The following is a 72,089-nucleotide window of genomic DNA, read 5'->3' on the forward strand; positions in this document are numbered from 1 at the left end:
GCAAGCGGCACATCGTCGCCTGCCATGTGGATCCCCACGATATTTTATTATAGGTTAGGTGGGGTGATGACAAAGAAAGCATGCATTGAGCAACTTGTCAAGTCGGAATGACCCATTTGCCTTAATTTCCCCCCAAAATTACACCCCTTTCTACCCGATCCAACCACCCACATTGCACCACGTGGCACTCCCATTCTAGCAGTCAACCCTAACCCTTAGAGCCCTTTTTACCCTTAAAATATCAAGAAATAACTAAAATACCACTCAAAATCCCTATAAATACCCATTTTAATTCACTTATCACATCACTCACATTACTAACAATGCTTTAACGAAGAGAAGAGTGAAGAAAGGAAAGTGGGATATAGCCAATCCATCCACTAAGGAGATGGAGAGTGTAAGAGAAGAAGCCCTTCTAGCCTAAATCAAGTCATAATCTTAGCCACCAAGCTGTCGAAAGGCTGATCTAATACACTCAAGAAACCCCTATGGCAAATTCATTCACCCAGTCATCCATCTCTAATCAACTCTATTTATACTTGCATTAACATTGTACATCATCATTTTTACTCTAAACCCACCTACTCATGTAGTTGGTCTAAGTGTATACTTTATGGTTTGCCGATATACCAGATCTTGCCCATCAAAAACTTGGATTGACTAGCCTTTAATCACTTCTTTAAGGGGTGAGTCCAAGTAGATCTTTTTGACCTGGCCCATCACTTGCAGTAGGCACCATATCGCTACACCGCTTCCACACACATTTACATCATCTGTGCACAATAACTTATTTAATCCTTGAGATTTTTTCTTGTCTTATGAAGTAAAGGCTACACTTGTACGGGTAAAGATGGTGCCTAACACCTTCTCTCTTATCACCGTGGTCCTTTACTCTGAATTTTTGGTCGTAGATTATAAGTTATTTTAATATAGGGAATCTCCCTCTATTCATTCTCTTAAAGTTTTTACAGGATTTAGCCGACTGTGAAAATTTGAGTAATTGGCTGGTGGCGACTCTAAATCAAATATATAACACCTAAATCCACAAATACACACGAAAACCCAAAAAAGGCACTCGTGACATGATCCGCCTATGATCCAACATCCATAGAATGATTCGAATTATCTAAACATTGGGCATTCAAATGGACGGTTAAAAAGGCATTGGTGAGTCGCTCGTTGTGATCCTTACGTGTAACGCTTTGAATATTAGCACTCGAATACAGAGACCCCGGCCTGAGTTCCTGGGTGTGAACTAAATGAAAATGCATGTGTGACCTCGTTCAGATTCATAATCATTTCACACATGAGTAATTTGAGTAGCGCAATTTAAATTAGCAGATCCAAATCGAGGTAAATATAACAAAATTTAATAAATATAGGGCCAACAGATAAAGTACAATTAAAAAGTGGTGTCTTCCCAAATGTGGATTATACAGGCTACAATATACATATCCAAGACGATTAAAGTGTAGAGTTTTTGGTTTACGCCTAATCCTCTAAAACATAACGGCAGTGGCACAAATTGATCTAAGCCTACCCGTCTAAGGTCTCACTAGTACCTGCATCAATAATAGTATTTGGTTGGTGTTTTAAAATACCATCCGAGGTGAGAGTGAGTAGCTGGCTTAGTGGTTCCATTAGTTCTAAGTTATACATGTTATCGACTCAATCAACACAGTTGATGATAAATAATAAATCAAACATTTTCTAAATACTCTTATTAAATGCACAAATAAAATTATGGAATGATGCATGTGCCTTACAATCCAACACTCCCTCACAAGCGACTTCAATAATTATTTCGTAAATGCCACCGCTCCCCCACAAGTGACTCCAACGCTAAATCGCAACCTATCCTAGGGTGTGCATGATTAGCCAAGTGATTATTAATTTCAATTTATACAGTAGATTGGCGAAGCTAGAATATCAATGTTATATCATGAGTTCTTATTTGGATCATATGGCTCGTTGCAGTACGTAGCGACTCCTCACCAGTGTCCATTGATCCAAATTTAGGTATCACCCATTTATCTCATAAATCAACGATTCTAAAGATACGACATGATAACTAAAAGTATGAAGAACAACTCAGTATAGGTCATCACCCAAACACCGAGTATGATCACTCAATTATGAGGTGCGAGCTTATCACGTAAAACCAAATCACCACGAAAGAAAATATCTCGTCACCCAATTCCATTTACGCCCAGTTCGTTCTAATGGTACTCTGACATGTAACTATCGGCCGAGTAATTTGACAGGAGCCGTTCGAACAATATTCTATTACCTCTATCAGTGCTTAATGGTCATTATGGGGAGGCTCGTCACCCCAGCATATACCGACAGCTCGGACATAGTGTCCCGTACGACCATGCTCGGCTTATAAGTGTTAATGGGATTGTATCACACTAACGGTTATGAATGGACTCATCTACTAGGGATGTGGTACCTTATATTCAATTTTTTCATGTCATACATTGTGAACATACATGATCAGTCGATTATTAGACTAGTTTGATTGACCTGAGAGAATCTTAGCGCAACCGGCATTGGGTACAAGCATCACGTGTAGTCGAACTACTGTCGGTTGTCCATGTTTAACCCGTGTCGATCAAACAAGCTTAAGGTGGCCGACCTAACTCGGGTTACCCCTTAGTTCAGGCAATTTACCAACTGACCCAACATCGTTAGCAATTCTAAATATCACTAAAGCCTAACAATTCGTTAGGCAATCATGATAATATTTCATGAGAAGCCTAAATTTAATAACACAACCACTCAAGCATTTCATCGAACATATAAGCGTTAATAACATAACACAAATGCATATACATTTCATCAAGCATCAATAATACAACACAATCATATAGGCATTTCGTCGAACATGTAAGCATTAATAGAACAACACGTACAATCACTTAGGCATTTTATAAAAAATGTGAACATCCATAACTAAGCAATAACACATGTTGCGATCAAATCGAGATGTGAATATGTTAGCATACGCCAACCTATCTACAAACAATAAAATCATTAACTAAGACTATTATGGGTCGATAAATGGCAACCTAGGAATAATGATCTGCACCTTGTGACGATCCACTTGACTTACGATGCTCGTAGGGTTAGGGTATTAGGGAAATATCGTTGAAAGACCTAAACAAGCATACAAGCTTGTGAGATTAGGGATAAACACCCATTGAAGCCCTAAATTACAAGTGAGATTCAACACTTATTTTCAATCATCGCCGGAAAAAGCTCCAACGTTGGCTCTTGTTATGGTAAGGTGACTAGAGAGGGAATGAGAGGGTGAAGGTGCACCAACACTCACACCCTAAAGCTCTCTCTCTTCTCTTTTCTTTTCTTTCTCTTCTCCATTTCCTCATTTTTCTCTTGTTAAAATTCGTATGTGATGAGGGGATGCCTAAATAAAGGCCTTATATAGTGCCGAAAGTGATGCAAATGGCCTCAATGACCATTTATTCAATTTATTAACCCTAGAGGGGATTGTTTTCAACTAATAGGATCCAATAAAAGGCATATGGGTCAATCTAAGATATGGGATATGTGTCCTATAAGGGATCTATGTTTGGACATAAACATATTATGATCGAGCGTACCGATTGACTAGGAAGGCCCTAATTTAGATCGACGGTCATTGATGATCAATCGGGGTCGTGGCTATACGGATATATGTGAGAAAATGTCTTTAGTTGGTACCTCAATTTTAACCATAAATCGACGGTTTAGAAGTTACAACTTCGCGAAAGAGCAAATGTGATAGTTTCACTTAAATTATAAGTTTTCACCTAAGGCATTCACACATCTCATGCACTTGGCTTGCGGGTCCAAGTTGAGTAATTTGAGATGCGACCTCGGCTTGATGTCCCGCAATGAATGTCAAGCCTACTAAGAATAACGTCTTTTTATAGTCTTGAGTTTAGTGGCCTACTAACAAGCGGTATCAAGTTTATTTAGGTAATTAGGGCATTTATGTAATGAATTAGACAGTGAGATTTCTTGTGCGCGATGATTAGGGTGTGGATTAACTAAGTTTATAGTGTGACATATTCGTAATTAGCGAAAAAAGGTGATTCGGTCCTAATCACTATAAATCGTTAGTTCTTAAGCTATAGTAGTAACTGTGTTGATTAAGTTTATTAATTAAGATCTGAGCCTTAGTTGTCTCGGCTTTAGGTAGGTTTTTATTTAGTTACGGTTGTCTCGATTAATCAGTGATAGATCGACTAGATTTGGGCCCTGGATAAAGAAATCACGCGGCTAGACTCAATGTTTAAGTGACGGGGTTGATTTGTTGGCTTTCCAAGGTTGATTAACTGGATTTGTGCAGCTTTACTGGTATCACCCACGTATAGGCTTGCCTCGAGCATTAAGGGTCAGTCAGTGACAATATGAGCTAATTATATTAAAAAATTTTCAAGAGTTTTTGGAAATCCTAAATAGTGAAAATTCTGGACGTTACATTACGTTTGTGGCCTTCTTGAGGCTCAAAAATTTCTTATTTTTATCCAAAGTATATATTTTAATGAACTTATTACAATCATTCTGTCTAATATACCATATGTACACTAATTTGAAATACTATAGTTGATTTAGTTTATCAAATTTAAATTATTGTGAATATACTAAAGAATTCAAATGCATTCCAATTAAAAGCATCCGAATACAAGTTCTAGATTCTAATGCATTTCAATTATAGGCTACTAAACATAACTTAGGATTCAGAATCTCCTCTATTCCAATGTAATTGTAATTTGGATTCCAACGCATTCCAATAACAAGCTCCTAAATGGGACTTAAGGTGTTGTCTGGCATTGCGGAATCAGGAATTTTTTAGTTTTTAGATATTTGGTAGCTAGTAACTGGAGGGATTTGGATTTATGAGGAGTCCAAATCCTCCCGAGGAAATCTTTTTTTGAAGTCACACTTCAAAGTTCTAATTTCAAATCCACTTGATTCCATATGGACTAAAATCCACTCATTCCACCAGAGTTCAATTGACTTGTCAAATGAGGCACAAATGTTAGCCCGTCACGTTTTTGATACTCATAAGAGTTAACTTGTTTTAAGCCTACATTTTACCCGTAGAAAATCAACACAAGTTGCATGTGAGCCACGCCATTAAAATTCTAACATTTTGTGGGTAAAATATTAACTATTAGTGATATTTTATCAGTGAGACAATCAGGCTGACATTACCCACAATTTAAGGACATGTTTGGGCAATGGGATTAGAACGGATTAGGTGGGATGGGATTCATATGGTCGTGTGCCAATTCCACTCCATATTTGGGAAGAATGGAAAAGCTTGGAAGTAGATTAGATGGAATTGCATTGGGTCCCGTGCCAATTTCACTCAATGTTAGCAAGTTGTGTAGGTCCCACCATGATGTGTGGGCTACATCCACACCGTCCACCCATTTTTTGAGATTATTTTAGAGCATGGGCCAAAAAATCAGGTAAATCTAAAGCTCAAGTGGGCCCCACCATAGAAAGCAACGGGGATTGAATACTTACCATTGAAAACTTCTTTGGGGCCACATAAGTTTTGGATCTACCTCATTTTTAGGCCATGCCATAAATGAGGTTACAAAACAAATGAACGGTTTAGATACAACATGTGTGTTATTCTCAGTAATTTCAAATGATGGTAGGTATATCTATTCAATGTACCACCATATTACCAACAAATCATGACATTAATTTTATCCCATGGCAATGGGGACAATCCCTGCTATGGGTAATAATTATGTTTTTTGAATCCCATCCCACCTAATCCCTTCTAATCCCACTGCCTAAACACGCCCTAAAGTTCTTAAGAACATTTAAACTTCAAGTGTGGTACTATATCCTTGAAGTAATCAAGATTCCCTATCTAAGAAAATCAATTGCATGGGCAAAAAAGTCCTTGGACCCAAAGGGGCTCACACTATTGTTGCTCGTGAATTAGCTAAGTCAAAAACAGGGCTCGAACTGCGCTATAGCCGATTCTTGAAAATTATTGATTTTTGGTCCATCGCACCCTCACTGTGGATCCCGATGATGATTGAATCGGATCTTGAGCGCATAGTCCACTTCAGCACGTGGGGAGGGAATGAGGTTCGCATGGCAGACTCTCTTACTTTCCGTCGGAGAAATGCTATTGCGATCTGTGAGGAAAGATTTGAAAGGTGCACGGGGCACACGTGCCATGTGTCACACTCTTCTAAGATCCGGGCAACCTAACTGGTGGAGCTCAACACGCACTTACCCTTTCCTAAAGAGCGGATTGTGTTTAAACTCCGATGTTATAATAAGCCATCCCATTAGGGATCCTGTGGGGCCCGACTGTTTATCCACGATGTCCATCCATTTTCTCAAATCATTTTAACATGTGAGCCCAATAATGAGTTAAATCCAATGCTAAGGTGGACCACAGAGACGACTCATGCATTTAATGCATCTTGCAGTTAATGCAACAGAGCTCATTATTTGGTGTGGTCCACTTGAGTGTTGGATCAGCTCCGTTTTTAGCTTCGTACTTTAAAATGATATGATAAAATGGATGGATGGCTCGGATAAACAGATACATCACGGTTGGCAAGACAGGAGCTCTGGTCAAACGGCTTCTTGGCCGACCAGGATTCGTACGCAATCCGCTTCTCTTTCCTAAACCAAGCCGTTTTACTAGAAATCGTACTGAGTTACTCAGTACGCTCTTATCGTACCGAGTAAACTTTGTTGGGCCCACCGTAAATGTATCTGGTCCATCCATGCTGTCCATCCGTTTTTCCATCTTATTTTAGGGGTTGAGACCAAAATTCAAGCATACCTAAAGATCAAGTGGACCATACCATTGGAAACAGTTGGAATAATGACTTTCACCGTTGAAACCTTTCTAGGGCCCACAGTGATGTTTATTTCTCATCCAATCTGTTTATAAGATCACACGGATATGGATGAAGGGAAAACACAAATACAAGCTTGATCCAAAACTTCAGTGGCCCCCAAAAAATTTTCAACGGTATATGTTCAATTCACTCTGTTTCCTATGGTGTGGTTCAGTTGAGGCTTGGATATACTTAATTTTTAGGCTCAAGCGTTAAAATTATCTGTTAAAATGGATGGACAGAGTGGATAAAATACATAAATCACAGTGGACCCCACAGGGTTTACTCAGTACGCTTAGCTTACTCATCGCATGTATTAATCAAGGACCAATGTTTATTCTCCTTCTAACCGTTCATTCTCCTCATGCGAGTGTAGCCCAAATAAAGAGTAGATCAGCCTCATTTGTGACCTAGAGTATCTCAACGATCAAACCCACCTAGCGAATGGTCCAGATCTCACATTATCCAGAAAAGGGAACACGTGTCACGCGATTCACCCTTCAACCTCCCATCCGCGAATCGCGTCATCATGGAAAACCCGTGAGTAGTGGGCCCCTCATTCGAGTTAAAATGCTCGATCCTTTCCGTTCATCTATCCTTGACTTCCTTTTTGGGTCCCCCCACGAGTCACTCCCAACCTTGCAACGCAAAAGAGGAGAGAGAGAGAGAGGAGGGCCTTTTTTCCTCCTATTCTATTGTCTTAAAAACACAATCTCTTGACAAAAATCAAACCCTCCGAAGGCCTGCCCTCTCTCTTCTCCTCTCAACGCAACTGCCTTCTCTCCTCGATTTCTCTCCGTCTTGGTTTATGAGGTAAATTTCACCCATCCGACTTTTTCCTTCTCTCTTACTTCTTATGGATTTCTGTATATGGGAGTCCTCTGACCCCGATATGCTCTTCTGTTTGCAAGCTTCATCACAAGATTAGGTTTTTCTATGTTGTTGTTGTTATTGGGGTTTCTTCTTTTGCAAATTAAAGATCCGTTTCCTTGTCCTTCGCTAATTTCTTCTGGATCTGGGGCTTTCTTTTATCATTTTCCTTTTTCTATTGTGATTTGGTTTTCTTGAGGAATCTTTCTTTCTTTTTTACTGTGTGTAGCAATTATTTGGTGGTACTTGAAATCTAACATGGGTTTTCTTGCTTCTTCTTCTTCTTCTTCTTCTTCTTCTGTGGTTTTGGATTTTAGCTGAAAAGTTGTGTATGTGTGTTTTGTTTATGGGCTGGGAGTTTGGATTGGATGCATGTTTGGATTTTCAGATAGTTTCTGATTTATGTGGATCTATTCTTTTATCTGCCTTTTCTTTTTCACTCTATCCTCAATTCTTTGGATTGTTTGTCTCAGTTGTAGTTTGTATTTGTAAGGGGATGTTTGGATGCTTGTAAATTTTTTAGTTGGAAAATTTACACCCATAAATAGTTTCACAGGTAAACTTTTTTACATTCTGTCATGTTTGGCTGTACAGTGTTTACAGGTATACATTTTTCTGTTTTTGGTTAACTTTTATTGTGTTTACAACGTCAAAAGTGGGTATTGACACCAAATAGGGCTTGGAGCAGTAAATCCTGTGAAAATCTTCAAACCTCATAAGAAGGGCTTTATTTTTTTGGGACTACAGGGGACCATCAATGGCACAGATGATGGATACATTGGGCGTCTTGCACCCATCACTCTGGGACCCAAACACAAGCTGGAAGGTTTTTAATGGTGGCCGTCCCTTCCCAACTGTTCCCTGTCATGTGGCCCACCCGATGAATCAATTGGCCTGTTCTTTGGCCTAGGAGTACCAAGAGACACTCATGATAGATGGATTGGATGTACCGTACACATCATGGTGGGCCAGAGGAGACCATGTGTGTATCAATCGTCATGCTTTACTCTGTATAATGTCTTTTTAGGTGTAATTCCTTTACCTATAATCTGAAACACTACGTTTTTGCCTGGAAAAAGAAATATATGGTGTTTACCTGTAAAATGTTTACAACTTGTAAATGCTTCACACCCAAATTTTATGGTCCAAACATTACTTGTAAAACCCTTTACCCTTTACATCCAAAGGATTTTATAGGCATCCAAATGACCCTTGAGTTTTCAACATATATTGACACTTGATTCTTATTCCGTTTCATTTTTGGTCTTTTCCAGCTCGAAGGAGAAACCCACTCTCGGGTACGTTGTTTGATTTCCTCTCTTTATTTGATTCCATCTTCTTGTTATTTTCTCTTTCTGTACGGATGTATCTTCTTCTCGAAATGTGCAAACAATCGACGGAATATTTCTCTTATTGTTTATGGCGTGGTTCAAAATACAGCATATCATATTTGTGGATGGGTGATACAATAAAGATTACATTCTAATTTATTGTCATAAAATGAGCTTTATATCTATACTATTGGCTGCCTGTTTTGCTTCAATGAGCATTTCTTTCTTTGTTTTTTTTTTTTTTTAAATTTTTTTTAAATTTTTTTATTTACTCCTACTAGAGCGAAATGCCTTGGAATTTCAACCTATCAGTGTTCTGGTTCCAAAAGGTTTCCAAGAAGATGCACAGCCTTTTCTTTTTAAATGTGAAGAAAATGGCAGGGGTTGTTGGGGCCGTGCTTGGTCATAATAACAAAGGTGCATGGAACAAAGTTATTATTCATGCTTTACGTGGACATGAGCTTTTGAGTTCAGGATTTTCTTGTCATGCCAGGGTTTTTACTTATCATAATTCATAAGCTTACCATAGTCAGCATATGAGCTATGATCATTCATATCTTTTTCCTGATCAGCAACCCTTACTCTTGTCTATTTAAGAATTGTCGTCAACATTCATTCCCATGTTGTTTGCTTCATATTAAGCTCTTTATATTGCTGAAGTTATTTTTGGACTCTTGGAATTTACATCCCAAGGCCTTTCCCTGTGAATGTGTTAGTCTCATTGAATCATAATTTCTCATGTTTCCTGATATTCATTGTCTTGGAAGAACAAGACATGAGATCAGTGTTTGTGCATGTGTATTAGAGAGAGAGAGAGAGAGAGAGAGAGAGAGAGAGAGAGAGAGAGAGAGAGAGAGTATGATGATAAGGACTCATAACAAAGATTTGCTTTGGCCTCCAGCCAAATATTTGTGATGATTAGCCAATGGAATCAATGTGATAATTAGGGGTCGGTTCTCAGTAAGCAACTCAACAAACTAAACATTAAAATTCCTAGAAAGGGATTGACCTTGAGCAACTAAGCTGGACTCGAGGTATTCAATAATAGTATGACCATTGTCATTACCGTTACAATACCGGTTGTTACAACCAAATTTTTTATATTATCATTATTAGTTTTTTAAAATTGCAATGGCTGTTATGGGCTATATTTTTCGTAATTGCCGTTATTGCTAGTGTTGTCATGTGTGGCCGCATATGCACATATACATATGCAAATTGCATATACGATCACATATGTGGCATATGTGAAAAATGCGATCGCATATGCAATGTATGCGATTGCATATTGGCCATGGCACATTAAATTATTTTATTTAAATTTTTTGCAAAAAAATAACATTTTGCCTATAAAAAGGCTCCAAATCTCCTCCATTTGCAATATTCACACTCCAAAACTGATGCAGGACAATTAACCACTTCTCGAAAAACTCGAACTAATAGAGCATGACCTTTTAATCCCTTTATCACATAGCCCAGGCCCCACATTGCATGGGTTAGGACCCTGGCCGAACCCTCCTTGTGGGCCCCACATTAAATGGGCCCCACCTTACACGAGCCACCCGCCTCACACAGGTCGCCCACCCCGAGTGTGTCCCCGCATACCACAGGCAACCTCACTCGAGCCCGGTATGAAAATGCCATTGCATTAATCACCCCTGGTGAGGAGTCTCGAACACGAGACATCCCGCTCTGATACCAATTTGATGCTGGACAATTAACTGCTTGCTCTAAAAGCTCAAACTGATAAAGCATGGCGAATTAATCCCTTTATCTCATAGCCTAGGCCCCACATCGCATGGGTACTGCCTTACACAAGACATCGGCCTCACACAGGTGGGGCCTGCCTCACACGGGCTGCTCACCCCGAGTGTGTCCCTGCATCCCACAGGCAAATCTACTCGAGCCCGGGGTGAAAATGCCCCTGCATTAAAAACTCTCTTATCCTCTTCTTCTCTTACATTTCTTAATTACAAGTGGTCTTAATTTCTCTCTCTCTCTCTCTCTCTTGTATTTCCTACTTCCAAGTGATCTCTCTCTCTCTCTCTCCCCTACATTGCCTCTCTCTTGGAAGTTGGAGGATCAAGATTCAAGCACTTTTAAGTTTCAAGGAAGATAGCTTGTTGATTTTCTACAATAATAAATAAATAGCTTACTGATTTTGTTGTTACTTCATGTTAACTATATTGTTGAATGTTGATTACTCGATGTTTAATTCATTGTTTAATTAAAATTTTCTCTCTCAAATGTATTTTAAATATGTAAAATTAGTTATCTATTAAATTAGAAAAGTTCCCCTTAGTTTCTTATATTGTTTTTACCTTTTTTTTTTTTTTGAAAATTTCCCTATTATACATATATATTTTAATTTTTGAAAAAAAATATGTGGTCACATGTGCGATTGTGTGACCGCATAGGCATTTTTGATCGCACATGATTGCATATCCGATTTGACAACATTGGTTATTGCCCTATAATGAGTAATGGTCCCCACCATTTTCGCTTTGTAAGCTTTTTTGGATACCTTGGCATGACTAGGCATGATTAGTGTTTAAATTATCGGCGATATTATCAAATTATCGCTGATAATATCGGTGTCGAGACCTCAATTTTTGTTTCTCTACAAAATATTGACGAAATATCGGCAAAATTTTCAATATTGTCGATAATTTGGATTCTCACTAAGAATATCAACTGTAGCCTTGCGTAAATACGTAAAAACCAGAAAGAAGTAAAAAAAAAGCTTTGATTTCTGTAATACCTGGTTGATCAGAACTCGAAAGAAGAGAATTTGGCATCAATCGATAGCTCTCGTCTTCGATAGAGTTAAGACAAATCTCAAAATTTCCCTCTTCTTTTGATTGGAAGATCGATGTCGCAAGATGGATAATTTCGGTGAAAAATTTGGGATTTTGGGAGATTTCTTCCTGATTTGTGTTGGATTTAAGGTTTTGAAACTCTCAGTCGAAAACCCCCCTTTCTGAGATGGGAGAGTTTTCAGTGCAAGCGAAATCCCCCTTTCGAAAATCTCTCTTTCTTCGGCGAAATTCCCTCCCTCGCCAACCCTTTTTTTTAAAGCTTTGAAGGGTGGAAGCGGATTGCGTACTAATATACTCAGTACGCCTTATCGTATTGAGTAAACTCTCTTGGGCCCACCTTGAATGTATGCGGTTTATCCATGCCGTTCATCTGTTTTTCCAACTCATTTTAGGGGTTAAGCCCAAAATTGAAGCATATCCAAAGCTCCAGTGGACTACCCCACAGGATACAAAGGCAAGGATGAAGGGATAACACAAATATCAGCTTGATTCAAAATTTATGTGGCCCCTAAGAAGTTTTAATGGTAGGCGTTCAATTCACACTGTTTCCTGTGGTGTGGTCCACCTAAGCTTCTGATATGCTTAACGCTTGGTGTGTTTCCATATAATTTCCTTCTAGAAAGGATGGATGGTTTGGATAAGATATCAAAATCATAGTGGTCCTCTCAAAATTTACTCAGTACGCTCTTAGATACTCAGTATGCAATCCGTTTCCTTATTAAGGGAAGTGGATTAGGTGTTACGCGGGTGACACTTACTAAAGTGTTACCCTTGAGGTGTGGGACCGACCTTGATGCGTTTTTTTGTATATCCACACTATCCATTAGTTTTTACGGATCATTTTATGAACCGATGTGAAATCTTAAGTAGATCCAAATCTAAAGGCCCCTAAGAAGTTTTCAATGGTAGACGTTTAATACTCATTGCCTTCTATGGTATGGTCCACTTGAGATTCAAATCTAACTCATTTTTTTGGCCAATGCCCGAAAATGATTTTGTGAAATGAATGGATGGTGTGGATATAACACTTTCATCATGGTGGGGCTCACAAAACTTAGTGACGTCAACACATAAAGGAGGTCGATGGTGTGGCACACCACGCAATCCGTCTCCGATTTTGGTGCGCGACATGGGTGCGAGCCCGAAACCAATGATGTGGGTAGGACCCTTACCGTAGGTCCCACCTCGATGGATGCTTTGTATATCCATGCCGTCCATCTATTTTTCTAGATTAAATTAGGGTGTGGTCCCAAAAATGAAGCAAATATAAATTTCATGTAGACCACACCACAAAAAACAGTGGTTATTGGCCATTAAAAGCATTCTGTCTGCCACAAAAGTTTTGGATCAATCAGATGTTTGTTTTTCTTTCATCCAGGTCTGTTTGACCTTATCAATAGGTTGGATGGTTAACAAACATTACGGTAGACCCTAGGAAGTTTTTAATGGTGGACGTTCAACGACCACTGTTTGCTGTGGTATGGTCCACTTGAAAATTTTTCTTCTTCATTTTTGGGACCATGCCCTAATTTAAGTTGGAAAAACAGATGGACGACATGGATATACAATGGATGCATCAAGGTGGGCCCGATGGTTAGGGTCCCAACCACATCGCGAGTTCCGGGGTGGCACCCAAGTCGCACTCTCGATTTTGAGGGATTTTGGGGGCGTGACTTTAGTGGATCCGTTGATCCATTGAGGCGGATGGAATACTTGACCATGGGGCCCACTGTGATGTACGTGCCTTATATTCACTTCGTCCATATGTTTTGAAAACTCATTTTAGGGTATGCTTCCAAAAATAAGCAGATCCAAATCGCAGGTGGACCATAATACGGGAAACAATGGTAATAGACCAATAGAACTTCTCATGAGCCACAAAAGTTTTGGATTAAGCTGATATTTGTGTGGTTTCTTCATCCGGGTCTTTGTGACCTTATGAATAGATTGGATGGCAAATAAACATTCCGGTGGACCCCATGAAACTTTCAATGGTGGGGATTTAATCATGACTGTTTGTTTCCTGTGGTATGGTCCAACTAAGATTTGGGTCTTGTTCATTTTTCGGATCATGCTCTAAAAGGAGCCATCAAATCTGATGGACAGTGAGGATATAAGGCACATACATAACAGTGGGCCCCACAGTTATGTAATGCATTCTTTTTGTATTTTTTTTTTTTTTAAATTCTTAAATATGCAAATATGTGTATTTAGGCATGTTTTGAAGTTTCACTGAAAAATTCCACCGTTTTCCCTATGTTTCCCACTTTTTTTTTTCGCGAATTTATGGTTATCGGCAATAATGATATTATATCTTTATCTCTGGCCAGCAAAACTTGTAGCGACATCGATAACTCGAACACTGAGCATGACTAGGCATTTTCTATCAACACCAAACGAATTGTGTTGGAAATGGAGGAATAAACCTCAACATAAGAAAATGGTGCAACTCGGTTATCGAGTTAATGAGATCTCGACACCTAAATAGCAAAGAAATGGACAAGAGTATGCCCACAAGAATGGTTTTGTAGAGAGGGAGAAATAACTTTATTGATATTGAAATTCTTCTTACAATACTTGAGGAAAACTCATACTTGGAAAATTTTGGAATGCCTACCTCCTATTCCATCCCCCTTTTTATAGACCCTAAATAAATCTTCAATGAGAATCACTCCAACTAAAAGATTGAATTAGCTATGACACCAACTTTTCTTGGTCTACAGGACTGCATAATCTAATGTTGTGACTCATGAGCAAACTGTTTCTTGTTAGCATCATAACCATCATTTGATTCTCACTGAAGAAGGTCAATGGATCTCCTTTTTGACAACACCAATACCCATGTGGGAAGCATTACACAACCACGAACACTTGGAAGTGGGAAGTCTGAGATTGGGACTTCTGTGATTTTTGTTTTGATCTTCTTGAAGGTCACTGTTGTTGCTTTGGTCCGTTTAAACGAATCATCCGCCATACATTCTGCAGTGGGTGCCATAATGGTGCAAAACTCTCGTGAAAACTGCTGACTTCATGTATGCCTGTTGGATTCGGCCAATAAAATATTTCTTGTCTCTTTCTAGGGTCTAGATTCACACCCTAGGTGACATGCCAAATCTTATGAAATCACATGACAACTCATACAAGTGCATTTCTTCTAGTTAATGAAGAAATACTTTTTCTTTCTATAGAATTCTCATGGCCTGTTTAAGATGATTTAAATGACTGTAGATGAGGATTTTGTCAAAGTTGACAGTAACAAACGTACCTATAGGAGCCTTAGGATCGGTGTCCTTATACATGAAGATGCAGGAAGCGTTGGTTAGTCTAGAAGGCATGACTAACTACACAATAGGCCCTCTCTCTTGATGACAATCTTCCATTCGTCTCCTGGACGGATCCTTATCTAATGATTACCTACTCTTCAGATTGATCTTCATGAGGGTCGCATTCATCATCATGTCTAGTTTATCTTTGAGAAGGGGGATTGGGGACCGGTATTTAACTGCTATTTTGTTGATCCATTTGTCATCTTTCTTGGGCATTAGAAGAGTTGGAATTGCACACGAGGAGCTGGCCATGCCCGAAGGCATTACCTTAGCTGCAAGGAGGTGCTGATTGTGGGATAGTGTTGGAGTGAAGTTGCAACAAGGTAGTGGAAACAGATGATACTGTTTATTGAGATGGGATTATTGACTAATTTTTTGCATACTAATGTATTAAGCTTTCTCTACTCGCTATTGGATTAATTGGTCTCTGCATCACCAGTTGCTGCTTAGTTACCCACCCAACATGGTCTTCCCCTATATCACAAACCTCTCTCTGGAGGGAAAAATGAGTTTCACTCTATGGTCCCACCCTGTCCAATGCTTACCATTGTTTAAATATCTCCTTCTGATTAGTTGAGTTCTGGTGGTTTGCTGGAAGGATGGAGCAGGCTGTCCGTGTATCCGTTCATATCCTTGATCTCCAAGATTGAATGGTCTAAACCAGTGTTTTGAATAGCGTCCGTAGTGTAGTGTAGCTATGGCATTGTAGCGTTAGCAAATAGCGTAAATCTCCTTTAGTGTGCGCTACAAGGGTAATAGCGTATGCATAGTATATGTAGCATAGGTGTAGCACATGTAGCGTCATAGTGTACGCATAGCGTATGTAGTGTACTCTCTCTCTCTCTCTCTCTCTTTTTTTTAAAATAAAAAAAATTTAAATGATAATTGTATCTTGTACTTAATACTCTCAACCTGTGTAATTTAATTTCTTTTCATACTTGTGACTTGCGGTTTCAATTAGACATTATTAATTAAAGTGGTTTGCTTAGAAAGTTGTTGATGTGATAATGATTTGATTTGGTTTATATGTGGATTGGCTTTTGACAAGTGATAATTAATAACTTATTTGAACATACTTATACCTGAAAAAATAAATAATCTTTTAGGCGCGCACACACACACACACACATATATATTCTTACTATTTATCATATTTTTTCCATTTGTAAATTAAAAATAAGAAGTATTATGTAGCTTATGCTACACGCTACGCTACTTACGCTACACGCTATAGAGGGCTGAATGCAACGCAACACGCTACTGCTATATGAAACACTAGTCTAAACTAAGGCCACTTGTCCATCCAGGTTGTGGTGCAAGTCACTAAACCCAACATCACCCTGAGATTATAGTAGTTGCGAGATTTTCATTTCAGCACAAGATTCCTGCAATAGTTTTGTCAAACTTCACCTGGTTGCACCATTCACAACCAAAACTTAAAAAGAAAATGAAAAAGAAAAAGAAAAAAACCACCTGGCATCAATTCATCAGCTGGTACCCCTGCTCGGGTTAAGGAGGTTGATTTTCAGGTGGGAAGCCAATTGTCAAAGCTTTTTTGCCAAGCTACGATGAGAATATGTTTCCAAGATATTGGGGAAACGGAATTCGTAAAGCCGACTCCTAGTAGCTGGGACAAGGCTATGATGATGATGATTGTTGCAACAGCTTTACTCATGCTTTGCATGATTATAATATTCTGGATGAGGGTTTTGCATGATTATAATATTCTGGATGAGGGTTTAGTGTGATTATAATATTCCGGATGAGGCTTTTACTGATAAAAATGATTGTGCTCTTTACTTTGAATAGATTTGTAGCATTAAAGATGGAAGATTACCTATGTTCTCTGGTGTACTATGTATTCGTATGCTTTTGTTTAGAACCTTTTCTGCTAACTTCCATGCTGCTAAGAAATACAGAAATTTATGCATTTATTTTTGGTTAATTCAGTGGCACGCGGATTAAGACCCGCAAACGGAATATAGCAGCTCCTTTGGACCCTGCAACATTTGCAGATGCAGTGGTCCAAATATATTTCGACAATTCTGGTGATCTGGTAAGTTATCTTTCATATTTGACAACTTTCAGTTATTGTTTTATTGTGGACTGAATAATGGATGGAAGCTGAGATGACCTTAGGAAGCAGTAGATGAAATAATGGTCTGAAGACTAAAATACTGGGTCTTTTAGCTGTTAGGTGGACCCCATGTGTGATACACATGTCAATTATGATATTTTTAAAGCCTTTTGGTAGTTTTGAGTCCTTGTTTAATAAATTAGCATTTTTATAGGAATTGTTTCTTCAAAAATATCATTATCATCACTATCATTTAAGCTTACTTCTGTTTGTTGAAAGGTAGATAAATAAATAAAATTAGTTTTTTAATACTATAGTTTAAAAGGGGGAATTAATGTGAAACATTAATTCATGTTTTGGAGTATGAATGTTTATAGGGCATTTGTATTGATTAGATTTCTAACCTTTTCTAGGTCTTTTGGCTTTTCACTTCAAAGCTAGTTGATAGCAGTCTATCTAAAGGTTTATAGTGTAGGTTAAGAGGATCTTTCCCCCCCTGATTGGTGGTTAGAAGGAGTTGGTGACTGTTTTTCTATTTAAATGGTTTAAAGAGTGATATTGGAAGACATTGGGTTTTTTAAGTATTAAATTGGGCCCATATATAAACAGCGCTAAGACACTAAGCAGAGAAAATGGGCACCATGTTTTTGGATGAAAGATGTTTTACCATTTTCCTTTGCAACAAGCTTGAGACCAGTTGGTTAGTGCTTGCTGTCTCTAGACTCTACAGGGAAGACCCAAGATCGAGTCTGGCTGATGGTGGGTTCGTTATGAAAATCCATATTAAAGGTCGTAGGTGCTTTCATGGTTGAAGGTTTTATATCTTCCTTTTAGGAGGGTTTATGCAGGAAAGGGGTCTCATAACTGTTTTTGTAGGTTATCATATGATGGTGCTAGCTTAGTGGTCTGGTGTGGTATTGAAGCAAGGTGTTCCGTAACAGTAATGGTGGCCGTAATGGCCACCACCATTATCTTTACGATACAGTCTGTAACGGCCGTTATGGAAAAAAACCCGAAAAACCTATGTCGGCCTCGTAATGGACCGTTACGGCCTTTACGGGGTCGTAACGGGGGCTGTAACGGCCGTTATGACCCTGTCATGTGTAATGGTTGCCATCATTACTTTTACGTAATGCCCTTTACAGCCCTGTAACAGCCATTATGGCACATGTATTGGAGAGTTAAAAAGTCCTTCAAGGAATTATGTTTTGGAAGCCTTTAGGGTATATAGATAGGTTTAACTGTTGTGTTCGGGATTAATTTAGTATGTAGTCCAATTTCAGTAGGTCTATATCCTACGATTTACAATGTAAGACTTAAGTCGAATCTTAGGCAAAAAGATTTAAATCCTACTCTGCATCCTGTTTTCAGATGAATCTTATAATTCTAGAGCTTGTCCATGCGGTTATGTACTCTTTGAATAGGAATCTATTTTTGGAAAGATCTTGCCTTTCGTGCTTTGGTGGGTTGTCCGAGATCCTTTCAATAACCTATGTTGTGTTAAAGGGATATCTATATGATCTGATCTTCCTACTCTGCATCCCATTTTTAGATGAATCACATGATTCGATGATTTTTATCCTGTGATTTGTGGTTCAAATTATACTTGCTTTCTTCTACTTCAACTTTTATTTGGCTTTCATTTTATGCTTTCAAACTGGTGGGGCTTTATTAAAACTAGTTAATGGTTTTATTTTGTTCTTTATAAGAGAGGAAATAATGGATCTTCTTTTCAACCTTGAATTGTGGAGCTTTTATTTACGATCCTCTTAACTGGTCAAGATTAATCTCTGATTTTTTTTTTTGGAAAAATTAATCTATGATTTATCTGGAGTGTTTTTATGAATGGTTGAGATCATGTTGACCTTTATATATTGTGATAATGGCGGTTAGGATTTGATTTCAACTTACAAACCTATAGGTAACCTTTCTGTCAGTTAAATTGAATTCAAAGCTTGTTTTTTATTTGTTGTGTTTTTCCATGGATTCGTTTAAGTGATTTTAAACTGAAACGTTTATTTGATTCTTCATAAAATAATGAAAATCTTAAGGCCCTGTTCAGTAGAAGCCTAAAAATGAGCTCATCTCATTTTAGTTAACAATAGTTTATGTATTAGAGATCTTGATCTCTAGTATATAATTACCATTAACATGAACTCATCAAGTATTAGGGATTAAGATTTCTAATACATAATTACTATTAACATGAATTCATTAATTATTAGAGATCAAGCTCTCTAATACATAATTACTGTTGGTTAAAATGAGATGAACTCATTTATAGGCATCTACCAAACGCGGCCTAAGATTTTATTTGTTATTTTTTACGTCCTCATTGGGAATTTGTACTTTATGACTTTGACTTCCTAACCATGATAGCATCTATGCTTTGTGGGGAATATTATTTTGGAGTCATCGAGTTGGTGGAATTACCTTTTTGGTGTAACTTGATATTTTAATTAGCCTTTTGAATATTACTATTATTAGTGAAGAAATAATAAAAAAAAAAGGATAAACATAATTACATGTGAAAAAGCGAAGAATTAGAAGGTTGAGTCTGAAGCACAATTAGCAATGGCCTTTATAAAAGAGGCCCAGACCATAACATCCAGCTTTTCCCCTCTGATTACCTTATCCAAAGACCTACTATGGTTCCAAAAACATCTATCATTCCCCCTCTGCTCACATTGGCCATAAAGTGGCGAAAAAAGAGAAGTCGTCATCATCATCATTATGAAAGGCTTACCCTAAGTAATTTGGTTCAGGTAACATGTTAATTATTTAAGATATGTATATTAGACTTTCAATTGACGATTAGACACAATATTGAAAAGCAAATGTTTCTTTTTTTAGTCCTTGAGAGTTTAGAATTTTTGAAAAATCTTTTTAGACTAATAATCTTTAATTCTCCTGACAATGTGATTCTTTAATTTGTAGTCAAGTTTTTCATCATAAAACTTTAGATGATGACTTTATCAAAACCTTTTAAGTAATGAAATGATCGCATATAGGTTGATTTCTATTAAAATAATGTCAAATAATGTGATGTGGTAACATTATTTTCTACAAATTATATATGGAGTGATAAAATAATGATTTTTTGATCATATCCTTTTTTTTTTTTGGAAAAAAGGACTGAATAATTTTTTTGAAGGCCGAATACATTTTATTGAAGGGTCTGAAGCAGCCCAAAAGAAAGCACACAGAAAAACCAAACAAAAGAAGCAAAAACAGGAAAAAGAAAGAAAAGAGAAAAACTCAATGCAGCCAAGGGCAGAACCGAAAAACTATACAACTCTAAACACAACTATACAACTAGCACTGTTATCTCTCTCTCTCTCTCTCAAAAAAAAAAAAAAACACTATACAACTAGCACATAAAAACCAAATAAAAGAATCAAAAACAAAAAAAGAAAAAGAAAAGAGAAAAACTCAACCCAGCCAAGAGCAGAACTGAAAAACTATACAACTCTAAACACAACTTTACAACTCGAAACGTAACCTGGTACCATTCGAAGCTGGAACTGAGCCTCGTTGACGAGCCCTGGAGAAAACAAAAACGAATTAACGAAGAGGGGGGGCCTGTTGCTGAGAGGAGCAGACCCCTTTTTTTGGGGGGGGGGGGGGGGGCATGTTGATCGGGGAGGTATCACTGTGGCGGATGGGTAAGAACCCACCTCGAGAATTTTGCATGTGTGCAGACAGGTATAGGAGGCAGAAGCTGCTTCGTTCTGGAAACATCGAAGATTTCTTTCAGCCCAAATAGCCCATAGAGTGGCCATGAGGGTCAACCGCCAAATGAGATTGAGAACTTTGCTTTGACCAGCACCTTGCTAACACAACAAGAGCTCGGGAATGGTTCCAGGCATCACCCATTTGGTGTGGAAGATGGCGCAGGAATAGACTTCGAAGGTGTAGGGACAGTGCATGAAAAGATGAGGGATAGATTCAGCTTCCTTGAAGTAGAGAAGGCAGATATTTGGCAGGATAAGACCTCTTCATTGAAAGTTGTCAACTGTGAGAGTTCTTCCTCTCACTACTGACCTGACAAATGCTGCCACCTTGGGTGGAGCTTTGTAAGACCGGTGGAAGCAAGGGAAAGCTCACAGCAGTCGGGGAGTTCTGGGATCGAATGAGATTCCAGAAGGATTTGGAGGAGAAAATGCCAGAAGGAGCGTGCAACCAGTAGGAATCTTTCAAGTCCTGGTTGGGCTGGATGCCTTGCAACAAACTTAGTAGACCAAGGAGTTCACTTAACTCATTCTTCGAGAGAGCTCTTCTACACGGAGGGTACCAGGCACTTGATCCAACCAAAGAGAAGCAATCAGAGACCGAAAATTGATAGATTGGTTGAAATGCTGGCTAATGGTGGTAAGGTTTTGATCAGACATCAGAGGCCTGTCCAAAATCCACTTGTCTGTCCAGAATCTGATCATTGATCCATTGGGTAGAGCATAGGAGATTCCTTCGCGAAAGGCAGGGAGGGAAGAGGCTATGGCTTTCCACACTGAAGATACCCATTATAGAGAAGAAGATTTGGCAAACCAACTGCCTTCCTCCAAACCGTATTTTAAGGCCAACATATTTCTCCACCAGTTCCCAGGTTCAGTGCCAAAGCGCTACAGCCATTTTAAGACTATATGAATATTATTTCAGGACTTTGTATATTTTGTTTTAAATATTACTAAAATCCCACAATATTACAAATTTGATTTACAATTTTCGATTTCAATCCTCTTGCAATTTATGAGATTCAACTTTTAAAACATTGAGTACTTCTATTTGGTCAAGTCAGTGGTTCCTAATTTGTGAAGTATGATCTTCCAGTGTCCTGAAAATAATGACATATTAACTAGGATGTTCGATCCCAGGTTTGTCTCAAATTATTTGTAGACATGTTAGTTGTAAGAGTTCAAAATAAGAAATGCGAACTCGGTGTTTTTTGGGTGTAATGACTAATGAGGAATAGTTGGAAAGTTTTATTGATAAAAAAGGAATTGGAAAAAAGGTGGTTAAATAGTCTTCGGCTCGTTAGCAGAGCTGGTACAGACAGTCTTCAGCTCGTTAGCAGAGCTGGTACAGACAATATAATGTATGTGAGGTGCTAGGTGGTTCGATCCCTTGCTGTCTTACCTTGTAAAACCTTACTAGTACCCAAAAAAAGTTAGTTAAATAGTTTGTTTTGGGTTTTAACAAGAATTCTTTCTTTTTTATGTTTTGTGTTAGATAGGAGTATACATCGCATTACATAAATGTTTATGACCATTGAGAGAAGTACTATTGTTTTAGGGAGAATTACCTCTTGTCAGAGAAACAAAAACCTTAATTCTCTCTCAAAAATGTGTGTGGTGATCAAAGGTGTGAGTCTTTTGACCTACTCTGTGCCAAAGTTGGTATTAGAGCATTATTATTATTATTTTTTTCCCTGTGGGTTTGTTTTGAGGGCCATTGGCTAATAATGAGAAAATACATATTGGAGGAAGTAGTTAGAAGGTAAGATTGATAATAAGAAGCTATTTAGGAGATCTTAGGTAGATTGGGTAATTTGTCACTGTTCTGATCCTAGTGTGTGAAAAGGTGATACTATGGTAATGATCATGATGATGTTCAATTTGGTTGTCTCTATGCTGGAAAAGATGATCGAATGAAGGAGCTCGACTACACCATTGACACAGAAGTTGAGCATGCCTGACACTTTTATGGACAACCGCGCTCAGAAAACTTCCTTGGCTAATTTGCAAACATTGATCAATCTTCAAATGGAAGAGAAAAATTGAAAATTCTGGCTACCCAATTGCATGGTCATGCACTTTTGTAGTGGACACAACTCTTGAAGACCACTAAATGCCTGGAATGGAGAAATTGGATTGTTGTACGAAGATGGAGGCAATGATGTGAAAGTTCTTTTGTTCCCCTTTCTGAAACTCTCTCTGAAGCTCTTTTAAGACAAGTGTAAAAAAAAAAGAGCGATCTCAACAGAGGATGCCACTGTTTATATGGACTTCTACTGCTTCATGATCCAGAATTTCCTCAATAAACCTATAGATCAATAGGTTCTGAGGTACATTAGTGGGTTGGATTACATGATTTCATTAACTACGATTTATTTGATGTATGCGCTTGTGTTGAAAGTCGAAGAAAACATCAAACAACAGGATTTGGTAGTTTGAAATCCTATAACAAGTTTGTGAAAGGAATTTTGCAATGACTCTATTTTTGATTTGAGCCTAACATACCTTGGGGATGAGGGAGGACGAAAGTAGTAGTGGATCAGAAGATGTTTAACTGGTGTGTCACGAATGCTTGAACTTTGGACATTTGTCTTTCTTTTTCTTTTTTGAAAGATGACAATTTTATTGAGAAAACTTGCCACAACAGAAGCTAGGCGAGGAGAGAGTGCAACCCAAAACTACAATCCGAGAGCGGAGGAAAGAGTATAAACATCTACCCCCTACCATTAAGGCCCAGCCCACCAGCCCACTATGTTTGCCTTAATCATCCTCACTGTCTCTTCCACGGAAGCATTCCTATTTCGAAAACATCTCCTATTCTACTCCCACCAAATTACCCACAGCACTGCCATCATACTAAGCTGCCAAACCTTGTTAGCAAATTCGAGCAAGTTCAACTTCCTATAAGTTGGGAAGAATAATAACCTTTGGTAATGTGGTTCAAGTCTTTTCTATTTTTTATTTTATACTTTTAGTAAACAGCGTTTCACTCTCTAGTGAGCAGCATGGTCATCTTGAAATCACTTTCAACTGTACTAGTTTTATTGTAACACTTAGTTACTTACATGTTTTTCATCGTCTAATCTCCCTTAAATTCCATCTGGAGTTTGTGAGATTGTACATATGCAAATATTACTCAAAATTTAGCTAGTCATCATTCAGATTATGGAGAAAGTTAATCCTATATTCATAATTATTTTTGTTTGTTTACTTATCAAGCACTTGCTGTTTTCAGGAACTTGTTGCCAAGAGCATTGAATCTTCAGATCTTAACTTCTCGAGATATGGTGACACCTTTTTCGAAGTAAGCATTCATTATGTGCCAGAATATCCTTTTTCTGTTCTGTGTGGTGCCTTTTGTTCATACAGAAGCGTCCATTGGATTGCTATATTTATGCTCTGTTCTTGTTGAACGTATAAATGTTTGTTTGCAATTTTTTTTTGTTTTTTTTTGTTTTTTGGTTTTTGAAGATTGAAGGAATACGATTAAAAATGCCAAACGGCAGAGAACAAAAACAAAGAACGAAGCAAAAAACAAACAAAACAAAAACAACATAACTGAACAAAACAAACAACAAACAAAAGCAGAACAAAAAATCCCTAGAGCATCTATACAACTCGAACCAGGGAACAGAGCCCCGGAGAACTAAAACTACAAGGGAGGGAAAGCATGACGATCCGAGACTGGGAGGCAAGACGACCAATCCTCAACATCTCTGGATATCAAAGCCAACACCTTGGAGGAGGAATTTTGGAAGCTCCTGTCATTCCTCTCTCCAAATAGCCCAAAAGATGGCCAAAATGTGAAGGCCCCAGATAGCTTTAAGGACTGCGCCACCACCTTCGCTGTGCCAAGCGAATAGAAAATCACAAGCAGCAAGTGCATGATCTGAGGGGTGTGCAAGAATCCAGGATAGAGGACCAGACCCCGTGAGTGAATGAGTAGTGGATGAACATGTGATTAATGTATTTCATGTCCTTCAGGCAGAGGACGCAGATATTGGGCAGCATGCCAGCATCATTCTTTGCCTATGCAAGTTGTCAACTGTGAGAATTCATCCCCTGGCCAAGAGCCAGACGAATGAAGCAATTTTCAGAGGTGCGCCATACGTCCAAGCAAAGGAAGGAAATGGATGCCCTGCAACAGTGTGAGAATTGCTGAAATGCTTGAACAAGTGAACAGAGCACTTCCCAGAGGGATACAAGGACCAAGATATCGAATCAACCATGCCTGAAGAGGGGTGGACACTCTGCAGCAGCTCCAGAAGCCTGAGAAACTCTTCCAGCTCCAAGTTCGAAAGGGATCTCCTGCAAGGAGAGCACCAAACCCCAGATCCCACACGTGAAGAGGGGCGGGCACTCTGCAGCATATGTTTGTTTGCAAAGATATGCTTTGCTCAAGTGGAAGCTGCACTTTAGACATGTTTGTTTGCAAATTTATGCTTTGCTCAAGTGAACAATGTCAATACAAAAAGTACAAAAGGAGTATATGTAGATTTCTGGATCCATTTATTTGTAGGAGGTTATGTGTGAGAATCACAAATTTTTTTTCCACTAGAAAAAACCTTGGTGTTTCTGGAGAGCATCACATCCACATCTGTGTCATACCTCGGTTGTGGAAATGAGAGTTAGATGCAAGACTATATTAAAATATTTTAACCTCACAAAATATATGTGAAGCAAAAGGAAAACCATGAATACAAATATCTGAATAAAGATAACAATGAAATAAAACAAAAAAATATTCTTGATGCAGTCGAAAATCTAGAGAATCTCTTATCCTAGTTGCAATTTCCATAGGCAAGCTCCACATTACACCATCAAAGTCTGTTAAGTTGTTGGTCAATGTTGATGCAATGTTTGCCTTTCTGGTACCTTTTTTGTCAACCCAATCTTCAAACCGTATGCTTGGTTGCCTCTAGATGGCATTCTAGCTGCACGCTTCTGCTCTTTGTTGTGGTTTCCAGATTATTATTATTATTATTATTTTTGGTTTTTTGCTTGAATAGATGTAGTTGTGATTTCTATTTTGCCTAACATTGTTGTCATCATCATCATAGTTTTGTCCGAGCTATTCGGATTCAGCTATATGAATCCTATTTTTCCTTCACCAGTTGCAAGAGCTGAGTGAGAATCTCTCATGATCGATTGGCAGAAGTCTGTCAACAATTACACACCTTTCATTGGCCTGACCTTCCTTTACCAGGGGATTCTCTGACTTTTGCTGCCAGGCAGTGTTTCCTTTTTGGTCCTTGGAGCTTATAATAGAAAATGTGGACTTTATTAGAGATCCCTTCGAGGGTGATTGGATCAAGTTGATCAACACCTGATTTCCTTTCTTTTTTCTTTGGAATTGTAACATAAAATTTTAAAATTCAAACAAAAGGGAGCTGCATACAAAGGAAAGAAAAAGGGTAAAGGGGAGGATGGTCAGGTACCATCGGACGACCACCTTTAAGACAAAATTCATTTGATTCGCCATATGACTCAAATGTATCTGCCAGCCCTTTTACAACCTTTAAAGAAGGGCAAAACCAAAGCCTAAGAAAGCACCCGGTCCATTACCAAGAGAATGACTGAATATGTTTGAGAGGATCTATAGTTTTATGTCCTGTTTTTGCATTCTTTCCACACAGAACATATGAAAATAAGCAATTTGATACACCACACCTGTTTCTTTATTCTGTCTACCTTGGACTCTTCATTTCCAAGCTTGCACAAGTGCAGCGAGGGGATTTGGCATTGGCTACCACAAATCAAACGTGGCCAGGGTTGAGTTCACAATGAATGAATTTGAGGTACAAGGTGCATGTGTTTGTACTGGTCTTCCCTTGGCTATGTAAGTGATCAACGACCAACCAATTGGCAACCACTATAGTGGGGCCAAGAAGTGCCAAAAGGCGGTGGTTTGGGATTTGTGACCCCTAACAGCACCACATCAGAGCCAATAGAATGGTAGAGCCTCCTAGAAGCATCGAACTTCCAAGTACCTGTAACTCGCAGAGATGCTTATCCACCATCATCAATCAACCATCTCCTCAATCTGAGAGAGAGAGGAGGGAGGGAGGGGGAGAGGGGAATTGTAGTCAAGTGTTCCTTGGCCCTTCCTTAAAATAAATATGACCTTATATATTGTCATGTGTTGAGGGAGGCATTGAGGTTATCCTTGCAAAAGAGGGAGTGACGAGAGGGTCATTTCCCTATGCCTTCTTGCCTCTTCCTCAGTATTTGTGATAAGTTGCCAGTGTCAGTCATCCTCCCTTGCTTGAGCTTAGTTGCAGGATCCTTCCAACTAGACCTTACTCTTGCTTCAAATCATGCTTTAAACTCACTCCCTTACCCACTTCTCAGTCGTTTATAATTGATAACATTTTGAAATGGATGGTTTCCTGCTCCCGCATCAAATATTGGCCCGTTCGGAGCCTTTGCTTCATGCTTTGTGCAACCATGTTCAAGAGAGATTAAAAAAAAGAGAAGGGGGGACACGAGGGGATTTAGTATCTTTCTTTCTTTCTTTCTTTTTTTTTTTTTAATAATCTTCCAGGGGTTATCGGGCGTGTGTTTGCTCTATGTGTTTGGTCAGTGAATGTTTATTTACTCATCTCTAACTCCTTGAGTAGCTTAACACATTCTAATTGTAATATGTCATGTACCTAATCTTGTGTGCCTGACTAGGGATAAGGTAAAGTGCAATGTCTTGTCTTCCTAGTCAGCTCAATTGATAGCAGTGAGGTGTATGTCCATATGCCCAGGTGCGTCTTTTGGTTACATGAATTGGTTGATTGTTTACTTCTGAGAAATGTTCAGACTAATGTCATAATTTGATTTTGGTTCCCCACACCCAGTTGTGAAGAATTCTGCCATTGAGCTCTTAAGGTTTAGGTTTTTGGTAAAACCCCCACACTGCCAAATTTGCTGATGATGAAATTCTCCTGTTCAAATGTCCTTTACTGAACCTAACAACAACAACTTTTTTTTTGTGTGTGTGTGTGTGTGTGTGTGTGTGTGTGTGAATTGATTTGTATGATTCCACCTAATTGTAAAATTACGATCCGGAACGGAGGCTTCAAAATATATTTTTTTGCCATAAATATTCATACATAATGGATACCTCAATTCAAGTTGTATGATTTGGATAAGACTTTTATCTAAAAGTGATTCAATAAAGGATTGGATAATTTCGATTTAAATAGTTCCAAATCAACGAAGTTTTAGATGGTCCTAGGTAAGTGTATCACTTATGTTTCATCATTGTTCAAAGTATCCCTGATATTATTGAAATATCTCCGATATTATCCCTATCTCTAGCTCGACGATACCAATAACACTGGTTGTATAAAAAATTGCAGGTATCGGTCATGTATCGCCAAGTATTGCAATGTATTGATATCACCAATATTTTTCGACTGTGGAAATTCCATGTGTCGCTTGTATTGTCAATGTATCGATATTGCCAATGTATTGCCAATATATTCCGCTATTAAATTATAGGTGTCGCTTGTATCGCCAGTGTATCAGCAATATTTCGATAATATTGCCAATGTATCGATATCACCAAAAATCTGCTTATTTTAAAAAAATAAATTCCATTTCAAAATTTTTATGGGCACAATATTCAATTTATCGACAATAATATTGATGATATCGCGATATTATCGTTATCGCAACATGGGTTGTGATATCGAGACCACAATCTTTTATTTCCTTCTCAGTTGTTGATGATTTCTTGGCAAAATATCATGTATTGTCAATATTATGAAATATTGGTAGATGTTTGGATGGATGAATGGATAGATGGATAGATGGGATGGCTGGACAGATTTCTTTTGACCACGCACGCTTTTAGGCCTCCTTTCATTGGAAACTTATTATATATGCATTCTTTTTGCAATAATTTTTTTTTGCAATTTCTTTTAGCATCTCTTGAAGTTTCACTGAAAAATTCCACCATTTCTGCATGTTTTCTCAATGTTTCCCTTCATTTTCGGTTATTGGTGGTATTATCAGGGATATCGATATTGTTTCCATATTCCCGGCCAGCGAAACTTGTAACGATACCGATGCTTCTAACACTGGATTTCATAGATAGTGCTTCCATGGGTCAGATTCGGATTGGAGACCTTTGTATCCGTATCTGAGTTTGGCTGAGGAATAGGACTCTGATGGTGTTGGGTCCAGATATAGTAACATAGATGGGAGTATTGGATCTGAAATTGATTAATTATTTCTGCACTGAAGCAGATACTAAGATCCAACCTTAATCCAAATTCAAGCCTGGATCTGGATCTGAGTCGGGTTTTGACCCAGTTTTAGATTCATACCTGAAACACGCATATCTGCATGATGGTAACTATCATACATAGTTACAAGTTTACCTCTCAGCCTTCATTACCGAATTTATTATATCATTTGTTGTAATTTATATAAAGGTGAAACTGTAAAACTACATATATTGGTAGGAACTGGACGCCTATTGTGTCAGTTACCCAACCTGACGTGAATTTTGTGAGGATCTTGATCACTGGTTCTGATTCCAGCCTGATCATTGATAAGGCCCAAATAAGTGCACCCGGATCGGTTAGTTTGGCTATCTGCCGATTGGGTTCCAATTGACAGCCCTATCTGTACATATAAGGTTATGTTTGTTTTTGGGAAATCCATTCCCTGGTTTTTAATGTTTCCTGGGTAATGCTAGAGTTTGCCTAGTATTTCCTGGGGAATGATTAACTGTTTAGTTGATGCACCAGGTTTCCCTGGAAAGTAGGGAAAGTCTAAAATTCTGTTTCAATTCCTTAGTTTTTCCATTCCTCAGCTAAAAGCTGGGGCAAGTTTTCAAGTAAAATCTGGGGAATGGAATTCCTGGGGAATGTAAAAACCAACAAAAAAGTGTAAACCAAACATGTTTCCTTTGCAATAACCAGGCAATTATTGAAGCCGAGAAATATAGAAACCAGCAACCTAACGCTCACTAAAACTCTCAACTTCGCCTTGCCATTTACTTCTTATTCACTGGTTACTCGCCTTGTCATATATATCTCTGCAGTTGAGAGGACTAATTCATTTATAACTATAGGTGGTCTTCACAGGAGGGCGTACTCAACCTGGAACTACGAAGCCTGATGAGGGAGAGCGTCATGCCTTTTCTGTTCTAGATTGTGAACCAATACGGGAAGCTATCTTGCCATATGCTCTCTACTTACAGAAAATTTTACATTGGAGGCCTTTCCTGATAAAGAATCTCGAAAATGTCATGCGACGATTCCTGCAGTCATTGGAGCTTTTTGAAGAGAATGAGAGGAAGAAGCTTGCTATTTTCACTGCCCTCACATTCTCTCAGAAGTTGTCGGGGCTTCCGCCGGAGACAGTTTTTCAGCTGTTGCTCAAGGACAATCTTGTGGCCAAAGGGCTAGTAATTTCAGTCATTGCGGATTTTTTCAAGGAGTATCTGATTGATAATAGCCTTGATGATCTGATATCACTTTTGAAGAGGGGAAAAATAGAGGACAATCTTCTTGAATTCTTCCCTACAGTAAAACGCTCTGCCGAAGGATTCTCTGAGCATTTCACGTGGGTATTTCCTTTCAATGATTATGCAGTAATTTTACAGGATTTCTTCAAAAACATGGTCTTCCTAAATTGTTTCAAGTGACCATGACTTCTATTAATGTTAGTTATGATTGTTGGATGCTCCATGAAACCATGATATATGTAATGTGGCAACAACTAATGATGTACACCCATGAGAGTGACTTAAAAAACAGTGTTTATGTGATGACAGCTGTCACTGCTTGTCTCATAAATAGCCACCTGGAACCTTACTTTTGGGCTTTTTCCTCTATTGACAACTAGACACATTTTTAATCCTTGGCATGAGATGCCTCTCCAATATACACATGAACAGTAGGTCCTGGCAATGCAATAAAAAAAGTGTGATGTGTTGGAGACTTTAACTGCTGTTCTGATGAAATTTGTCCATTTTGAGGTTTATTTTTTGGTTGGTATATATGATTTTGTTAAGTCAAGCTTTCACACTTCACTGCATTTAGTGCCAAATAAAATACCATGATAAACTTCTAGTGCTCTAATCTAGGGATTTTCTTTTTATTACACGCATCAGACCCACTTGTCAATAATCACACTTGTTGCTGCTATTGTTTTGAACTTATCTTTCATGTCTTCAGTTGGGTTTGCTATGGTGTAATGGTTATGATTGGTTTTCATTGCATGAGTTAATGAAGGCTATGACTTTGAAAAATCGGTACTGCATGATGTTCATTATTTTGCAAAAGATTATTTGTTACTCTAGATTTTTGCTGAGGGAGCATTTATTTACACCCACCCTTACTGATAGATACCCCTTTTCTTTATCTCTATCTTTATCCTTAAAATAAAAAAAAAAAACCTTCAGTAATATTACTACCAAGCAATGTTATCAAAATTATATGATTCATGGTATGAATCGTATGATTCATATCGTATTGCATGGGTGTACAATTTGAATCGTACACCCAAATCGCAAATCCTATTTAATTGTACGATTATCATACGAATTGTATCGAATCGTAAGATAATTTTAGACTGCGTAAAGTTGCCCAAAAAATACTTAAAAAATCAATTTATTATTATTTTTTATTCAAAATTTTACTTTTCTTTGCACCCTTGTGCACAAACCAAAACAAAGAAACCAAGATATCTTTTGTTCTAACATGATTCTACACTCAAGAAAGGTTGGTAAATTTTTCAAAAGGCAACAAAAGAAAAAGACAAGAATCCTTTACTATCATGATATGTATACCATATACATTTTCTCAATTGATAATATCATGATATCTATTACTTTTTTGGTACAAGTTGATCATAAATGGATGATTGATGCGTTTTTAATCTTTTATGATTTACTTATATCTTTTCATGTCTTATATATATTTTTGTAAATCAGTAAAAAATCTTATGATTTACGATACGATTTGCGATTCGAAAACAATTCAACCCCTCTTACGATTTGCGATACGATAACGATTTTGACAACATTGCTACCAAGTTGTACTATTTAATACCTAAAGTAGAGAAGTGTTTATCTATCAATCATGATGTGTATATCAGTTTCTTTTCACTCATTGATATGGATTGGAAGATGTATCAATATTTTTAGTTCACTTCTTCTAAATGTATGACAATCTCCTGTGAGATGTGGCAATGGGCCGACCTAGCCCATTGGGTTTTGGGTTTCGGCCTGATATATGTTGGGCTTGGGCCTGAAATAGTCCAGTGGGTCAGGCATGGGCCTGATTCTGGAGCCCGTTAATAAATGGGTTGGGCCTGGGCCTAGTTTCACTAAATTTTCTGTTAAGACGGCCTCTCTACCCAAGCCTGAGAACATGCCTGTTTATGATGTTAATGGGCAGATTTGAGACTGATTCCTAAATGAGCCAGGACTACGCCTGGATTTTGGCCCAATTAGTAATCAGGTCGGGCTTGGGCTGACCATAACCTGGCCAACATCCAGCCCATTGCCACCTCTATCTCTGGTTTTAATATTGTGGCGGTAGCTTCGTAATCAATTTTCTGATTCTGAATATCAGTACCAGTTAATTTTGTTCCATTTTCTCTAAATGGCATTGCTGACGCTTTTTGCTGCATCTTATTGTTGTATATTTGTCAGTAAGGAGGGGCTACTTAACCTTGTTGAATACAATGGGAAGAAAATCTTTGAGGTCAAACTGAAGGAGATGAAATCTGCATTAACGACCCAGATCGCGGAGGAGGCTGATATCTCTGAAATCATAGATACTGTAAAGCAACGTGTTAAGGATGCTAATTTAACTGATCTTGAGGTTGTGTGGATCTTGTGGGATGTCATAATGGATGCTGTTCAGTGGTCTGGAAAAAATCAGCAGCAGAATGCTAATGCAGCGCTACGCCAAGTAAGCACTTTGTCTAGGACCCCTTATAGAGCTTCAATATCTTCATGGTATTCCATAATGGTAATGGTGGCTGTAATGGCCACCACTAGTACCGTTACGGTTTTTTTTTTTTTGGTTGTTGAAAAAACCGAAAAACATGTATCGACCTTGAAATGGGCCATTATGGGGGCCATAATGGCTGTTACAGGTCATTTTGTAACAGCCGATATGACTCCCTAATGCGTAATGGTTGCCACCATTACCGTTACGGGTACGGCATACCTCGAATATCTTACATATTATTTAGGGCTCATTTGGCATCTCTACTCTAATCCAATAAGAGCTTTTCAAATGAGCATTATGACTCCCTAACGCATAAAGGTTGCCGCCATTACCGTTACGGGTACAACATACCTTAAATTTCTTACATATTACTTAGGGCTTGCTTGGCATCTCTACTCTAATCCAATAAGAGCTTTTCAAATAAGAGCTACTCTAATGAGCACCTTTTGTTCTAGCTCTTGTTTTAAACAAGCTTGTTTGGTAAAATTACATTTTCAAAACTTAAAGAAGCACTTTATTTGAAATAAGCACGTTTGGTAAAACGTCCAAATAAGAGGTTTTTTTAGTGGTCATTGATGTCATTTTTAAAAATTACAATGACTATTATAAGAGCAATCCGGACTGTTGTTTTGGTGGATCTCACCATCGATAGATTCCCTCAAATGGCAAAAGAATGGATGGCTACAATCTTCATGTTTTAAGACATTTGAGGCACCCATTATGTCGGACATTGGATGTAGATTGTTCATCATATTGAGCCCACTTTTGACGTGGACCATTCATCGTGTGGGCCAAACCTTCAAAGTGGGCTGTGCATCATACGAGGCTCGTCTTGAATCTGGACCATTCATCATTAGGGGCTGACCTTAGACGTGGACCACCGTCCACTATTTGGGGCCCACCTTGATGTAGGTCAGCCATCATTTGGGGCCCGCCATCAATGCTAATTGTCCTTTATGTGGGGTCCTTTAATGTCCACTAACCATCACGTGGAGCCTACATTTGATGTGTCTATTGTATTCTAGTGCTTGTTTTAAATAAGCTCGTTTAGTAAAATTACCTTTTGAAAACTGAACAAAGCTCTTTACTTGAAATAAACACGTTTGGTAAAATGTCCAAATAAGAGCTTTTTTTAGTGGTAGTTGATGTCATTTTTAAAAATTACGACAACTCCATTATAAGAGCAATCCGGATGGTTGTTTTGGTGGATCTCACCATAGATGGACTGTGCCTCAAATGGCAAAAGAATGGGTGGTTACAATCTTCGTGTTTTAAGACATTTGGGACATACATTATGTCGAACATTGGATGTAGATCGTCCATCATATGGAGCCTACTTTTGACGTGGACCGTTCATCATGTGGGCCAAACCTTCAAAGTGGCATCGCATGGAGTCTCATTTGATGTGTCCATTGTGTGGGCCCCACCTTCGAAGTGGGTTGTCCATCATGTTGGGCCACTTTAGATATGGGCTGTCCATCACGAATGGCCACACTTTGATGTGGGCCATCCATCATTTGAGGCCCACTCTGATGCAGGACATGAAATTTAAGTATGAGATGCAAGAATTCAGGCTTAGATCATACCAATTCAGAAACAGTTACACAAATTCCACATCTCACATGACAGTCCAAATCATTCAATTAAAAGGGGAATCTATGCGGGTCCACGCCGACACAGGCTAGGACTGGACCAATAAAAATTATAAACGAAACGATGTCAAAGGGAAATAGAAATCAACCAAACTTGCATAAAAATCAGTCCCTAATCCAAGGGATTCCCAGTTTCAAATCAAGGAACCCTAGGGTGAAAAAAGGGTAAATAAATTAGGGCTAATGCAAACTAAGGCTAGGGTTTAGGAAATAGGAATGAAAAGAGGAAAACCAGAGGAAAACCTGACTTGGAGAAAGCTCCTGCGCGCAGATGGTGACCCGGGGCTGACGCACGTGCGCGGGGTGGGCTGGCCGCACGAGTGATGGAAGCCCGCCTCCCCAAAGTGACACCTAGGCCTTGGTCGGCTAGGGGAGACTTCCAATCCCTCCAAGTTTGACGACGATCCGACGTAAGGTCCAGGCCTAGTGCTCCGCCGAAGTTTCAGCTCTCCTACAGGTCCAAATTCTGAAAATTGGCTGTAGTGGAATGAATAGTTGTAAAAGCTGAAAAATTTAAAGCAATAATGATGATAGAATATGAGATGTATGGATGGGAGAGGGTAGGGACGGATGAGGATAGATGTGGCTTCACACTATGTAGTTAGCCCTTCGAAAAGGGAGGGCTTCACACCCACTTTTGAATTCTTCCACAACTCACTAAGAGACCAGAAAAATAAAGTAAGAATTTTTATTAAGCTTGAATGAATGAAAAGAATTACAAGGGGTGCTTATTTATAGGAAAAAACTTATACCCCAAAAACTCGCACCATGTGTGCAACCTATTACTTGGCGATGAAGTAAACTAAAATAAAAACTAAACAAAGAAATCTAATGCGTTCACAATGTTCTAAATAATAACAATAAGCAAAACCTAAAATATGAAATCAATCCAACGAGTGGGCCACGATCATGAGATCCCATGATGGGCTTTTCTTGACTATCGGGCTCACTTTTTTTGAACAAAAACTTATCTTCTAGCTAGGAGGCCCTCCCTGGATGTCGTCATCGAGTGAGATCGATGGTGGGGTCCTGCGTATATAAGTGCGTAGGGGTGGTGGTGTGCATGCGCATGTAGGCGGGATGTCCCCATTAATTCTTCCCGTCTGCGAAGATATCGCCACTGGCGAAATAAAACTCCTGAACCGCTCCAGGATGTCAGGATCAAGTCTCCGAAGCTCTTCCTCAGTGAACTACGTGCTGTCTGAAGCTGGGCGTGACTTCCATATAATCAGGTACTTCTGAAACCCGCCGTCTGATGTTGAAACTATCTGATGGTCCAGGATATCCTCTATTTTCTCTCTGGGTGTGTTAAGGTTAGGTATGAGAGGTAAAGATTGGAAAGAAAGATCAGGAAGAGTAGGTATGGGAGGTAGAGGATGAGAAAATGGGTCGAGACGAGTAGGTATGGGACGTAGAGGTTGGAAAAATGGATCCGAAAGGGTAGGTATGGGAAGTAGAGGCTGGGAAAATGGGTCAAGAAGGGTAGGTATGGGAGGTAGAGGTTGGGAAGATGGGTCGGGAGGGGGCCATGGATCAAAGGATAAATCTGGGGAATCAAGATGGGTGGGCGAAGGGCCGGACAAAGTATCTGTGGTCCCTTGAAAAGTAACTAGATCCTCCACATTGAATGCAAAACTAATTCCCATAGAAGGTGGAAGATCTACCTTATATGCATTAAGACCGTTTCGTTTTATAATTTTAAAGGGTCCAACGCTACGCACCTGTAACTTACGAACGACCTCCGGAGGATACTGCTCGGGTCTGATGCGGACCATCATAGAGTCCCCAATATTGAATTCTTTGAAACGTTCACGCTGGTCTGCAGAAAATTTATAATGTTCATTACTAGTAGTGATCTTCTGCCTGATTTCTTGATGCCATGAATGAATGTGATGTGCAAAAGACTCTGCAGGCTCTGACAGCCTGTGGGACAGAGACATAGGGACGATATTAATAGGTTTCTCAGGTTTATAACCAGTAATGACTTCATAAGGACTGAAACCTGAGGACCTATCGACAGAATTATTAAACGCAAACTCGGCTGTAGGTATTACGGTGTCCCAGGTTCTGGTGTGCTCTATATCCCTCCTAGGGGGAGACTCATCCGGTAGATCATCAGGAAAGGCATCATGAAACTCATCCATTATCGGAATGACCTTAGTAGGTAACTCTACACTAGCCTCTGGTGCACTCTCTCTAGCCACGAGGCCGCACATGTTGTACCTATCAAAATAATGGTCTTGATGTCCCTCATGGGGTGGGGGTATGGGTGCCACCCATGACTAATTCCTTGGCCACCTCCATTCAATGGTCTATATTCCTAGCTACCTGCTTGAGATTGGCCATCTTCTCTAATGGTGGGATTTGTCCTGAGGGAGGCTTCTATTTAGTCAAGGCGTTGATCCGTCTTGTTCCAAGTGCTTACGCCAAGACTCGATCTGCTGGGACAGCTTGTTTAGTGACTCTAGAAGTTGTTCCATGTTTAGCGTAGGGTGCTAGCCAAAACTATGACCCGTACGTGTGGGCGTACAACTTGCAACTCCATCTAAGGACTCTACGACGACTATATGAGACTAAATGATCCTATGAGACTCTATATGAGGGAAATTACGCAGTGCTACTAAAATCCGGCAGTATAGTTGTCAAAATAAAGGAATAACAGAAAGTTACAGCAATGTAAATTGCTAACTTCCTGCTAACAGAAATTTCAGCAACTGATATTAGGGACTATGGACTCTTAAAAGCTACATATGATGAACTGAATGCATGATGGACTCAAACAAACTAACCTTAAACATGTAATGTATTCCCTTATAAGAATCCTAAGCTCTGATACCAAATTTGATGGAGGACATGAAATTTAAGTATGAGATGCAAGAATTCAGGCTTAGATCATACCAATTCAGAAACAGTTACACAAATTCCACATCCCACTTGACAGTCCAAATCATTCAATTAAAAGGGGAATCTATGCGGGTCTAGGCCGACACAGGCTAGGACTGGACCAAATGAAACAATGTCAAAGGGAAATAGAAATCAACCACACATGCATAAAAATCAGTCCCTAATCCAAGGGATGCCCCAATTTCAAATCAAGGAACCCAAGGTTGAAAAAAAGGGTAAATAAATTAGGGCTAATGCAAACTAAGGCTAGAGTTTATGAAATAGGAATGAAAAGAGGAAAATCAGAGGAAAACCTGACCCGGAGAAAGCTCCCGCGCCCAGATGGTGACCCGGGGCTGACGCACGTGCACGGGGTGGGCTGGCCGCACGTATGATGGAAGCTCGCTTCCGCAAAGTGACACATAGGCCTTGGTCGGATAGGGGAGACCTCCAATTCCTCCAAGTTTGACGACGATCCGACGTAAGGTCGATGCGTAGTGTTCCGCCGAAGTTTCAGCTCTCCTACAGGTCCAGATTTTGGAAGGGGAATGAATAGCAGCAAAAGCTGAAAAATTCAAAGCAATAATGATGATAGAATATGAGATATATAGATGAGAGAGGGTAGGCACGGATGAGGATAGATGTGGCTTCACACCACGTAGTTAGCCGTTCGAAAAGGGAGGGCTTCGCACCCACTTTTGAATTCTTCCACAACTCACTAAGAGAGCAGAAAAATAAAGTAAGAATTTTTATTAAGCTTGAATGAATGAAAAGAACTACAAGGGGTGCCTATTTGTAGGAAAAAATCTATACTCCAAAAACTCGCACCATGTGCGCAACTATTACTTGGCGATGAAGTAAACTAAAATAAAAACCAAACAAAGAAATCTAAAGCGTTCACGATGTTCTAAATAATAATAATAAGCAAAACCTAAAATATGAAATCAATCCAACGAGTGAGCCACATTCATGAGATCCCATGATGAGCTTTTCTTGACTATTGGGCCCACTTTTTTTGAACCAAAACTTATCTTCTAGCTAGGAGGCCCTCCCTGGATGTTGTTATCAAGCCATATCGATGGTGGGGTCCCCCTTTTGCGTATGTAAGTGTGTAGGGGTGGTGGTGTGCGTGCACGTGTAGGCGGGATGTCCCCATCATACTCTGTCCATTATGTGGGCCCACCTTGATGTCGATCATTGATTATTTGGAGCTCCACCTTCATTTTCGGTTGTTCATCATGTGGGCCCACTTTTGATGTCAACCGTCCATCATGTGGTCTCACCTTCAATGTCTACAATTCATCATGTGGGTCCCACCTTTGATGTTACTGTCCATCAGGTGGGGTCCACTTGATGTGGATGGTCCATCATGCTGGGCCACACTCTGATGTGGACCATCCATCATGTGGGGCCCTCCTTTGATGTGAACCGTGCATTATGCGGGCCCATCTTGATGTGGTCCATCTATCATGTGGGGCCCCGCCTTCAATCTGAGTCTACCTTTGATGTCAACTTTCCATCATGTGGTCTCACCTTCAATGTCCACCATCCATCATGTGGTTCCTACCTTTGATGTGGACTGTCCATCAGGTCGGGCTTGCTTGATGCGGATCATCCATCATGTGGGGCCCACCTTTGATGTGACTGTGCATTAGGTTGGCCCACCTTGATGCGGACCATTCATCATGTGGGCCCCCACCTTCAATATGGGTTGTTTATCGTGTGGCCCACCTTAGAGAGATTGTAAAGAGGAGGGCAAGATGGGAATTACTTAGAGTTTAAGGACAAACTCGTCCCAAAATTAGCCACAAATGTCTACCTGCTGAAGCGAAGTAAGCTCTTAAAAAAAGTGACCTCTCTATCACCTATTTTTTAAGAGCTTTTTTGCTAGTTTCTAAAAAGTTAAGTGGTAAAATTAAAGCTTTACCAAACAATCTATATTTCAAAATAAGAGCTTATTTTTTCAGAATAAACAAATAAGCTTTTATTAGGAGAGATGCCAAACAGCCCCTTGGTGCTTTGCTAAGCTTACAAGCCTGTTTAATAAAAAGCTTACGACGCCCAGATGTGCCAACATGGCATGATAGGCCTGAGATCCAATCCATCTATTGGAATGACAACACTATACGGATGCCCCAGCCCAAGAGTCTGGCTGATCCACTTGTCAGCTGTGTAGGCCAAAGTTTGCAAAACAAATGTATGGCTCTAAAAATCTTGTCTAACGTTTTCTAACCAATCCATCTGTTTCCAATATTGGAGCCCACATGCTGAGTGGAGTGGACTGGATCTCTTTTTTGGAAAACATGTACAAGGTCGGTCTCAGTCCAACCTGATGGATGGATTGCATCTTGGAATTTTTCCATGCTTGCATGTGTGGTGTCTACATGAGTTTTCTTGCACATACATATGCACTTAACAAGGCTTTATTATTGCCTGATAGGGATACAGATTTTTGTTTGGTTGCCTGCCAATAATTATGTAATTCTTTTTTACATATTTATTTATATATTTTCATGTATTTCATTAAAATAAGCCATGCTTATTTTGGGTGAGGTTTACTTGATTTACATGATTTTCACAGTTTGGATCTATTTTTGTTATGGATGTTGGACACATCTTTTTTTTTTTTTCCGTCTCATATTGTTTCATTTATGTTGAATACATATATTTATATAGATCGAAGAAAGAAAAGAAGAATAATGGAAATAAGAGAGAAGAACGGATTTGATGATCCTTTCTATAAGCTACACATGTTAATTTCTAACCCCCCAAATACAAAAGGGATAAGCTTTACACGAGATAAAAAATGTAAATATGCAAAGAGATCCTACAATATCCTCTAAGATGATTCCTTAGGTATGGTTCAACCCAAGTAGACCAAGGGTTGTGTACTCCAACACTCCCCTCAAGTTGGAGCATGGATATCATGTATGCCCATCTTGTCAACCATGTACTTCAAATGGGTTGATGAAGTAGCTTTGGTGATAATATCAGCGCACTGTTCTCAGGGACAGACAAATGGATTGTGTAAAGTCTTGGAAGCAATCTTCTATTTTACAAAGTGACAATCCACTTCAATATGTTTTGTTTGCTCATGAAAAACTAGATTGGTGGCAACATGGATGGCTGCTTGATTATCTTAGTTTGAGGGAGTTGATGAAGATCCATTGAAACCCATATCTTGGAGTGACTTTGAACTAAATAAGCTCACATGCAGCCCGAGCTCTGGTTCTATGTTCTGCTTTGGTAGATGATCGAGCAACCATAAGCTGCCTTTTGCTTTTTCATGTAAGGTATTCCATAATGATAATGATGGTCGTAACGGCCACTGCCGTTACCATTACGATATGGGCCATAACAGCCGCTATGGCCCTCGTAATGGCTGTTACAAGCTTTAAAAAACTGTTTTGGCCCCTGTTATGGGACCGCTACTGGTCTTCACCCCCTCACGGCACTGTAACGACCATTACGCAATCGTTTCAGCATACCTTGCTTCCACGTTGCAAGTTTACTTCTCACAAATGTACAACCTGTCGTAGATCGTCAATCTGTAAAAGATCGGCCTAATCAACATCATAGTAGCCACCTAGGTTCAAGCGGCCATGATTGGAATATAGAAGGCATTTTCCTAGAGCAAATTTTAAATATCTTAGAAAATAGAACATTGCCTTGAGATGATTTCACATAGAATGCATGAACCTCCCACAAATGTACAACAAATTGTTATAAATTGTCATAAATTGTCAGTCTGTAGCAGCGTTCATAGTATTGCTATCATTATTGTATCACGGATCGGGATACAGAAACATGTATCGATATCGGTGACACCTGGAAATGCATCGCTGATTGAGGGAAACATGGGGGAAATGATGGAATTTTTCGGTGAAATCATAGGAGATCTGAAGTACACATATTTGCATATTTAGGAATAAAAAAAATTGCAAAAAAGACTCGTACATAATGAGTTTCCATTTAATGGGGGCCTAAATCTCCTGCTCTACTTTCTCTTTTTCGTTGCCCGATGTCAGTTTCAGCCAAGTTGGAAAAGTTGAGAGGGATTTCGTTTAGCAAGGTTTGGAGGAGGAGAAAAAAAATTCAAGCTTTTGGTTTGGAAGGTGTGTAGTCTGTATGCGGAAGGGGGGGCTGGTATTAAAGATCTTGAGTCAATGAACTTGGGGCCTTACAACGAAGTGGTTGTGGAGGTTTGGGACCAAAGATTGCGCTCTTTAGCGCCAAGTAATCGTGGGAAAGTATCAAAGCAAAAGCGATGATTGGGTAACTAAGGCATCCTCTCTCTAGAGGACTTCTTGGATTTGGAAAGGTATAGCTTGCATTTATTATAGATTCAATGAAGGTATAGTTTTTGTGGTTGTTAATAGGGAAAGGGTGAGATTTTAGGAAGATGCATGGGTTGGGCAAACTCCTCTCCAAACAGCATTCCTGTTGGTGGTACCCCTAGCTTTGAAAAAGAATATCATGGTTGCTGGGTGTTACAACTTTAGTGGGTCTTAGTGGTGCCCTGTCCCCCTTGCTGTAACACTATGCTTGATGTTGAGGTTGATGAATTTGCGAGACTTCTTGTTTGGCTTCAAGATCATGTGTCGACTAGAGAAGATATGGACAAAAGAGAGTGGACTAAACACAAGAAATGGTGTTGTTCAATCCTTTTACAAAGTCCTTGGAAGGAATGATAGGGAAAATGCTTGTGGGCATATGCTTGTGTGGTAGACAAGACACACACACACACACACACAAAGAAAAGTTTCAAATCATTCCCATTGCATAGGCCAATGTTGAGACGAGTGATTGTGAGGTAGACAAGACATCTCACAAGTTGCTTGTGCATGCCAGGATTTTCAGCTTTCTTTGACTGTTTATCATGCAACTGATGGTTCACTTCAATTTGAGTATTTGTTGGATGAGCGCTTAATTCCAAGCAAGGTGTTCCGTTTCCGTTACGACAAGGCCGTGAAGGCCGATACATATAAGTAACTTCCATGACCGTTACACGATATGGGGGTGAAACGCGGTAGTTGGTTTTTTGGGATCGTATCAACCATTACGGGGGTTGTAATGGCCGTTACGGGGCTAACAACCGTTACCTCTATAACGGTCGAAAAATGGCCACTTTCTTTTCTATTTAAAACCAATTTTCTTCTCATTTCTTCACTTTTTTCATTCTAAAAACTTTCTTACTTTATTCTACAACAGATTTCGACCACTCTAATTATAGTTTTTAGGATTAAGATTGTAGATTGAAGCGATTTGAGCGAATACCTCTGCTCTAAGGGCCAATTTTTCAAAAAAATCGAAAAAAAGCTATTTATGCCTTTTTTTTTTTTTTCTTCTTCTTCTTCTAATTTCTAGTTCTAATCAAGGTATTCAAAATCGGTTACATAACGGTAACGGTCATAACCATTACGCGTTACAGGGTCGAAATGGCCGTAACGGCCGTTACGGCCCGAATCATAATGATAACAGTGGTGGCCGTTACGGCCATCGTTACTGTTTTGGAACACCTTGGTTTTAATGTTTGATTGTGACGTGTAAATATTAGAGACACATAACCATGTTTATAAATTCACCAAACAACCGGATACATCACTCTCACCAAAGAGTGGATCGTTACGCTACCATAAACATGTTCAAAACAAAAAAATTGAATGCATTTTTGAAGTATTTACATTATTTTGGATTTTCTAAATATTTTTTCAGAATTTTTCGGGTAAAAAAAATTTTCAATCGTTACAGGGGTCGTAATGGTCATTATGCCCCCGTATCAACTGTGATGGCCGATACTCGTATCGGTAACGGTGGTGATCGTTATGGACACCGTTAACGATACATAATACCTTGATTCCAAGGAAGTTTTCGAATTACCCTAGATCCTTGATTCCCAAAGCCCTTAATGCCCATTGAAGAACTTATCCCTATAGTTCTTTAATGAAAGGTTTCTCCTAAGTCGGCAACGGGGCTTGGATAAGCTTATGGTTGGATACATGGTGTTCAAACAACGCTATTGGTGTCTCGTTCCCTATCCTGATCGTCATTGTCCAGAGAGGGAGATGGTATGTGGTTTGGATCCCCGGTGTCGCAGGAATCTCTTAGGGCCTGTTTGATTTTTGAGAGTTTGTGTAATTACCCCTGTAAATAGGTAATTATTACCATGTCACCCATTTGATTTTCAAACTTTCTGCCTTGGAAACTGGTTCAAAAGAGTTAATTTAAATTTGTGGACCCCAATGTGATGTGTATTATATATCCATTCTGTCCATCCGTTTTACCAAAATATTTCGAGGCATGATTCGAAAAATGAGGCAAATCCAACACTCAAGTGGCTCACAACAAACGAAATAGTGGCCCCAAGAGGTTTTTAACGGTAAATGTTCGATTTCCTTTTTCCCATGGCGTGGTCCACTTGAGCTTTGGATATGCCTCATTTTTTGGCTCATGCATAAATTCAGCTGGCATAATGGATGAAAGGTGTGGATAATTAACACGCATCACGGTGGGACCCACAAACACATTTTGTGACCTTCTCGGTTTTTGTGTCTAAAGAGCAGCCAGTCAAATCAAGCATCGGGAATAGTGCTGTAAATACCAGGTGAAATAATTATTACCCATTTACCGGGTATTTACCACTGAATTGAAAATTCAAACAGGCCCTTGGACCAAGAGTCGGAGGACACAACTAGGTTACTTTGCTCTTTCATCCCAAGTGGCCATCCTTACAAGAGTTCGACATGGGTGTCGAAATGGCAGAAGAATGGAAGATTCTTGGTCAGATCAGTCTATAATGCTATCACTCAAGGAAGTAGGGTAGTGGGGGATCCTGACAGAAGAGGCATGACACTATAAAGGACCCCCTAGGTAGGGTGGTGGCTTTTGCTTGGTTTGGGGGAAGAACAGGATGCTAACCATGGATAAATCGTCAAAAGCGTCATGTGATCATCCCTCACATATGTACCATATTGTTGGATATTATCTTTTGGGATTTGCCACTTAAATCTTTTGCATTTGTTCCCATTTCCCTTTACATATCTTTGGTTCTGTGTGTAATTCTTTGTGAGGAATCCTCTTCCTCCCTTTCAATAAAATCATGTGACTTCTCAAACAAAAAAAAGGAAAAAAGAAAAAAACTTCAATGAATAAACAAGTGTCAGTCAATCAAGGGAAAAGAAATGAAGAAACAAGTGATTTTTGGATATATTGGAACCATTATGTTGGTTGTTTCCCTCTTGTGCATTAGTAAGTACTGCGATGTATGCCTGGGTTAAGATTTCCTATTCACCCTTTAAAAAAAAGTTGATCTTATACATGTGTTTTTCTTCGATATCTTTTGTTTGTTTCAAATTTGTGCCCCTTTGTTATTATTTACAGGTAAAAACATGGGCAACACTTTTGAATACATTTTGTACGAATGGAAAATTGGAGCTCGAACTCGTACAAAGTTCAGATTCAGTGCTATGAGGATGCCAAACTGATGAAGTTGTTCCCAGAAATTGTGAGGTCTCTCTATGACTAGGATGTGCTTGCTGAAGATACCATTCTCCTCTGGTTCTGTAGAGGAACAAACCCAAAGGGCAGGTACGATAATTGTTTATCCATTGATATTTTTCACGTGTAATTTGTCAATCTTGTAAAGGGGGGAGACAATTTCTGTTTCTGATCAGTCCCCTTAGAAAATGTCTCTCAAAGGAAAGATGGCATGCATATTGCATGCTTTTCAAAGTGGGTGGTTTCTAATAATTGATCAACTACCACATTGTTGAAATTCTAACAATAAGATGCATGTTTGGTCAGACTCGGGCACCTTTATGGGCTACAGGGGCTCCTACATATCTAAGGGTCTGTTTTCTGGCGGAACCAATTTGATTTCACATTTGAGGCTATTCAGAGAGTGTAGGCTGCATTAGACTGGTTTTCTGTTTTACTGCTTCCCACCCCAACTTGAAAGTGACTACATTTAAGAGGAGCACACATCATTTGCGGGAACACACAAATGAATTCTGAGGGGCTGTTTGGCATGGAAGCTGGTCTGAATGCTGTTTTGTTTTCTTAAACATGTACTGGAATCATTCCCATTTGGGGAGAGGTGTCTTGGATGACAAATTCCATTGCTGACTCGTCACTGGCTGCCTTACATGATTTTAGGAATCAAAATGGCACTAGTTCCCCGATTCCTTGCTGCAAATGGCTCTCTTCTAAACTAAAACATCGGTGCTTCCAGTTGGTGTATGTTGGTAGAATGCATACATGGTGTGCTTGATGGTGCTTGCGGTTCTTCGTTGCCAGAATGACCTTGAATTGGCTATATACCAATATGCCTTTTCTTCTCATCAGTATGCTGTGGGGGGTTCTTCCTTTCATTCATGAATTAGATTTTGCCCAAATGTCTACTAAGATGTAAAAGAAGGCATCATATCCTTATTGACATGGTTCATCTATTTCACTGTATAGCTGCTCATTTTTTATCACTCTGTGAAACGCTGCAGGCAAACTTTTGTGAAGGCTTTGGAGCCATTTGTGCATTGGCTGGAGGAAGCTGAAGAAGAAGAATAAAGATAAGAGGTGTGCATCAATTGGCAAAGAGACGAACGCGGGTTGCAATGATCCTAGTAATTACCTATTTCCTGTCGTACATCAACTGCCTAACTTAAACAAGCAACTTCCTGTGTGTTTGTTGACAGAAACCTTTAACGGTTCTTATTTGCAATAAGCTACTTAACTATCTCCCTACCACTGCATTTCATTTTCTTCTGTGCATACATGGTCGCATGATCACCTGCCCAATCCTCTTTGCCGTGCACTCCGGAGGATCATTTTTTTTTCTCCCAATTGCATGACTTCTTTTGCGTTCCATTCTTCTTTCAAGCTTTCGACATACGCTTTCAGTGGTCAAAGATATACGCCCACACCTCCTTTTCGTTATTTCTGTTTTCCTAACTGAAAGTTGGTTGTTGTAGAAATCAACTTACAGTCATTTAGGGCCTGTTTGGATTGCGAATTACACCAATAATTCATTGTAGAAGTGCAATGGTTAAAATTACGATCTTTCCTTCAAAAAGGTGATTCGACTGATAATTCCTAATACTTACACATTACTGAATGTCAAATCAACAGGAAAAATACGCGCATATTTGGGAAAACGGATTGGCTACTCCCCCTCTCACCAGCCCGGTGGCTGGTGGTCGGTGCTATGTGGGCCCCACCATGATGCATGTGTTTCATCCATTCATCCATTCTTACAGATCATTTTAGGGCTTGAACCCAAAAATGAGAGGGATATTAATTTCAGGTGGACCACACGGGAAAACAATAGCGATTGGATATCCACCATTACAATCCTCCTAAGGCCCACTGTACTGTTTATTTGTCATCCAATATGTTGATTAGGTCATACAGACCCAAATGAAGGGAAAAAACAAAGTTCAGCTTGATCCAAAACTTTGATGGCCCCCAAAAAGTTTTTAATGGTCGACGTTCATTCAACACTGTTTCCTGTAATGTGGTCCACTTGAGATAGGGATATACCTCATTTTTGGCCTCATAACATAAAATGATCTAGAAAAATAGGACGGCATGGATGAAACACAGACATCATGGTGGGCCCACAGAGCACCGACCACCAGCCATTGGCTGGTGGCAGGGGGAGTAGCCAATCCTATAAGAATCTCTTAATACATTTGTATTTGACCTGTCGAATTACGTGTTTGAACAAACAAAAAATTGTAATGATGGCACAATCCAACTAGGCTAGTCCAATTCCTGAAATACTTGGTAAACTCTATATTCACCCCAAACCACAAAAATTAGCTTTTCGAAGTTAATTACACTTGGCTCTACTCCAGATGACCAAAAAGAAGGCTCTGTAACCTCGCTGGGATGCAGATGCAATTGTTGTCCTCTCACAGCTCTCTTTCCTAGGCATTTCTAACTGTTTGTACCATTCTCACCTACATGCTAGCTGGATGCATCCCAAACTTCCCATTATATCAGCGATTATCTTCGGATAAACCGGACGCGGATTGGATACTGACAGGTTTTGAGTAGCGAAATTCGCTATTGAAGTGACGTCACCAAGTTCTGTGGGACCCACCATGATGCATGTATTGTATCCACACCATCCATCTATTTGGAGAGATCATTTTAGGGCATGAGACAAAGAATGAGTCCGATCCAAATCTAGACTGGACCCCACCACAGAAAACAGTGGGAAGAGTGACCCCCACCGTTGACACCTTCCTAAGGCCCACCATGATGTTTATCTGAAATCCAAAGTGCTCATAAGTTAAGACAGACAAAAGAAGGGAAAACACAAATTTCAGCTTGATCAAAAACTTTTGTGGCCCTTGGAAATTTTTAATGGTGGGCGGCACTCTCTCCACTGTTATCTGTGGTGGGGGTCCATTCGAGCTTTAGATCTGTCTGACTCATTCTTTAGTCTTTAGCTCACGCCCTAAATTGATATCTCCAAATGTATGGACGGCGTGGATACAACGCATACATCATGGTGGGCCATGATCCCATACAGCTTGGTGACATCACTTTAGTAGCAAGTCCGGATAAACCATCCATACCAACAAATTTGCATCGGTGGTAGGTGCTACTCTCGCAGAACAATCTTAAATAAAGCGTTTCTCATGTGTGTAACATGTTGGGGAAAAATATATAAGTCCGAAATTTGGCTTATGGAATGGACAAATTCTTCTACAATTACTTGGACCTATTGTAGTTCGAGCCTAGTATGACCCCCAAGTGCAAGAGCGGTCTGACTAGCCTAGTATGAACCCCAAGTGCAAGAGCGGGCTGACCGAAGAAATGGGTAATGCCAACACGAGTGCTCTAAAGAATGAACTAAATCATGGGTCGGCCAAGGGTCGATTACGGATCGACCATAGCTCAACCAGAGATCAGCCACAGACCGACTATAGCTCGGTTACAGGTTGATCATAGGTCGGCTACAGATCGGTCGCAGGACGATCACAGACCGACCACAGCTCGGTCCTAGATCGGTCGAAGATTGGATATAAGATGATCATAGACCGACCATAGCCCGGTCACAGATCTATCATGATCCAGAACAATTTCCTCAATAGGATCGAGACATCTTGAAAGATCTCAAAGCAGGAGGGCTGAGTCATCCCAAACGGCTCCTGACTCAGATTCGACCCAAAACCGAGCCAACATCCGAAGAATCTTGTGAATCTCGAAGATCTCTCTTAAGATTCCGGAGAGATAAGATCGGATCCCGATGTTCTCAAGATCCTAAAATTTTGGAAAGATTCCGTATCATATCAAATCTCCAACGTAATTGGAGAGAGTCCCCCCATGGCGTATCTCTCCCTTCCCTATAAAAATAGGGATGTACTTCACCAAGGAGGTATGTGTTTTCACGTTCACAAAAACCCTATTCATTACGTTGGTCTCTTTTCTGGAGATCCTTTTTAGACCACGAGCCTAACTTAGGCATCGGAGAGTCCCCTGAATGAACTAGGGCCTCGATTGTCTCTCACCTCTACTCGTGCAGGTTCTAGGGAAAGATGCATAGAAGGTCTGTCAAAAAACTGCATCAATAGTTTGGCGCCGTCTGTGGGAACGACAACAATCAAGCGGTTCCAGTTCTACCAGTGAACGTCTGACATTCAATGACAAAAGGAAATAAGAAAGCCCAATCTCCCGCTGTAGCTATCCCGATCGCTACCATGCCTGCCCCTGCTCAGGCTGCAACTCCCGTTAAATGTCCTGAATGACAAGAGAATCGCCATGGCTCTCCACAACGCCAGGCGACTTCAGGATCGAGTCGACGTGGTCAACAGAGACATGGCAGAGGCAGTTGCCGAGACGCTCTCGAGAGAGAGGTTGGAGACATCAGGGTCGATCTAGGCTTTTTGAAACAAATGATGGAAAACTTGCAGCCCTTGTAGGCTCGTCAGCTCGATCATCAAAGAGAGGGATATTCGAGCCACGTCTGACCGTGTGCCGATCCCCCTCAACCCTCAGTCGTACAGGTCCCATCGCAACTGAACCCGCAGTCTGCATCCACTTCAACCCACGTGTCGGGAACGCTTCGCTACCAGCCTCCGATCTGCGGCATGAGATAGATCGGCAGAGACGCAACAGAGCCCCGGGTGAGGTCACTGCCGATAGTGAGGAATCTTGGAGAAAGGAACTACAGACCTTACGGCGACAAATCGCCGACATAAGGCAGACCCACTGAGGCTACATAACCGCCCCTGAAGAAACAGAATCTCCATTCAATGTCGACCTCTTGCGAGCACGATTGCCGGACAGATTTCGACTACCTCAAATAACCCCTTACACAGGGAGCATCAACTTAACGGAGCATTTGGAGTCATTCCGAACGTACATGAAACTCCACAATGCCACTGATGCGGTTATGTGCCGAGCCTTTTCGTTGACTCTGGCCAACGCAGCAAGACTTTGGTTTAAACAACTAAAACCGAGGTCCGTCTGATCGTTCGCCGAGCTCAGCGAGGCCTTCGTCACCAACTTCATTGGAGGGAAGAAAAGACTCAAAGCACCCGCTCACCTGATGAACATAGTCCAGAAAGACAACGAGCTTTTAAAAGATTATATCAAGCGTTTCAACTTGGAGGCGCTCTAAGTACAAAAATACTTGGACGAGATCACATCAACACCATCATGACCGGGCTGAGGGACAAACCATTCCTCTTCTCTTTGGATAAGAACCGTCCTGCCACATTGGCAGAGTTCTTGAACCGATCACAGAAATATGCTAACGCCGAAGAGTCTCGGATTCTGTGAGATGCCATTGAAAACAAAAGATCCGCGACCAAAGAGCTAGGGAAGAAAAAGCCAGACTCGGCTAATACAAACAAGAAGCGTAAGGAGGATTGGTCTCGCGACGATCGTAGGGCGAGCAAACGTCCTGACAGCAAATTCACCGCTTACACCCCATTGAACAAGCTCAAGAGTAGGTGCTGATGGAAATAAAGGATGAGCGTTTTGTCCAGTGGCTGAACAAGTTGCGCGGTAATCCCGATAGAAGGAGTAAAAACAAGTACTGTCATTTTCATCGGGATCACGGGCACAACATGAGCGATTGTCACCACCTCAAGCAGGAGATCGAAAGGCTCATCCGGGAAGGTCACCTCGGTCAGCATGTTGATCAAAGAGGAAACCGAGCCCCGACGACTGAGGAACAGCCGATCGACAATCAACCGATTGGAGAAATCCGAACAATCTTCTGGGGTCACAAAGGCAGAGGGGACTCGAACACGCTCGGAAGGTGCATGCAAGAAGCATTTCGCACCAGAAAGCAGAAATGATGGTCCTCGCTCGACCCTCAAAAGAGATGAAGCTGGAAAAATACATTGTGACTTTCGCCGATGAAGATGCCCTAGGCGTTCACCACCCTCACGGCGATGCATTGGTCATCACTCTCACCATAGCTAATCGAAAAGTTTTCCAGATTTTGGTCGACACAGGGTTGTCGGCTGATGTTCTCTCCCTTTGAGCATTCACTAAGATGGGGATCGGACGGAACTCCCTTCGTTTCATCAAAACGCCCTTGATCGGATTCTCCGGGGGCGAAGTTATGTCAGAGGGAGCTATTTAGCTCCCACTCACAACCGGAGATGACCCAAATTAGACCACTATAATGGTCGACTTCCTACTAGTCGACTAACCATCCGTCTACAATGCCATCCTAGGCCGACCGACGCTGTACCTCCTCTGAGCGATAGTGTCAACCTACCACCTCGCTATGAAGTTCCCGACTGAGCATGGGGTAGGGTTAGTCAAAGGCAATCAACAAGAAGCTCAGGAGTGCTATGCTACAGCCTTGAGGGTTCCCCACAAAGCAATGATGATCGAGTCTCTCGACCCACGCAAAGAAATCACTAGTGCGTGGCCGACCCATGGAAGACCTCGTTTGGATCCTTCTGGATGAGTCCGATCCTTCCAAAGCGGTACAGATCGGTCGTCTTTAATACCTCCAGTGCACAACAGGTTGATAGCTCTCCTTCGACACTTCACCGACGTTTTTGCGTGGTCTCATGAAGACATGCCCGGCATAGACCCCGCTATCATGACGCATCGGTTGAACATCGATCTGAGCTACCGTCCGATCCAACAAAAGCGACGTGCTTTCAGCCCAGAAAGGTACGTAATAATAGGAGAAGAGGTCAGCAAGCTCCTCAAAGCCGATTTTATCGAAGAAATCTACTACCTAGAGTGGGTAGCCAACATCGTGTTGGTAAAGAAGGCGAATGGCAAGTGTGGTGTCTGTGTAGACTACACCGACCTGAACAAAGCCTGCCCGAAGGACAGTTTTCCTCTTCCTAGGATCGACCAGCTGGTCGACAGCACAACGGGGCATAAATTACTTAGTTTTATGGATGCATATTCAGGATACAATCAAATTGTAATGCACCCAACTGATAAATCTAAGACCGCCTTTGTCACGGACAAAAGTCTTTGTTGTTACCGAGTGATGCCTTTCGGTTTAAAAAACGTAGGAGTGACCTACCAGAGGTTGGTCAATAAAATGTTTGAGCAACTGATAGGTCGAATCATGGAGGTCTATATCGATGGTATGCTCGTCAAGAGTATAAAAGCAACTAAACATGTGGCCGACCTAGAGGTGATGTTCCTCGTCCTCCGAAAATACCAGATGAAACTAAACCTGAGCAAATGCGCCTTCAGTGTAGGCTTGAGAAAGTTCCTCAGATTTTTGGTCAGCCAATGCGGAACAGAGGCCAATCCCGAAAAGATACGAGCCTCTCTCAACATGCAATCTCCAAAGACGATCAAAGACATTCAGAGACTAATTGGAAGAGTGGCCGCCCTCAATCGTTTCGTATTCAGAGCTACTGATAAGTGTCTCACTTTCTTCAAACAGTTGAAGGGAAGAAAAATTGTCGATTGAACCAATGAGTGCGAGGCCACTTTTCAGCAACTCAAGGAATATCTAGGGTCACCCCCATTACTCTCTAAGCCCGAGCCTGGAGAAGCACTGCTACTTTATTTGGCCATGTCCGATGCGGTAGTGAGCACGACATTGATAAGGGAGAGCAAGGGAAGACAACTACCAGTCTATTATGTTAGTAAAGCATTGGTTCTAGTTGAGACAAGATATCTAACCGTGGAGAAATTGGCCCTCACCTTGGTTACGTCTTCTCGGCGACTGTGACCGTACTTCCAAGCTCACTCGATCAAAGTCCTGACCGATCACCCACTTCGCCAAGTCCTTGCAGAAGCCTGAAGCTTCAGGTTGACTAACCAAATGGGCGATCGAGTTAAGTGAGTTCAACATCAAGTACCAGCCGCGAACAACGATAAAAGGTCAAGCGGTGGCCGACATCATCGTTGAACTAACGCATTCGCCTGAGCAAGAATCGAATGGAATTCGACCCTTGAACGACCTCAGCGAACCCGCAGTTCTCCTTGATCAGTTCGCCACAGAATGTACAAATAACCAGCTGTTTCCCGACCCACTACTTTGGACGCTTTATGTCGATGGCTCATCCAACTCTAAGGCTAGCGGGGTCGGGGTAGTCCTAGAGACTCTTGATCATACGTGCATGTAGTACGCCTTGAGATTTGGATTTCAAGCCTCAAACAATACGACAAAATATGAAGCTCTGATTGTCGGCCTCAAATTGGCAACAAACATGGGGGCTCGAAACCTCAAGGTCTTCAGTGACTCATTGTTAATCATTAACTAGATAGTCGACGTTTACCAAGCCAAGAAAGATCGCCTGAAAGCCTATCTCCAGAAAGCCAAAGAATTGATCGAAAGTTTTCAGAAGTGTCATGTCGACCTAATCCCGTGAACAAAAAATGCCAAGGCCAACACGTTGGTGAAGCTTGCTACGACAGATGAGGACGAGATCCCAAGGTCTATCCCAATCGAGTTCCTGGCTAAATTGAGCATCCAGGAAGTTGACCCTACTCCCGTACTACCGGTCAGCTCGGAGACAACGTGGATGGACTTGATCATCCGATACCTCAAGAACAGAGAACTTCTTGAGGATCGGGCAGAAGCACGACAAATGAAGGTCAAGGTAGCCCGATACCCCTTGCTCAATGACATACTTTGCAAAAAAGGGTTCTACCCCCTACTTAAGGTGTGGTCGACTAGAGGAAGCGGACTACGTCCTTAGGGAGATCCACGAAGGAATCTGTGGAAATCCCTCAGGAGGGCGATCTCTGGCACACAAAGTCATCCGGAAGGGATACTATTGACCGACCATCCAACATGACGCTCGACTGCTCTTCCGAGTATACAATAAATGTCAGAGGTTCACCAACATCCCTAGGCAGCCTCCCGAAGAGCTCACGCCGATGGTCGGACACTGGCCCTTCGCTCAGTGGGGGATTGATATTATCGATCCTCTCCCCACGGGCAAGGGTCAGACCAAGTTCGCCATTGTAGCGGTCGACTACTTTACTAAGTGGGTGGAGGCCGAGCCTTTGGCCAAAATCACCAAGCAAAAAGTTACGGATTTCGTCTGGAAAAATATTATATGCAGGTTTGGAATCCCTCACACTATTGTCTCGGACAATGGAAAGCAGTTCGACAACAAGCAACACCAGGAGATGTGCAAGAACCTCGGAATCCACAACGTCTATTCATCGCCTCGGCATCATCAGGAAAACGGGCAAGTAGAGGCGGTCAGTAAGATCATTAAACATCATCTTTGGACCAGGCTCGAGAAGGCTAAGGGAGCTTGGGCCTAGGAACTCCCCAAGGTCCTGTGGGCTTACCGAACAACAGCTCGGATCACCACCGGGGAGACCCCATTTTCTCTAGCATATGGGGCCGAGGCATTTGCACCCATAGAGATCGGACTACCATCGGCTCGGGTAAGATAACGACGAGCTCATGTCTCTCGGCCTCGACCTCCTCGAAGAACAAAGGGAGTTGGCACGGCTTCGGACCATTGTTCGCCAGCAGCAAGTATCATGATTTTATAACGCTTGGGTCAAGGTCAGAAGATTCTGGGTCGGGGACTTGGTCCTCCGAAAAGTGTTTAAGAACACCAAAGAAGAGGGGGCAGGAACCCTAGGACCGAGCTGGGAAGGACCTTACGTGGTAGCGCGTACAAGCTGACCCGGATCATACCGACTAGAAGACCTGAGCGGCCAGCTACTCTCGCACCCCTGGAACGTCGAACAATGTTTGTTCTCCTTTGTATTGATTAAAGAATAAATGATAAAGAGCTTTATCAGATCCATATCTGATCGGCATCCGATCGACTATCGACTTTAATCCGAGTAAGAGTCATCTTGGGTTCGACTAAGGCTCGGTCGGCATCAACGACCTTAGCCTGGTCTAGATCAATGCCCAGATAGTGACTCGGCATCGATTCAACAATGACGATAAAAGTAAAAAATGCTATCTTACTAGGTCAGCTCACACACATGAAAGTTGACACAAAGAAGTTGAAAGAAAACTTTTTCATTGATAAAGACCCAAAGGCCTGTTTACATCAGCTTTACATCGGTTTTACATCAACTACAAAATTCAAGGTTGTACAATAGAGGACGACCAAGAGCCCAAAGAGGAAGAAGGTGCTGCATGTGTCTGAAGAGACACTGGATGTGCCTGAAGTGCTTGAAGCTCGACCTCTCAGTGTGCTTAAGGTGCTTGAAACTGAAAAGCTCTATAAAATTAACTTCAAGACTCAGCCGCCGCTTCAGAAGTTATCTACAAAGCCACCTCAGGAGCTGCCTTGGGTGCCGCTTCATCGCTAGACCCATTAAAGTCCGACTAGCGCTCGTTGAAGGCAGAGAGATCGAGCTCAGGGAAGCTCTCCTTCATCATCTTCATGCACTTGGCATAGCCTCAACGAAAGAGGGCATCCCTTTCATCAAGAACGCTTGGGACGATTGGAATTCCTTCACAACATCTCTCACGATGACGAGGGTGGCCCTGGTCTCCATCTTCGGCCGTTCCAGCTTGGTGTTCGTGTCGATGAGCCATGCGTGGTAGTTATCATACACCACCTTAGCCTCTTGCAATCGCGAGGCCATCCTAGCTTTCTTGGCAGAAGCCGCCTCGAGAGCGACCTTCGTCGCCTCTAGCTCGGCTACCGCAACCAAGGCCCGAGCCTCAACCTCCTCCGCCTGCCCGTGAGTCTGAGCAAGCTCGGCATGAGCCTTCAATGTGCATGAAGCAAACTGCAATAGAGGAGAGCGAAGTCAGAGCAAGTTATAGAAGAACGAAATAGACAAGGAATAATGTCGGCTAATACTCTCACCTCAAGGAGCATGGTCGTCATGCGACCCAGCGTCTGATCCATGGAAGACTCGAACAAGCCGACGAACTCTTCTTCGACGACCTGGAGAGCTGCACATGGGAGGAGTCCCTCCACTGTTCGACGGAAGCTCCCCCTCTCCTCTTCGACCTCTTCCCCTCTCGAGGGTTGCACCTCGGAAGGGGGAACCTCGGCAGGGAACTCGGCTGCCTCCTATGGCTCAGAGGGAGCCACATCCATGCCCTCATCCATGACCTCTATGACGGTCGGGCAAGAAGGGGCTACTCTCTCCTTTCTCTTAGAGGACATTTTTTGCTTCTTCTTCTTCGAAGCGTGAGCCTCGTCCCGAGGAGGAGCCTGCATCTTGGAAGGAGACCGAAGGATAGGCCGAGCTTCAGCCATCTCTCCATTAGGATAAAAAGCGACAGTGCGTTAGAAACATCTACTTGACTCAGAAGACAGAAGTCTAATAGCTCGGTAAGAGGCCTTACCAAAAATCGTACCTGTCAGCATTGTATCTAAGCCTGACCAAACGAGACACTCAGGTGGAGAAGCACTCTCCAAATCTTCTCTCCTAACTTAAAGCCCGCAAGTCCCTGATCCGAGCTAAGGACCCACTGTCGAGTGAGGGCTGACTCTTCAGGACAATTGAGAAAGGAAAAGAGAAAACAAGGTAAGCAAATAATATGAGCCGACCGACTAAAGATGACCCATCATCAAAGTACAAACCTGGCGTAGAAAAGGCTCGGGGAATGAGAGAATGAGTCGACTCTAGGTCTATCATCTCCCAGCTTCCATAAACCCAGAACCACCGATCCCTCCAGTGTTTATTGGAGGAAGGAGAGTCAGTTATCATGGGACCGCCAGTATTTCGCCAAGCGGAGAAGTAGTACCAGCCGGGCTGGGAAGTGTTGGGTCTCACCTGATACAGGTGAAGGAACTCCACCACCGTCAGCTCCGACTGTTCTTGCTCAGCCCATAGAACTATGCAGCCAAACAAGTCCCTCCACCCATTCGGAGTTAGTTGCCCTAGGGCCAAATCGAGGCAACCCAGGAGGCACCGAACGATCCCTTGAAGCGGAAACCCCAAGCCGCACTGAAGGGTGACTTGAAAGACCGTTACTGCTCCCTCAGGAGGTCGGTCCGGAAGATTCTCTGCCGACGGAAGTCCGAAGATTATAGACTCGAGGATATGATACCCGAACCTAATTTGTACCAAATCGTCAGTGGTTAGAGTCGAGGGGTCTGGCCCCTATGGATCTTCCTTAGTCGCGTCGTCATCATCATTGGGAGGATTGCTCACCTCGGCAACCCGCTCGGGCGCTGAAGGCACACTGTCCTTTGACACGCGGGAGGCCCTTTCTTCTCTGGACGATAAGTCTGAAATTGCGGTGAGGACAACTTTAGTTGAAGTGGAAATAGCTCAAGGTGTCCTAGAGGGGGGTGAATAGGACTTTATAAAATTTTATGCCTTATTTTAAATCCTATTACTTTAATATTGATTTAATATGCAACTATCAACATATCCCTAATTTAACTTTAATGGCTTCCAAGCCAAGTAGAGGATCCAATCACAAGACTATTCAATATTCAACATGATACAACAAATAGTCTAAGATGGATGAGAAGAGTGAATGTGTGTGAGATGTGATTTAGATCAAAGCATTCATATTATCAAGTTTACATATAAATGATAAACATGATGAAAGATCAAGCAAGAATCAATCCCAAACATAGTCGTTTATAGTGGTTCGACTATGTGCCTACTCTGCTCCTGGCGGATGCACTCATCCCATGAGTGTACTGGATTTTACTAACAGAGGTTTCAAATCAGGTTCACCTCAAATCGTTACAACCTACACAAGGTTGACTCTATGACCTACACAAGGTTCTTAAGACGTGCTTACACAAGACACTAGTTTATACCCTATATAAGAGCAAAGGTCAATACGAAGCACCTAAGTTTTATACCCTACACAAGAGCAAAGGATCCATATAAGGAACCTCCATTTTAGGCCACACAGGCCAATGATCCACACAAGGAACCTATGTTTAGGCCACACAGGGCAAGGACCTACACAAAGGACCTAAGTTTATGCCCTATATAAGAGCAAGGGTCAACACAGGGTCAACACACAACACCCAAACGTACTCTCCCGCAGGCCTCCTATGAGAACTTATAAGGGGTGAGAAGTACTTGTGACCCAATTCTACAAAAGGAATGATCAACAGGGTCTCTGGACTCTAATGACTTACAGATAAGTAGATGAGCTCTGTTAAGTATGTTGATGAAGATCTCCTCCTTGATGATGAAGATTCTTCAGCTCCCTTGATCCGCAACACATGATGATGTTCCAATAAAGGCGACGGGTTGGATCAAGGTTATGTTGGAATCCTACTCAAACAAATGTTTTCCTATTTTAGAAAATGAGTGATTCTAAGCATTCAAGCATTCAAGGTATCCCAACTCAATGATTTGCCATTAAGATAGTAACTGGATGATCCTTAAATGGGGAAGTTGATTCCTCAATCCACTTTATTGAATATCAATGATGAGTGGTGGATTGAAGGATGAACTTCCATGAGAAAATGAGCTTGGGGTAGGTGATATGCAATTACTCTCTCAAGGCTCTCTCTATTTTTCTCAATTGGCAACCAAGAACAAGCTCACCTTATATAGGCAAAAAGTTCTAACGGTAATAAAATAGTCAGTTTCTGACTAAGTTCGATGTCGTCAAACAGGAGTTGATGTTATCGAACGTATACTTTCGATTACGTCGAATGACAGTTCGATGATACGAACTTAACTGACAAACACAGTTGGAACTTTTTGACAGAAGCTCGATGATATCAAACCTGCTTCGATGGCATTGGGATTTGAACTCCGATGTAATCGAACTTCGATTCCTTGACAATGTATTCAAAGGAGCTTGCTGGTCGTGAATAGGCTGGCTTCGATGTCATCAAGCCTACTTTGATGTCATCAGATTTTAAATGGCGATGACATCGAAACCTAGTTCGATACATCGATCTTTTTAGAAGATTTTCCTTGAGAGTTTGCTGGACATTCCTTTGTCCGAAATCGATGTCATCGACCTAATTTCGATATGATTGAGATTTGAATTTCGATGTCATCGAGGGTAGCTCGATTCCTCGAACATATCCAGATGATATTCTTATCAAGCTTGCTAGACATCACTTGTCCGAATTCGATGACATTGAAACTCCCTCAATGTCATCGGGTTTGAATTCCGATGTCATCAAGGCTCGTTTCGAGTTATCGACGAAATTCTCGATTTACCTTTGAAGCTTGCTGGACACAGACTAGCCTATATTTGATGGCATTGAACCTTGCTCGATATCATCAAAAATTGAATTCCGATGTCGTCGAAGTAAGGTCGATTCATCGAGAATATTATCCAAATATCATGTTGGTTGCTGGACATAAAAGACCTCAATTCGATGTCATCGAGGTTGTATCGATGTCATCGAAAACAAGTGTTCAATGTCATCGATATAATCTCGATACATCGAAGAAAGCTGAAAAATTAGAGAATTTTTTTGTTTGCAAAATTAGTTTTCATACTTATATTCCTATGTTGTTCTAACATTTTTAAGGATTTATATACCTGGGTGTTTTGAGACATGGGATGTGAGGCTAAATTTACCTTTGATGAGTTCAGAGTACACATCCAGTTGTTCGATGTCATCGACTCAACTCTCACGCTAATTGACAAACCCGGGCACTTTCAATCTCCCCCTTTGTCAATTACGTGACAAAACACCTAAATCACACCTAGAACAATATCCTAAATTGTGTGTACATGAACTTTACACAATTTTACAAAGAGACTATTGGAGTTCATACACACAGAAACTTTATGAACCTTCTCCCCCTATCTTCTTGCAGCTGCTCCCCTATCACCTGCATCACCATGCATAGAATCCATACAAACAGTTGTTCTCATGGTGGGATTTGTTCTCCCCCTTTTTGTCAGTCATTGGCAAAGATTAGTATATACCTATAGCAGATTTGACTGAAGTTTGAACTTGAGGAATCATGGGAGAACCAAAGTAATCATATTTTCAAAAACGCATAGGTAGATAGCAGAATATTCAACATTTCGGAGAGCACATTTGCATTTGAACCATCAATGCACATTCACTATTAAACACTTTCATCATGCATGCAACAAACAATAGTCAGCCTATCATCATGTTATATGTAGCATTTGTCCCATAAACACTCAATACTAAGCTCACAAAAAAATATCATTCATCCATACGATCATTCAAAAGAACTTCCCAAGCTTGGCAAAATTGAACTTTTAGAGCATCCAAAAAGCTAGCCCATCCAAGGGCACAAAAAAATAATTCTCCTCATCTAGAGACAAAGTTTTGACGATCAAGCCAGAATATTCTACTCAACCACGGGCTGGATAACCAAAACACAATCATCATTTGGCCCATTTAGTTTATATCAACAGCAAAAGGAAATTTTTAACCACATTGTCCATTCGTGGGCAATTCATACCGAGCACTAGTACATCAACTAAGGTGCTCGAATCGCTCTGTTTGTCAGCAAGTCAATAACCTGCTGTTGAGAGTGCTGAAGTGCATCTATTTTGTCCTCGATCCCAGTCAAGTGCTTCTCGCAGTTACGAAGATGTTCGTCAATATCAGTTTGTCCATTCAGCAAATGTCGTTCGATTTTGTGATTCCGGCGATTGGTGACTAAATCTGGGCTGTGAAGTGGTGTCCGAATAGAGTCCCATGGCGTTGGCGGATTTGGGCGCTGACTATTTTCTGCACCATGGGTTGGAGGGGGAGGGCTACCTGATTGATAGGAGGTGGTTAGATATAACTGCTGAAGTGCATCATCATCGAACCATACCTCTGGATGCATTTCATCTGACGTCGGTGGTAGGCCCACAAAATGTACTAGCTTGCATATGAGAGATGTGAATGGAAGTGTATCAAGATGTTTCCCTTTGATTATACGAGTCAACTGCCCTAGAATAAGGGTTGGTAGGCACACTAGGACCTCTTGATATATGTCATACAAGACATTGAACATGAAAGGGGTGAGATTACTTCCCTTTGTGTCACATGGATACATGTACCAAAGATACTGTGGAGAATCTTGGAGGTGGTCCCAAGATAGTTGACATGTAGAGTATTTTCCTCATTCCTAGGAACAGAGGTACCTTGCCAGAATGCGCGCGTTATTTTCCCCCATACTCCTAACCCATTTAGATTTCGCTCAGTGACAGGGATTCGTGTCACTTCAATGTTTAGGAGATGACCAAGTATCATTGGAGTAATGGGTTTTTTTTGATGCATGAACTCCAGGCGGATACATGGTGGATTGTCATGAACAATGTGGCAGCTATTGAAGAATTGATGAATCAACTCATATTGGTAGGGACCACTAAGATTTAGTATATTCTGCCACCCTATTGTCTCCAACACGAGATCCACTCCGTATGGATCAATAGTACTGTTGAGGACAATACGCTCTGCTATCGTGATTTGCTCCCAATCCGGACAAGTGGGAGGAGAACTATCGGCTGCTTGTTTGTTACTCCTATATTTCTTTGTTTTCAAAGATTTAATGCAAGGAAGATCCTTACCTTTTCCTTTCACCATCTTTCCTTCCGTAGTTGAGAAGTATCTTCAAGGCAGAGGGAAGGAAGAAGAGCAAAATTCGGAGAAACAAACTCTGAAAAATTTCATTCTCTCGTTCTCCTTTTATAGCAGAGATCGTCGTTAACATTGATACTAACTCAATGACATTGATTTACGCTTATAATGATATCAAGGACTGTGTCGATGATCGTTGGAAAGGACCAGCGGTTATTTTCGATATTCAGACCTTATCTTCCCGAGAGCCTTCGATGATATCGAAACTAAATCGATATCATCGAACATGTCAGAGTTTTGGGGTAAACTTTATCTCCCTTGACATACGGAAAATGTTCAGTACATAGGAATATGCCTATATTGTATATGTACTTTTAACCCCCCCAAAAAAAAATTGAGTACCTTAGTCCTCAGATGTGCCTATTCAGTTTATTCTATCTGAGTTTTCTATCAGTTTGCGCATAATCCAATTGCTTTCTAAAGATCACTAAACCTATTTGCATCAAGGGGCTTTGTTAGGATATTAGCCAGTTGTTTTTCTGTAGACACATAGTCCAACACAATGATCTTGTCTTCAATAAGTTCTCGGATAAAATGATGTTGAATGTCAATATGCTTAGTCCTTGAATGTTGAACATGATTTTTTGAAATGTTGATGGCACTAGTATTGTCATAAAAGAGAGTCATTGTGGGTTGCTCAATCTCATAATCCAGCAGCATTTGTTTCATTCAGAGGAGTCGTGCACAACAACTACCTGCAGCGATGTATTCGGCCTCGGCAGTGGACAAGGATATCAAATTTTGTTTCTTGCTTTGCTAAGATACCAAAAAATTTTCGATATAGAAACAGCCGCCACTGGTTGATTTGTGATCATCTAAATTTCCAGCCCAATCGGCGTCTGAATATCCGGCAATGATGGTAGATGTTTTGAATGGATACCATAGTCCGAAGGTGGTTGTTCCAGCCACATATTTGATGATTCTTTTAACTGTTGTTAGGTGTGATTCCTTAGGATCAGCTCGATATCACGCACATGCTCCCACGCTAAATGATATATCTGGACGACTTGCTGTGAGACATAGGAGGCTTCCTATCATGTTTCGATACAGGTGTTGATCCACACTCTTGCCATTTATATCTTTGGAGAGTTTGAGTTTGGTGCTCATGAGAGTATGATAGGTACGGCTAGTTTCAAGTCTAAATCTTTTTACTAAGTCCTTTGCATACTTGGTTTGACACACACAAATCCCATTGTGCAATTGCTTCACTTATAGTCCTAAAAAGAAGTTCAACTTACCGACCATAAAAATTTCAAATTTAGATTTCATGAGATTGGCGAAGCTATGAGAAGTATCTTCACATGTAGAACCAAAGACTCTCATCCATATAGATTTGGGCAATGAGCAATGAATTCTCCGTCTTTTGTGTGAATAGTGTTTTATCTACACTATCCCTACAGAATTTATGGTCCAAAAGAAATTGCATTAAACGTTCAAACCAAGCATGTGGTGCTTATTTGAGGCAATAAAGTGCTTTGCTCAATCGAAAGACATGTTGAGGATACTTGGGGTCTGAAAATCCCTTAGGTAGTTCAACATAAACTTCTTCATCAAGTACCGTATTGAGAAATGCACTTTTGATATCCATTTGAAATAGTTTGAATCTTAACGCACATGCAATAGACATGAGAATCCTGATTGACTCAAGGTGAGCTATAGGAGCAAATGTTTCATTAAAGTCAATGCTTTCTATCCATGAATATCCTTGTGCTACCAATCTTCCTTTATTTCTAATCACATTGACAGATTCATCGGATTTATTCTTGAAGATCCATTTGGTTCTGATGATATTTGTATTAAGTGGTCTGGGAACCAGTTGCCATACCTCATTTCTCTGAAATCGTTGAAGTTCTTCTTGCATAACATTTATCCAATGTTCATCTTGAAGAGCTTCCACAATATTCTTGGGCTCAATCTTTGAGGTGAAGCAAAAGTGACTATAAATGCTTTCTATCTGACGTTGAGTTCTTACACCATCATTAGGATCTCCAATGATTTGATTTAGAGGGTGATCCTTAATGATGGGTATGTTAGACGACGGTTGAGGTTCATTAAATGTGGAAGTTTTGTTATCTGATTTGAATGCATGAATCCACATCATCTTCTAATTCATTCAAGGAACTTTCTTCTTCATGGGGTTGGTCATTAACCACCACATTAACAGATTCTTGAATGATGAGAGTCCTTAGATTGTATACTTTATAAGAACGACTATTCAAGGCATATCCTAGAAAGATGCCTTCGTCACTTTTAGACTCAAACTTTCCTAAGTGTTCTCTTTCTTTCAGAATATAACATTTACTACCAAAGATATGAAAGTATTTCACACTAGGTTGTTTTTCGTTCCATAGCTCGTATGGTGTTTTGTTTAAACCTGCTCTCAAATATATTTTATTTATTATATAGAAGGCAGTATTTACCACTTCAGCCCAGAAGCTTTTGGCCATATCCTTTCCATTTAGCATAACTGAGCCCATTTCCTGCAGTACTCGATTCTTTCTTTCAACAGCTCCATTTTGCTGTGGAGTTTTTGGGGTCGAGAATTCATGGCGAATTCCTTTCTCATCACAACAATATCTTTGAAACCGCTCATTTTCAAATTCACCACCATGATCACTCTTGATACGATTTATGCAGTATCCTTTCTCATTTGGAAGACGATTCATCAAAAGCATCAGATTTTTCTCGAAGAAAAGTGACCCAAGTAAATCTGGAGTAGTCATCTACCACCACCAAGAAGTATTCTTTTCTGCCATGGCTTTCAACTTTGGTGGGATCCACTAGGTCCATGTGTAGCAAATCCAATGGCTTTGATGTTGCTATGGTGGTTGTCTTTTTATGTTCGACTTTTATCTGTTTACCCTTTAGACAGTCACCACATACAATCTTGTCTTCCCTTCTAATCTTGGGAAGTCCTCTTACTAAATTCCACGAACTTAACTTGGCTAAGTTTCGATAGTGAACATGTCCCAGCCTTTGGTGCCATAGTTTGGACTACCTTTTCACAACCATATGACATTTTGTGGATAGTACATTCTCATTACTACTTTCAATAACGTAGCAGTTGGCACTTGTGCGTAAACCTTTCATGATAGATGTTTCTGTATGATCTAAGATTCTACGCATATCTTTTGAGAAGGTGACCAAGTGTTATTTGTCGCAGATTTGTGAGATACTAAGGAGATTATGTTTTAGACCTTCCATACAAAGAACATTTTTAATTTTGGAGAGTCCTGGTCCAACTATTGTTCCTTGCTCAATTATTTTTGCGGAGCTCCCATTTCCAAACGTGACTGACCCACTATCAAATTCTGAGTAGTCACAGAAGTGAGTTTGGTCACCAGTCATGTATCTGGAGCACCCGCTGTCAAGATACCACTTGGAGCTCTTACCAACTTTAAGAGCAGTATGAATTACTAGACATTTGTTCTGACTGTTTTTATTCTTGATAAGGCTTAGTAAATTGAGAGATTCAAAATATAATTGATTTTGGTAATTTGCAGTGATATCAATTACTACCTCTAGTCCTACATTTTTTTTTATCATGATTCCCAACTTCAGTCAAGATCACTCTCTAGGCGGTTAAGCCCTTAAGAGAGACCCTCTCTGATACCAATTGAAATTACTGTGAGGACCGCTTTAGTTGAAGTAGAAATAACTCAAGGTGTCCTAGAGGGGGGTGAATAGGACTTTATAAAATTTTATGCCTTATTTTAAATCCTATTACCTTAATCTTGATTTAATATGCAACTATTAAGATATCCCCAATTTAACTCTAATGGCTTCCAAGCCAAGTAGAGGATCCAATCACAAGAATATTCAATATTCAACATGATATAACAAATAGTCTAAGATGGATGAGAAGAGTGAATGTGTGTGAGATGTGATTCAGATTAAAGCATTCATATTATCAAGCTTGCATATAAAAGATAAACATAATGAAAGATCAAACAAGAATCAATCCCAAACACAATCGTTTATAGTGGTTCGGCTATGTGCCTACTCCACTCCCGGCGGACGCACTTATCCCATGAGTGTACTGGATTTCACTAACAGAGGTTTCAAATCAGGTTCACCTCAAACCGTTACAACCTTCACAATGTTGACTCTAGGACCTACACAAGGTACCTAAGACGTGCCTACACAAGACAAGTTTATGCCCTACACAAGAGCAAATGTCAACATGAAGCACCTAAGTTTTATACCCTACACAAGAGTAAAGGATCCATAGAAGGAACCTCCGTTTTAGGCCACATAAGCCAAGGATCCACACAAGGAACCTAGGTTTAGGCCACACAGGACAAGGACCTACACAAAGGACCTAAGTTTATGCCCTACACAAGAGCAAGGGTCAACACATAGCACCCAAACGTACTCTCCCGTTGAAGGCCTCCTATGAGAACTTATAAGGGGTGAGATGTACCTGTGACCCAATCTTACACAAGGAATGATCAACAGGGTCTCTGGACTCTAATGACTTACAGATAAGTAGATGAGCCCCGTTAAATACATTGATGAAGATCTCCTCCTTGATGATGAAGATTCTTCAGCTCCTTTGATCCGCAACACTTGATGATGTTCTAATAAAGGCGATGGGTTGGGTCAAGGTTATGTTAGAATCCTGCTCTAATAAATATTTTTCTATTTTAGAAAAGGAGTGATTCCAAGCATTCAAGCATTCAAGGTATCTCAGCTAATGATATGTCATTAAGATAGTAGCTGGATGATCCTTGAATGGGGAAGTTCATTCCTCAATCCCCTTTATTGAATATTAATGATGAGTGGTGGATTGAAGGATGAACTTCTATGAGAAAATGAGGTCGGAAGAGGCAGGCTCCCTCCAGTAGCTCCCAGAAGTATCGATGACCACAGAGATACAGGAGCCACCCATCTTCCAGAGCACCAGCAATACCAGTAGCACCATCGATACCTCTAGCGCCACCTTACCAGTCATTTTCAGGGACCTATTTTGGATGTGGTGGGATAGGGTACCATGTGTGTGAGTGCTCCCGTCCTCATCTACAGCAGCTGAGAGGGCCACAACAGCCTCCAGCGTAGCAGCGACCGCAGCTACCTCAACCACTGAGGCCCGAGCAGCAGCAGAGACAATAGTGCAGGTAGCGGCAGAGGCAATAGTAGAAGTAAGGACCCTAGAGGGGACAAATACCTCCCCAGCCAGCTCAGGCTAGGTTCTACGCAGCTCATCAGGACCTGCAGTCCTCCGGAGGAGTCGTTGAGGGTATACTTCTAGTCTATGCATGCATCATTCAAGTTTTATTTGATTCCGGTGCTTCGCACTCGTTTATGTCCGAGGGATTCTACCGTTCGACTGGATTGCTGACAAAGTCTGCTCAAGAGGGGTTGATCGTATTGACGCCCTTGGGGAAGACTACAGTATTAGGCCGCTTCTGTTCGTCTTATCCCGTGTTAGTGGGAGAGATTTTTCTACTCGCTGACTTGTACATGCTGCCGATGTCAGATTTTGACGTTATCTTGGGTATGGATTGACTTGCTGCTTGCCGAGTACTACGCCATCTTGTACTGTTTCGCGAGGACATTCGCGTTTTTCATACCAGATCTGCCGTAATTTCAGTTCATTGTCGAGCCCAGAGGAGAACCATTGCCTTGCTTGATGTCCTGTGCCGTTGAGGAGCTTATTGCTACTTGTATTAATCAGTTGTCGATTGTCTGTGATTTTCTCGACGTATTTCGGGAGATTCTGGGATTGCCACCGCGCCGTCATATTGAGTTCCAGATCGATCTTGTACCAGGTACCAGGCCTATCTTGAAGGCCCTGTATCATATGACACCGATGGAGTGAGGGAGCTGTAGTGACAGTTGGACGAGTTGCGTGAGTTGAGATTCATTCGTCCGAGCAGTTCACTTTGGAGAGCGCCGATACTCTTTATCAGGAAGAAGGATGGCTCGTTGAGGCTTTGCGTAGATTATCGCGAGCTCAACCGGGTCATGATCAAGAATAAGTATCTGCTCCCGAGGATAGATGATTTGTTTGATCAGCTGTAAGGTGCATAGTTCTTTTTGAAGATTGACCTGCATTCTAGTTATCATCAGATTCGGGTCCGAGAGGAGGACATCCTGAAGACGGCTTTCAGGACGCGTTATGGTCATTTTGAGTTTCAGGTCATGTCCTTCGGACTGACCAATGCACTCGCAGTCTTCATGCAGGTGATGAATGAGGTCTTCCGTCCATATCTCGATCAGTTTATTGTGGTCTTCATCGACAACATTCTGAAGGACACCCTCCCTCGTCACCATGTGACCAAGGACATGACCTGAAACTCCCTCGTCACCATGGTCTTCATCGACTGGATTGCGACACCCTCCCTCGTCACCATGTGACCGAGGAACTTCACCTCCTCCTGCTAGAACTCGCACTTTTCCAGCTTCGCATATACCTGGTGGGCACGGAGGGTTTGCAATGCGATCTCTAGATGCTGCATATGGTCCTCACGGGTCCTCGAATATGCAACATCTAGAGATCGCATTGCAGACCCTCCATGCCCACCATGTATATGCAAAGTTGGAGAAGTGCGAGTTCTAGCAGGAGGAGGTGAAGTTCTTCGGTCACATAGTGATGAGGGAGGGTGTCGCAGTGGACCCCTTGAAGGTTAAGGCAGTGTTTCAGTGGGGCCAGCCCATGACTGCGTCCGAGATCCACAGTTTTCTTGGTTTAGCAGGCTACTATTGGCGTCTCATTGAGGGCTTTTCCTGTATTGTAGCCCCATTGACTAGGTTGACTCGGAAGGGCAAAAATATTTTGTTTGGACTGACGCATGTGAGCAAGCATTTGTGGAGCTGAAGGACCGTCTGACGTCCACCCCTCTCCACACTCTTCCCCTTGACAGTGATGAATTTGTTGTATTTACTGACGCTTAGCGTATTGACTTGGGTGCTGTCTTGATGCAGCATGAAAAATCAGTGGCTTATGCGTCTCGCCAGCTCAAGATCCATGAGCTGAACTACCCCACGCATAATTTGGAGCTAGCAGCAGTCGTCTTCACACTGAAGGTGTGGAGGCACTACCTCTATGCGGTTAGATTCGAGCTCTTCTTTGACCACAAGAGCTTGAAGTACCTATTCTATCAGTCTGAGTTAAACATGAGGCAGAGGAGTTGGATGGAGCTCCTGAAGGACTATGATTTTGACTTCCAGTACCACCTAGGCAAGGCAAACGTGGTTGCAGATGCCCTCAGCCATCAACTACGGGGCTTGGTGGCATACATGATGATTTAGGAGTAGAGGATGTTCGAGGATATAACAGAGTATGACTTTGATTTTAGTCTGTAGTCTTCTATCGTTCAGCTATCGAGCCTGTTGATTCAAGCCTCTCTTATCGTAAGGGTGATCGAGGCTCAGCAGACAAACGAATCGTTATAGGATTACTAAGCAGAGGCAACATCTGAGAGTCAGACAAATTGACAAATTGGTTCTGATGGTGGACTTCACTTCAGAGGCTGATTGTGTGTCTCGGATATTCCTAAGTTGCGCAGAGATCTTATGACCGAGACATATCGATCGCGGTTTTCTATCTACCCTCATTCGACGAAGATGTATTGTGATATGAGGAGACAGTATTTTTGGGTGGGGATAAAGCGCCAAATCGCTAGTTTTATGGCCGAGTGTGACATATGCCAGTGTGTCAATGCCGATCATCAGAGACCCCCTGGTCCATTCCAGCCATTGAGCGTCCCGATGTGGAAGTGGGAGCACGTATCTATCGATTTTATCATGGGTTTACCGAGAATAAGCATGGTCATAACGCCATCTGGGTTGTCGTGAACCGTCTGACGAAGTCGGCACATTTTCTTACCATTCATGAGACCCGGCATGCGGATTGGCTCGCCAAGCTATTTGTTGATGAGATCAGAGACTACAAGGTGTTCCTGTCTTGATCATTTCAAATCGAGACCTGAAGTTCACGTCTCAATTTTGGGAGAGCTTTCAGAGAGTGATGGACACTGATTTGCAGCTCAGCACCGCGTCTCATTCGCAAACCGATGGGTAGACCGAAAGGGTCAACCAGATCCTTGAGGATATACTTAGAGCTTGTGGGATCGACTTTTCTGGTAGCTGGGATGTGCATTTACGATTGGCTGAGTTCGCATACAACAATAGCTATCAGGCGGTCATTGACATGGCTCCTTTTGAGGCATTATATGAAAGACCGTACAGATCTCCAAGTTGTTGGACCGAGGTCGGAGAGCGGCGTCTCATAGGTCTCGAACTTGTGCAGCAGATGTCAGAGGCTATCGATATCATCAGGCAGAGGATGCACATAACTCAGAGCCGGTAGAAGACTTTTGTTGATCGTCGACGTCGTCCCTTGGAGTCCGCTGTTGGGGATAGAGTGTATATTAAGGTCTCGCCCATGAACGACGTAGTTAGATTTGGAACAAAAGGCAAACTTGCCCCGAGATTTATAAGACCTTTCGAGATCACTGGGTGTGTTAGCGCTGTGGCCTATCAGTTTGCCTTGCCATCTCAATTGTCTGATGTCCATAACATTTTTCTTGTCTTTATACTGAGGAAGTGTGGGTCAGACATCATTCCTGTTATCGATTAACAGTCGCTGGAGGTTCGTAAGGACGCTTCTTACATTGAGCAGCCACTTCTTATCCTCGATCGGAAGGAGTAAGTCCTCCGGACCAAGGTCATTTCCTTGGTGAAGGTTCAGTGGGGTCACCATTCTGTTAATGAGGCATCTTGGGAGCCCGAGGCTGAGATTCGAGAGCGCTATCCCCATTTCTTTGATGATTGATTATATATTGTATCTTGTCTGCTATCTTCGATTTTATATGATGATGCTTTGTTTCCTCTTCTATTATGAGTTATGTTTATTTGCAATAATAGTATAAATTTTGAGGATAAAATTTTTATTTGGAGGAGAGAGTTGTAAGGCCCGTATCATAGTCTGTACCGTTCCGTAGGCTTTCGCGGTCCTCCCGATCGAATTTTGGCAACCCTCGACCTGTATCCGACGTTTGCGTACAATCCTAAGCCGAGTCCTGCATACCGAAGTCGGCTCAACCTAAAACTTGTACCCTAATGACCGTGGCGTCGCGACTCGTGCACCGATCTGATACCTGGGCCAGGAGCTGTTGGCCCGCGTTCATCTTGAGAAAAACGCCGCGCGTTGCGAATTACGAGAAAATCTTTACGACCCGTCACATCAAATCAAGTTAAGTACACCACCTATACCCCATGCCACCTTACCCTATCCCAAGTACAAACACCCACTCCCTCTTTTCTACAAGTCAACTCTCTCTCTCCCTACCTATCTCTCTTTTACCAAAATTTCAAACAAACCCATACCTCTCCATCCCCTTCCTTACAACACCCATTCCACCCATCCCATATCAATCCACCACCTCTCTTTCTCTCTTATTCTCTAAGCAATCTTCCAACTCCCATGAGAGCTTCCAACATCTAAGCTCTCTCCAAAAAAAAAAACAAGTGTGGCCCACTTTCCCACCCTCTCATCTCCCATCTCAATCATTCATTCTCCATCAACCTCCATTAAAATAGAAGGCAAGGAGCATAGGAGTCCAAGGAGCTAAAGAAGAAGGCCGATAGGTGGGTGATCCACCGTTGATTTCGATTTCTAAGGGCTCACTTATTGTGGGACCCACTCGATGTATGCATTGTATTTGGGAGGGCCCGATAGGGGCGTGGTCCCTCCCCTTCACATGTATTTCTCTCTCTCTCTCTCTCTCAGATTTTGTGGCCCACCTGATGAATGAGTTGTATCCACGCTGTCATGGTGGGGCCCACTTTTGTGTATGAAATTCATTAGCATCGTCCATCTAGACAATACTGATTGGAAACCCCATGATGTATGTCAATGTCCTAGTCGTCCATTGAATGGAAATGGACCCTACCACAGCAGTGTGTAGGGCCTACCATGATGGATGTACATCCAGACCGTCCATTCATGTGGAGCCTACCATCAGGCTGTCCGCCCAGCGTCTTTGGACGCTGGGCGCTGACAGTTCCACCCTCCCACACACTCACGTATATATATATAATATAATATATTATGATATATGTTATTATATAAATATACTATTTTATATTAAATGATAATATGGTGGGCCACTCTCATGTGGGATCCACCTTATCTCAGCAGTTATAAAGCAGGTGTATTGATGTCAGCTGCATCTGACGTATGGTGAGATCTTCTGGACGGTGGGAGTACTCCCGCTGATGGATGGATCTCATCCAACCGTTCATCCATTTAGCTTGCCTGGATATGGTGGGCCACGCTCCTGGGTGCTGACCCCACCGTGATGTGTGTGTTGTGTCCCTACCGTTCATTTGCTGAACGTGTGGGGGCCAGCTCCACCGTCCATTCATTCGGCGAGCTCGTCAACGGCTTGAGAATAAAAAATGAAGTAGATTCACATCTCTGGTGGGCCACGTACGTGGACCCCACCCCTAATGTATGTGATCTAGCCAAACTGTCCATTCATCTAGCGAGCTTGTCTCAAAGCTTGAGATTGAAAATAAGACAGATGTGGTATCACGTGGGCCACACTGCAGAAACAATGGATTAAACACCCACCATTGAAA

General features: G+C 41.2%; 2 protein-coding genes across 2 annotated transcripts; both read left to right on the top strand.

The window, feature by feature from the left end:
* The first annotated feature begins 7,536 nt into the window (after positions 1-7,536).
* Positions 7,537-46,279, top strand: LOC131239794 (uncharacterized). Its single transcript, XM_058237660.1, has 8 exons — positions 7,537-7,706; positions 9,038-9,061; positions 17,190-17,295; positions 24,283-24,351; positions 30,121-30,614; positions 32,710-32,971; positions 44,929-45,135; positions 46,044-46,279. The coding sequence occupies exons 1-7, from the start codon at positions 7,702-7,704 to the stop codon at positions 45,016-45,018; spliced, it is 1,050 nt and encodes a 349-aa protein (XP_058093643.1). The 5' UTR covers positions 7,537-7,701; the 3' UTR covers positions 45,019-45,135; positions 46,044-46,279.
* Positions 46,280-53,880: 7,601 nt separating this feature from the next.
* Positions 53,881-55,293, top strand: LOC131238850 (uncharacterized). The gene is made up of 2 exons (XM_058236445.1): positions 53,881-54,210; positions 55,081-55,293. The coding sequence occupies exons 1-2, from the start codon at positions 53,881-53,883 to the stop codon at positions 55,291-55,293; spliced, it is 543 nt and encodes a 180-aa protein (XP_058092428.1).
* The last annotated feature ends 16,796 nt before the right edge of the window (positions 55,294-72,089 follow it).

Source organism: Magnolia sinica, chromosome 3 (genome assembly GCF_029962835.1).
Source record: "Magnolia sinica isolate HGM2019 chromosome 3, MsV1, whole genome shotgun sequence".
Taxonomy (NCBI): Eukaryota; Viridiplantae; Streptophyta; class Magnoliopsida; order Magnoliales; family Magnoliaceae; genus Magnolia; species Magnolia sinica.

What these genes read in the sequence shown, in the direction of transcription:
- LOC131238850 (XM_058236445.1), top strand. Translation starts at nt 53,881, where the DNA reads ATGGTCGGACACTGGCCCTTCGCTCAGTGGGGGATTGATATTATCGAT. An exon ending in AAAACGGGCAAGTAGAGGCG is followed by an intron (nt 54,211 to 55,080) that starts GTCAGTAAGATC and finishes GTTGTACAATAG; the next exon opens with AGGACGACCAAGAGCCCAAA.
- LOC131239794 (XM_058237660.1), top strand. An exon ending in TCGACAATTCTGGTGATCTG is followed by an intron (nt 17,296 to 24,282) that starts GTAAGTTATCTT and finishes TGCTGTTTTCAG; the next exon opens with GAACTTGTTGCCAAGAGCAT. An exon ending in ATGGTGACACCTTTTTCGAA is followed by an intron (nt 24,352 to 30,120) that starts GTAAGCATTCAT and finishes TTATAACTATAG; the next exon opens with GTGGTCTTCACAGGAGGGCG.